This window comes from Puma concolor, chromosome C1 (genome assembly GCF_028749965.1).
Source record: "Puma concolor isolate L17-30 chromosome C1, mPumCon1.1.hap2, whole genome shotgun sequence".
Lineage (NCBI taxonomy): Eukaryota > Metazoa > Chordata > Mammalia > Carnivora > Felidae > Puma > Puma concolor.
The window spans coordinates 94,317,570-94,386,319 of NC_141674.1; the positions used below are offsets into that span (position 1 = coordinate 94,317,570).

Below are 68,750 nucleotides of genomic sequence, written 5' to 3' on the forward strand. Positions count from 1 at the left end.
ATGTTCGTGAAGGGCAGGGAAGGCGCCGGGACGGGTTTTGATGGGAAAGTCACTGCCCCACTAGATGGAAGGGGGAAGGAGAGAGAAATTAAGGATGTGTCTTAGGTTTTGGCTTGAGAAAAATGGGCGGTTGGTAATATCTATTCAGATGAGGAAAAGCAAGAGAAGAGCAGGTCTGGGTAAAGGGAGGGACAATTGGGAGTTCTGTTTGTAACATGTTAAGTTTGAAATGCCTATTAGCTATCCAAGTGAGATGTCAAAGCAGTCATTGGATGTGTGTGTGTGTGTGTGTGTGTGTGTGTGTGTGTGTGTGTGTTTTAATTTTCTTTAAGTTTATTTATCTATTTTGAGAGGGAGAGAGGGAAAGAGAATGAGCAACGAAGGGGCAGAAGGAGAGGGAAAGACAGAATCCCAAGTGGGCTCTGAACTGTCAGCCCTGATGTGGGACTTAATTGCACAAACTCAACCGTGAGATCATGACCTGAGCCGAAATCAAGAGTCGGACCCTTAACAGACTGAGCTACCCAGGCTCCCCTGGATGTATCTCTGTGTCCTCTTTTGACTAAGCCATACTGCATGTAAGAAGGCTAGGAAGTTATAAATTAATATGTCCCGGGACAGACAGCTGATTCCTTTGGGAGACAAGATTCGGGTTATTTGCCCTATTCACTAACTAACTAACTAACTAACACATTATCCATATTTTCTTCTTCTCATAGCCATTAATAGAGAAAACGCCATATGGCATTGCAACTAGATAGAGGTTAAGACCTGGCCCATAGATGCCCCACAAGTCATGACTTTAATATGCAGCATTTCATGGACTGGTAATAACCTGGCCAGGGCTAAGACAGAAATTGCCAGAAAGAGGCTCACTTTGCCTCCCAGCATGCAGTTAGGTATAGACGGAGGTGAAGCATCTTGCTCAGTAGATGACACCCTGGAGGCACACAGTATGTGTCAACTTCCTACTCCAGAGCCTAACTGGGACAACCACCGTCTTCTTGGTATAGCCCCTGCCATGCTGTAATGACTCAGATATGAAATTTAACTTCCTCGAACCATAACCACTTATGGTAGAGGAAGGGCCTTCTCACCTAGGCTTCACCTTTTGGCAATAATTCTTTTTTTTTTTTTTTTAATGTTTTTACTTATTTTTGAAGGAGAGAGAGAGCATGAGCCAGGGAGGAGCAGAGAGAGAGAGGAAGACATAGAATTTGAAGCAGGCTCCAGGCTCTGAGCTGCCAGCACAGAGCCCGACGCGGGGCTCGAACTCATGAACTGTGAGATCATGACCTGAGCCGAAGTCAGACGCTCAACTGACTGAGCCACCCAGGCGCCCCAATAATTCTTTTTTAAAAAATGCTTTATAGTGATCAAAATGATTTCACATAAATTAGCTCATTTGATCCATAGTCTCATAAAATAGGGGATTATCATCATTTTACAGATGAGGAGAGAAGGAACCATTTTCCTAAGGGTCTCTAAAAATTTTTAATTATTAAACACAAATATCAATGGCTTCTGTATATTCTGTTTTGTCAGTGCTCCATTATTTAGTTACCCATTTTCTTATTGGCTATTTCTCAAATTAGGTTGGCCCCAATTTTGCACAGCTGAAAATACCACTGGCTGGAACATCTCATCGTGCATATATCTTTGTCTAAATCTTTGTGTCCTTAGGACCTATTACTACAAGGGGAATAACTGAACTAAAACCTTAAACCTTCCCTGTCCTGGATGTAGCTGAAGCAATATAGGGTGTTTAAAGGCCAATTTTTCCCCCCAAGGAGATAGAGCTTGTGGTAGGCCAGTCTTAGACGTTGGCCCAACCAGTTACTAAAACTAGAAAGCAGTCATGTGTTGGGTTTTGTGGGATCTGCTGATTTTATCCAAGAACTGCATGGGTCCCTTTCCTGCAAATTCCTTCATTTTTCCTGTCACCTTGGCCCAGCCCAGCTTGGATGAAATGCTAATTTACCAAGTGTGTTACTGGATATGAAAAGAAACAGGGACAAAGGACAGGAAGATCAGCAGGAAGAAGTAGCAACAGAGTGGCTTTAGATTCATTCATTATTTTACAGCAAAGACTTCTAAAGCACCTACTAGTTGGGACCCTGGTGGAAATTTCGCCAAAGCTGCATCACAGGGACTTTCTGGGAATGGAGCTGGAGCAGCAAAGGTGGCACTCTGGAGAGAGAAAGACGGAGAAAATGCCTTTAAGGACTTTACCACACAGTAACAGGTAATTATGACACATCACCTCTAAGATGTTTAATGGGCATCTCAAATGTGACATGTCCAAAACTGAAATCTTGATCTTCCTCCTAAACCTGTTTTTCTTTCTCCCAGACTTCCCTATTTTAATAAGCAATACAACCACTCACCTAGTTTCTCAAACCAAAAATCTAGGACCCATCCTTTATTCCTCTGTATCCTGCTGATAGGATTCCAGCCTTTCACTAAATCCTGTCCAATCTACCCACACAATGTAGAAATATCATAACTACTCTGGTGCAAGCACCATCATTTTCATCTATATAATCTCCTACCCATTTTCATCTATATAATCTCCTAATCTGTTTACCCTCATCCACTCTCAACTCTCTAATCCCTTCTCCAAAAAAGCAGCCAGACTGGTCTTTTAAACATCAGACCATACACCTCCGTGGTTGACATCCTCTGATGTTTTCCTTTTCACTTAGAATAAAATTCAAAAAATTTTCACGCCCTTCATGGCTCTGCATGTATCTGGCCCTCATCTCCTCCTATCCTCACCCTAATCCCCTCACCTGCCACACTGACCTCAGGGGCTCTGTAGCTGGCCGGTCCCTCCACTTGAATTGTCTCCATGGCGCTTCTTCAGAACTCATTTAAAATCACACCCTCAGGCTTGTTTTCCCTGGGCATCCAACCTAATATAGCCATGCGTCCCATCATCACTGCCACTTCCTAATCAGTTACACTTCTTTTTGTTTCTTCTCAGCACTTACTTCTCTAATGTCGTATTGGTGTGCTCATTGTTTACCTCTCCCACTAGGTACTAAGTTACGTACCATTCGAGCAGGAACTTGATTTGTTCCCCATTCTATAGCACTGCCTGAAAGTGCAGGAAGCATTTAGTGTTTATTGAATGATGATGAATGTGTGTTGATCACAAATCTGTTTTATTGACTTATTCATTTGTTCCCCGTATTTCCCCCAAGTGAATGTAAACTCCGTGAAAACTGGGATCGTGTCCATTTTGTTCACTATTATATCTCCTAACGTTTGGAACAGAGCTATAGCAGTGACAAGTGCAAAGCTATGTTAAAGAAGGGCAGGGGCAACTAAACTGACCGAGGGAGCTACGGGAGTACTCACAGATAAAACTGCACCTAAACCGGGACTGAAAGAGGTGAGAACCAAAAAGACTGGAGAGAGAGAAGAGTCGCGGCAGAGGCAATCTCGCGAGATGTTGGGCAGCCAAGATGGCTTCCAGCACTTGCCGCCACACTTAATATGGCGATCGGGGAAGGTTCCTGGGGGAAATCACGCGAGAGTTGTAGCACGCCTACAGTCCGTGAATTGAGCCGGGGGTGTGGAGCAGCCAAGATGGAGCCGGCAGCCGGCGGCCCTGGCCCGCTGATCATGAACAACAAACAGCCCCAGCCGCCACCACCTCCGCCACCGGCAACCGCGCAGCCTCCACCCGGAGCCCCGCGGGCCGGCGGAGGCCTCCTGCCCGGGGGCAAAGCCCGGGAGTTCAACCGCAACCAGCGCAAAGACTCGGAGGTCAGGAGCTTCGGGGGGCGAGGACGGCACCGGGCGGGCGGTTGCGAGGGGCCCGGGGCTGCTTTCGGGTTCCAGCTGGGCTTCCCAGAGGGTTGGACATGGCCCGGCGGAGGAGTTGTCATTTTACAGAGAAAGGAGCAGGAAGCAAGGCTGGCACCCCCGGAGCCGGGGGCGTGAAGCCGGGGTCCCATCCCCGAGCTCCGCCGCTCGGGAGAACCTCCCGAAGCCGGCGAGTGCTCCTTTGTTCCTCTGGGGCGGGGGCTGAGGGTGCGGCCTCGGGGCCCCAGCCCCTGGGGAAGCCGCTCCCGGTCCCAGTTCCGAGATGAGGAGTCAGTGGTCTGCGTGCGCTCCAGGGGGCGGGCGGCTGCATCCCGACCCCTAATCATCTCTGTCCGCTGGACCTGTGGGCTTTGCAGCGCGCGGTGGGCGGCGTGTGTGGGCTGGGAAGGGAGCTCAAAACCGGACGGAGCCAATTATCACTAATGGTACTACGCGCCCGGCGTTTTCGAGTGTAGGAGGGGGTAACATTGCCTATTCACTCTGACCTTAGCTAGTACAGGTCCTGGCCCTAGTTTGACAGTGCCTGATGCGTCCGATGCTGAACTGTTAACAATCATAAATATACATTGTAAACATGCATTAGGGCTCAGCATTCCCTCTCTTGCTAGTGGGCTGTTCCTCTGGTTCCGGAGACGCCGTAGTCTGGAGCTGACTAGTCACCTCACCCGGAGTTAAAGAATTCCTCCCACTGCCTCCCATTGTAGATTTCATGAATGAAGACACACGCGTCACAGCACTTTAGGGCTTCTTAATCAGCACGTTCCCAGAGTTTTTACCGTGAGGTCTCCACCTGAGATAACTCAGGGGCTGGTCAGCAGTGAGGCGCTTATTAATGATGGGGAATTCCTCCTTGTCCAAGCGCAGTGTCCCAGGTCCTACCATAGGCGGAGGATACCATCTTTAGATAGGTGAAATCAGTTCCTCTCAAGCTTTTGTATTTTGTTGGTGAGTGCAAACCTCTGGTAAAACGTGTCAGAATTTGCCAAGTCCAAAATAGAGGTACTTTAAGTTTGAAGCGAATTATTTGAAAAAGCAATGAATCTGACTTTTTAGAAGCCTTTGCATTGTGGGGTGATAGAGGATTATGAAAGTGGTGGGGGTGAACCTGCCTTCATCAGAAGAGGAGTTTTAGTTTAATGTTTGTTTATTTTTGAGAGACACAGCACGAATGGGGAAGGATCAGAGAGAGAGGGAGACACAGAATCGGAAGCAGGCTCCAGGCTCTGAGCTGTCAGCACAGAGCCTGAAGCCGGGCTCGAACTCATGAACCGCGAGATCATGACCTGAGCCCAACTCGACGCTTAACCGACAGAGCCACCCAGGCGTCCCAAGAAGAGGAGTTTTAGTTTAAAACTAGCCGTGGAGGTGCCTGGGTGACTGTTGGTTGAGCAATGACTCTTGGTTTTGCCTCAGGTCATGATCCCAGGGTTGTGGGATTGAGCCCCATGTCCGGCTCCATGGTGAGTGTGGAGCTTGCTTAAGATTCTCTTTCTTTCTCTCTCTCTGCCCCTCTCCCTTGCTCGCTCTCAAAAATAAAAATAAGTAAATAAAACTAGTGATAAATTTTCCTAAGTAGCCACAAATGATCAGATAAATACCCTTCGATGCATTTAAATGTCTCTTTCTACCCTTTAATTTCCGTAGAGACTAAACACATGAAAGGCCAGTCAGTGAACACGTTCAGGCTGAGAGGCCTGTTTCAGTTCGTTTTCTTAGAGATCCTGGTGCTGTACTCAGCTCTTTGGGGCACAGCTGGAATCCGTGGGCTGGGAGCCTGAGCAATGCCTGGAGGACAGGGAGGTCGACATCTGATGAGCGCCCACTGTGTGCTACATAATTTTGATTCGGCCTTAAAAACTTTGAAGATTGGGGCGCCTGGGTGGCTCAGTCAGTTAAGCGTCCGACTTCGGCTCAGGTCATGATCTCGTGGTTCGTGGGTTCGAGCCCCGCGTCAGGCTCTGTGCTAACAGCTCAGAGCCTGGAGCCTGCTTTGGACTCTGTGTCTCCCTCTCTCTCTGCCCCTCCCTGACTCATGCTCTGTCTGTCTCCTTCAAAAATAAACATTAAAAAAAAAAAAACAGAAAACACCTTGAAGATAGATTTTTGTCATTCCCATTACATAAATGAAGAAACTGAAGCTCAGTAACTTGTGAAAGTGTACCTTCTGTTGCCTCTGATGGAGTAGAGTTCTTCATTTTTTTTTTTTTTCCAGTTTCTGTGGGTTTGTTATGTCACTTTGTGGGTGGTCTTTGTCTTCCCAAGTAGCTTGTAATTAAGCCTGAGGGCTCTACCTGTTCATCACCTCTTCTGTCTTTTGAGCACCAGGCTTCCCAGATGGTGTTTCTCCTCCTCGGTGATCACCTATCCCTGTCAGTGAAAAGATTGTCTTTGTCAGATTCTCTCCTGTGTGTGGGAGGGAGACCATTCTGTTAGGCTGCTACCTTCTCTGTCAGTTCTCACTGAAATTTGAGAGAAGGGCAGGAAAGCTGAGAGTGTCAATACGCATTTTGTCCTGAGCTGTTGATGGCCTACTAGCCAGAAAGAAGTGAGGCTTCCGGAATCTTAGCACCATGTGGAATGGTACATTCACTGCACAGAACACATAGAAGCTTTGTGTTCATTCATCTAATGAGAATTTATTTGACTATAAACTCGTCATTCATGCCCTCATTCAGGCCGGGTAGTGTGCTGGGCATTGTGGAGTCATTGGTGAGCAGACTGGTGGACAGAGTTCTCGCTCTCAGGGAACTTGCACTCTCGTGGAGGGGCAGACACAAAACAAATACACATGCTGGTATATAATGGTCAGTTGTAAGCACTCTAAGGAAAAGTGGAAGGTGCTGTGCAAGGTCTTAATCGGGAGGCCTGAGCTAGCCCAGGAGGCGAAATGTGATAAAACCTCAAAGGAGTGGAGGCGGTGGTGTCTTGTAACCCAGCAGTGTCTCTGGACGCATATGTGTTTCTTCCTTTGGAAAATACTCACAATGGTCTTTTGCGTTACTCTCTCTCCTTTTCTGAAAAGGGCTACTCCGAGTCTCCAGATCTCGAGTTTGAATATGCTGACACGGACAAGTGGGCTGCAGAGCTCTCAGGTAAAGCATAGACCTTCATGTTATTTGGGGGTGTTTTTTCCCATATTGGTCTTTAATACAATTAAGAGTGAATGTCATTTTGGAGTTCATTCTCCCCCCTGGCTAGCCTAGTAATGAGATAGATAGATAGATAGATAGATAGATAAAACATGCTAATTATGGGATTCAAGCCTTGTATAGCTCATAACTTTGGCTTTCCCCTTACTTTGGCAAAGCACCTCTGTGCGGTCAGGTCGGTTGACCGTGGCCCAATCACAGATGGTCATGCTCCTCGGCCATCCGCTGCCTGCCTGGCGGTGGTGTCTCCTAGGGCGGCAGGTCATGGGGCGTGCCGACAAGCGTGCCTGCATCTGTGCACATCTGTCGCTGCCGCTCATGTGTAACGTGAGCTAGCCTGAGCTGCTCCATAGTAGCCACTGGAGAGACACGTGTCCATGGTGGCAGTCAGCCTGTGGCGTGGCAGGATCGATGTGCACTGGACTGGAAATGCTTGGATTTGTCCGTAACTGGCACTCTGATTATCTGCTACAGGGGAAGTCAGCACTCTCTCTGTCGGGCCCGTCAGAGCACTAAGACCCCCTTAGTAACTGGACAGGCCCGGAGTCACTGTGACCGAGGGACAGAATGGGGCTTAGAAGCAAATGCCTTACGTTCTCTGCTACATATGAGGCCCCTACAGAACGTGGACATGGAGCTGATGGGGCTTTGTTCTTGACAGAGCTTTACAGCTACACAGAAGGGCCGGAATTCCTGATGAATCGAAAATGCTTTGAGGAAGACTTCCGGATCCATGGTGAGAGGATTCCCCTCACTTCTTGGTTCCTTTGACCCAGCACCATGAGGGCCGCAGGGTTTCTCTTAGTCATCTGAGTGACTGGAGTCACCCTGGACTGACCTAAGAAACCTGCTGAACCACAGTTGTTCAAAGCCCCATGTGACCTTCAGGGTGGGCCTGCTGGTGCTCTGGTGGTGGCTTTTCAGAGTGTGAGTATTAGGGGGAAATAACTTTTTGTGTGATTGAAATTGCACCAAAAACAGCAGTGTTTCAGTCTGAAAACTCAGATGCATAGAGCAGCAGTGTGTGTGGCCTTACGCTGCTGTAAGAGAGTAACTTATCTTTCTGAGTTTTCTGATCTTGTGGCAGGCCTGAATTCGGGAAGTTAACATTGTACCCATTCCATTGCGAGGATTTTTCTGGGCTCCCGTGTAAGTGGTCTCTTGCCCTGCAGTAACAGACAAGAAATGGACCGAGCTGGACACCGACCAGCACCGTACGCATGCCATGAGGCTCCTGGATGGCTTGGAAGTCACTGCCAGGGAGAAAAGACTCAAGGTGGCTCGAGCAATCCTCTACGTTGCCCAAGGTACCGAGTGGGCCCCCAGGCACCCCGGCACCGCCTTGTCAGATACAGGGAAGGAGTCATCTGTGCCCCGTGTTCGCAGGCACCTTTGGGGAGTGTAGCTCAGAGGCAGAGGTGCAGTCCTGGATGCGCTACAACATCTTTCTGCTCCTGGAGGTGGGCACGTTCAATGCTTTGGTGGAGCTTCTGAATATGGAGATAGAGTGAGTTCTTCTGGGGAGCTTGAGTAGGGAAGGGGAGGCAGGGGATGAGGGGACAGAGCTTGCAGAACCAACTGCTTTTGAGAAGGGCGAATGGGCCACATGGGGCTGGGCAGGGGGGGCGGTCCCAGCTCCGTTCTGGTCACGTTGAACTGTGGCCTCTTGGGCAGTCGTAACACACGATAAAATGTTTTGTTCCCCAGCACTTGTCAGGGGAACTTTTCATCTTCCTTCCTGGAGGAGGGCCTGACTCCCCAATCTCTCCTGCAGCAACAGTGCCGCCTGCAGCAGTGCGGTGAGGAAGCCGGCCATCTCCCTGGCTGACAGCACAGACCTGAGGTGAGCAGGCAGCGAGCCTGGGCTCCCCGAGGATGAGATCGGAGCAGGGGCAGGAGGGCATCCTCAGGTGTCCTCGCCACGTGTGCACTCCTTCTGCACATGCTGACTCAGTGTGGGCCGTGGCGGCCCTGCTGAGGGCCCTCCCTAGGGGGGGCTCGGAGGAGACTCCTAAAGGAAACGTCGGGTGAAGCTGCTTACTAGAGCCGTGGCGAGGGGCGGCCTCCCGCCCGCGCTGCTGCCGAGACCTTGGCGGTGTGGTATTTTGTGTTTGGTGAAACACATGACGTGGTTCCTTGGGCTCCGCCTTCCGTGGGTAGCTCGACCCCCACCTCCTTTGTGGCGTTTTGTGGCCGCACGGGAAGTAATAGTGGCTGCTAAACAGTAAGATCACCTTCCCATTTCCGTGAGGCTTAGAATCTGTCTCTGTTTGGGAGTTTTCAGACTGGCTGTTTGTGGTGTTCCCCACGGTGGTTGGGGCACTGCCCGCTCGCTCCCGATTCCCGCGCCAGTGTGGTAATCCTTGCTTCTTGTTGCCTTGACCCTGCGTTGCTTCTTCTGATCCGGCAGCTACTTCCACAGCTCGTGCCCAACTCTGTGTTTTTCCTGCTCCAGGAAGCTTAGGGCAGTAAATGCTTATGGCCGTTCTTGTTCATATTAATGCTTTCAGCAACCATTTATTTATTAAGCACCTGCTTTGAGTGAGCACTTAGCTCAGTGCCAGAATACAAAGCAGGGTAAGATCTGGTTGTAACCTTAGCACTTGGGTGAGAAGGGCACACCAAGAGGGGCCCTGTGAGACTCTCAGTTCTCCCCGTGTCATAGCCGTCCGCCACCAACTAGCCTTTGTGCACGAGCTTTCCTCATGTCAGCTGGAATGTGAGGAAGCCAGGACGCCCCTTGATTCCCCATTCTTCACCATTATGACTGGCTTTTGTTCCCAGGGTACTGCTCAACATCATGTACCTGATTGTGGAGACCGTTCACCAGGAGTGTGAGGGCGATAAGGCCGAGTGGAGGACCATGCGACAGACCTTCAGGGCTGAGCTGGGTAGGGCCCTGGAGATCCTGGCGTCTTGAGGCTCTGCCCGGGAGCTGAGGCTGCTGGCCTGTGGGCGGGTCCTGTTCCTGCTGGTGGCCCTGATCACTTTGTGTTGCCTCTAGGTTCCCCCCTGTACAACAACGAACCATTTGCCATCATGCTGTTTGGGATGGTGACCAAATTTTGCAGCGGTCATGCCCCTCACTTCCCCATGAAGAAAGTTCTCTTACTTCTTTGGAAGACAGTGTTGGTGAGTACCCCCTTGAAGGGGAACTCAGCTGCTAGGGCTTGGGGCGGGAGAGAGACTTCACTGTATATCCTTTTAAATGTTGAATTGTATGAAAATCTGTATATAAATTAACATGTAATTAACTGCTTTGGTTTAAAACAAAATAGCACGCTTGACTCACTGCAGGCAAAGAGGACTTGGCCCTTGAGTCAAAATAGATTGTTGGCTCCCTGACTCCTGGAGTCATAAAACACCTTCCCCCCGCCAGACATGCTGCTTCTGAACCTGGAGTCAGTAAAGTGATTGGAGGCAGAATTAGAGCTGGTGTAACTGGGTCCCCTCAGTCAGAAGTCACTTGAAGGAAGCAAGAACAAGCCCTGGGCTAGCGCCGTCTTCCTCGGGGTGTGGTGTGGAGCCTGTTTCTGGCTAGGGAAAGAATGGCCAGCACCCTCGGCTTGGGGCCATTGTCAGCAGCCGAGCTCGCCGCCTTTCCCACCTGGACGAGAGACCTCATCAGAGAGTGGAGCTGCCGTCAGGACTCCTCCTCCCCCTGGGGCTCACCTCCCTCTTTCCAGAGCAGGCCAACTCTGCAGAGCCAGGCTCGTGAGTTTAGGATCTCTTTAGAGTGGTGTGCACATTATATTTTGGTGAGACATCCTCTTGGTTCCTCACAAAGCCTCGCTGAAGCCAGAGACAAAAGCTGAATACCACTGGGGTTTTGGCTTCTAGGGGGATGTTGGAGTATCTAATGATGTATTCCCAATTTGAATTTGAAAGACTGGTAGGTACAGCTTTGGAAGCATGTGAGTCACAGGCTTTTCTAGAAACCTGAAAGGATAGGCTCCTGAGTTTGCTTTTTTGGCACGAAGAGCATATATCCTACGTGCAGAGCTAAACATGTGTGTGCCGGCTCAGTCAGCCCGCATATCTCCTTCCCTTGGTCTGTTTTCTCCACTCCCACGTTGGTGTCGCTGAATTCTCGTGTGAGTGGGTTTAGTCCCTGGTTCAGAGATTGATGCAGGTCATGGTGTCACGCATGCTTTCAAGCCTGACGCGGGGCTGAGGGACCCATTTGTAGATGTGTGACCCCGGCCCCGCCCCTTGTTCGCGATGCAGTGCACACTGGGCGGCTTCGAGGAGCTGCAGAGCATGAAGGCCGAGAAGCGCACCGTCCTGGGCCTTCCCCCGCTGCCTGAGGACAGCATCAAGGTGATCCGCAACATGAGGGCCGCCTCCCCGCCGGCGTCTGCCTCAGACCTGATTGAGCAGCAGCAGAAGCGGGGCCGTCGGGAGCACAAGGTGAGGGTGACCGGTGTCCCCGGTGACTCCTGAGGGTCTGAAGGGGCACATCGCGTGGCAGCCTGATCCCTGGGTGAGCGGGGTTGTTGGAAGTCCTCTCTGAGCAGCTAATCCAAATGAAGGCCTCCAGGCTGGGGGACGCTGTGTCTCTGAGTGGACACTCACCACATGGCACTCTTGAGGCACTGTGGCAAGAGAGGATTTGTCCTCTGGGCCCAACCTTGACTTCCTCTCTGGTTTTTCCACTGCCCTTGGCTCTGCCTTCCACCTTTGTGTGTTATGGCTTGTCTAGCCTCCTTGCCCTCTTATGGTTCCTTGCTTGGCACTTGTCCGATTCCCCTTCCCTCTGTTTTCAGGCACTGATAAAACAGGACAACTTGGATGCCTTCAACGAGCGGGATCCTTACAAGGCTGATGACTCTCGAGAAGAGGAAGAGGAGAATGACGATGACAACAGCCTGGAGGGGGAGACATTCCCCCTTGAGCGGGATGAAGTGATGCCTCCCCCACTGCAGCACCCTCAGACTGACAGGCTTACCTGCCCAAAGGGGCTTCCGTGGGCTCCCAAGGTCAGGTGAGCCTCAGACACCTGGAACACTCCTGGCTCTTGAAACCAGAGGCCTTCCACCCCTAAGCCTGCCCCAAGCCTGAGTCACCACACGAGGTCCTCTGCAGGGCCAGGCTGACCTTGGCTCTGGGATGAAGCTCTCTTAAAGTTAAAGTACCCTGTGTTGGCCTAGAGGCCTCAGGGTGCCGGCCTTGGACAGAGAGACCCGTGTATGGCTCTTGAATCAGTAATATGAATTAGCTCTTGGTTAGCCATACTAATGAAGGGGGAATAGGGAAAAATGAGAACAAGGACACTTAACTGAGCCCATCTCCACTCACCCTGGGGTTGTATGTGGTTTTTAACAGAGAAATTAAAGATTAAGAAAGAGCTTTAGAATCCTAGGTAAGGTATTTGAGATATGTATGCATAAATCAGGAGGGAAGGTACCTGGATATGAGTGGTTTCTGTTTAAAAAGTCACCAACTTAAGAAATAGGTGAGTATGTGAAAGGGCAGTGCAGAAGTCACTTTTTCTATCTGAAACCCCAGTTTTCAGTGATCTGTGGATGGGATTACACGCAAGTCTTCAGAAAACGTGACATGTGCTGCTTGTCTGAGGCAGGAGAACAGGACTCATATGAAAATATCAGAAGCGTATAGATCCAGTTGTAAAAACTTTACATATTTGAGAAATTCTTTTGACAAACTTGTTATTGGTATCTGAATGATATGTGCTTTAAGTTTGATGTGTCACCTTAATTTTACAGGTTAACTGGTTACATACACATAATACACTTTCAGGTTATTGACCCAACAATGTTATGAAGGACATTAAGACAGTGTAAAGATTTTCTTTTTTCTTTTTTTTACTAAAAAGAAAAACAGTGGGGGCGCCTGGGTGGCTCAGTCGGTTAAGTGTCTGACTTCGGCTCAAGTCATGATCTTTTGGTTCATGGGTTCAAGCCCCGCATTGGACTCTGTGCTGACAGCTCAGAGTCTGGAGCCTGCTTCGGATTCTGTGTCTCCCTCTCTCTCTCTCTCTCTCTCTCTGCCCTTCCCCTGCTCATGTTCTGTCTCTCTCTCTGAAAAATGAAAACTTTAAAAAAAAAAAAAAGGGGTGGGAGACCTTTTCTTCTGGCTTTGCAGTTTCTGAAGCTTCTATGTTTTATTAACCATGACACCTTGAAATAACTTTTAACAAAAACTTTGTTCTCTTTGGCAGAGAGAAAGACATTGAGATGTTCCTCGAGTCCAGCCGTAGCAAGTTTATTGGTTACACTCTAGGCAGGTGAGTGTGATCTGAGTTCCTTTTGAAGGAAGGTAGCGGGAGTGCACTCTCCTGGCCTCTGGTGTTTGTGGATCAAGGCGAGTTGATGTCCGGGCTCAACACAGGGCTTTCTTTATTCTGCAGTGACACGAACACAGTGGTGGGGCTGCCCAGGCCAATCCACGAAAGCATCAAGACTCTGAAACAGGTAGGTGGCCTTGGGTGAGCTTTTGGCCTCCTTTGGTCCCAAGTGAGTAAAGTGAGAGCAGCCTGTTGGGATAAACCTTTTGAGATGGTTGTCTGCCTGAAGGAGCCTGGGGCGGGGGAATGGGTGGACCACAGCCATACCTTTAACACAGCTCTTTGTAAGTTTTACTTATTTTAGCTGAGTTCTTGTTGGGGACTTAACTGGGCCGTTATTAAAGATATACTTGAGGGGCGCCTGGGTGGCTCAGTCGGTTAAGCGTCCAACTTCGACCCAGGTCATGATCTCGCAGTTTGTGAGTTCAACCCCGCATCAAGCTCTGTGCTGACAGCTCAGTCTGGAGCCTGCTTCGGATTCTGTGTCTCCGCCTCTCTCTGCCCCTCCCATGCTCATGCTCTGTCTCTCTCTGTCTCTCAATAATAAATAAACATTTAAAAAAAATTAAAAAAAAAAAAAAAAAGATATGTTTGATAGTTGGAGTTTTAAGGGGCCTGAGTTTTCCTAGCCTTAGTTCTAAAGCATTTGAGATCGAGAAGTGGGCAGATGGAGATCAAAACACCAGCTTTACTGCTGATAGAGCTACTGGAGAGTGAGCCATAAGAACATGGTAATGATATGCATCCCAATGCTTTACTTCCAGAATTAGGCAGCCAGGGCCAGGCAGGGCTGGAACTATGCTAAGCCTGGTTGAGGAGCAGAAGAGAGCCCAGGCTTTTTTTTTTTCTAAAGAGAAGAGAGAAGGAGGTTGGGCTCAGAAAGTCCTATTCCTCCTCCCATACCTGCCAGTCAGCAAAGTGAGGAAAGAGTGTGTGGGAAGAAGCAGGGAGGCCAGGAGTTTTTACACACACATGTCTCTCCACATGGGAGGAGGCATCAAGAGTGGGGAAGGGATGTCTTCCCTGACAACATGTCGGCGTGTGGATGTCGGTATGTTTTTGAAGTGTGTGTTTGAGATTTGTAGTACGAAGTGGGCCTTGTGCGGCTAGGCTTTTGAGTACTAGCTTCTGAGTACTTGAGTACTTGCTCCTGAGTACTCGATTCTCCCTTTAATAGTTTTTTCTTCTGTCTTTATAGCTATCTGAAAAAACCCCTTTCCCTTAGTTTGTGTCTAATGTGTGCTTTTAGACTGGTTTTAAGTATGTGCCCACTTAGAAAATATTTCAGGATTTGAGTTAGGGATCTTTGTGGTGACTTAGCCCTCTTTGAGAAGCTCGGGTTTGAGGAAAGTTGCCTGGGGTCTTTGCCAGGGTGCGGGGCTCTGGCCAGAGACTGAGAGGCGTTCCCTCTTTCTCTCCAGCACAAGTACACGTCGATTGCAGAGGTACAGGCGCAGATGGAGGAGGAGTACCTTCGCTCTCCTCTCTCGGGGGTGAGTCTGAGGCCTTCTTCAGCCACTGGACTGCCAGCAGCTCCCAGGCACTGCTGGGCCCAGACTACAGAGCTGCTCCAGGCCCCGTCTTCAAAAAACTCCCAGTCTCGCTCCCACACCAGGGCTGGCGTATGTCTAGGGTGGGGGTCAAGAGCACAGTCACCTGCCTCTGACTCCCGGCTCCACCACTCAGTAGGTGGCAACTTAGGCAAGTTACCAAATCTCTCTGTGCTTTAGTTTCCTTGCCTGTAGAATGGGAATGATGATAGTCCCTCCTCCATAGAGCTGCAGTAAAGTTGAAGTGAGTTATTACAAGTATGGTGCCTGGCACGTGTAGCACGTGTATTCTTCAAGGTTTGCCATTTGTTACCGACATCATCATTTACATCAATACTTAACAGATTCTCCTCCAGCCAGCTAGCAAGCTGGCTCAGGAGAGCAGAGTCGGGACTGGGGTTTTGTATTTGTACCTGTTGTGTTACAAGGGAGAAGAGGAAGTGGAGCAGGTACCCGCGGAAACCCTTTACCAAGGCTTGCTTCCCAGCCTGCCCCAGTACATGGTGAGTGCTCCTGCTCTTGAGGTGTTGCCTCCTCTTCGTGAGTGCTTTGGGTCTGGGACCCCTCCGGTGCCCATCAGTACCTGCCATGGGACTGCCCTCCCCGCTACACTGGCCTTGAGAGGATGCCCTGCTGGTGTCAGCCCCTCCTGCCGCCCGCCCGAACACCTCCCAAAGGACCACTTCTCAGGCCTTCGGTCTGCTGCTCCCCAGATCGCGCTGCTGAAGATCCTGCTGGCTGCCGCCCCCACCTCGAAAGCCAAAACAGACTCAATCAACATCTTAGCAGACGTCCTGCCTGAGGAGATGCCGTGAGTAGTATTCCTGTGAATGGAGCAGGTTAGGGGCCGCCAAGTAGAGGAGCCAGGGGAAGCGGTTTCCTCTCGGTCCCACTCTTGCTCGGTTGTTTTCTTTTTTTTGGCTCAACTTCTCTGTAGGTTAAGTTTAGGGTGTTCCTGACTTAGAAGAAAGAAAATGTATCTATTGGATTAAATATTTGGTTTTACTGGTTGGGGAAGTGGCTTAGTGTGGTTGGCCTGGATTCTAGTGTAGACTTTGCCGCTGAGTGAACTAGGGAAAAGTCGTTTTCTCCTCTACAAAATGAATCAGGCTGTGTTTGACATTTCCTGAAACCTTCCCTCGAAAGCTGTCTGAGCAACACACCCAGGACCTGTAGGTTTAGCTTCTGGACAGTTTACCAGCCAGCAGCTGAACCTGAGCTGGGTGTAGGATTCTTTCCTATTGGCTGGCGATTTGGCATGTGGAGTATTTGCGGATATCTCTGGCTGATAGTGAAATCCTTAGGGGTTCTTTTTCCCTGAGGCACTGACCTCATCGCTTTGATGTAAGAGTACAAAACAAGATCATTTTCTGCTTTGAGAAGGACCTGGGCTTTGATCTGACCTCCTTCCTGCGTGCCAGCTCTGAGTCCGGCTCCCTGGGGGCTTGGGGGCTGGGCCCCTTGAGTCTGGCAGTGATAGCTGCGTGAGGGAGGAGGCAGGGATTGGCTACTACCAAAGGGAGTGTCCCAGAACACTAGGCCATCATGATGGTCCTTGGAAGAAGGGTCCCAGAGTCAAATATTAAATCTCCTCTTAGATTTACAGTGAGAAGTCCTGAATTAAGAAACCGATTTAACTCAGCGCTTCTTCCATTTATCTGACTCCAAAGCCCTTTTTTCTCCATAGCCTGAAACATCTCAGTGTGCTAGCGTTCCCCAGAATACACTTTGAGGAACGCAAGTTCATCTCATGGCAAAAGTGTAGGAAGATCTTGAAAGGAGAAGTTCATTTTGGGAGGAAAAGCAGGGCAATAGGCTAAGAACGTGTTTGAGGCCCCCCAGGAAGCAAATTGTGCTGAGCTGGATTGCTTGTTGAGGTGGGTGGGAGGAGCCCTGGCCCTGATAGCCGAGATGTCCACAGGGTGGGTGGTGAGGTGGAAGCCTTTGCCTGGGGAAGGCTCAGGAATCCCATCTCTCCTGCGAGTGCCCAAAGGGTAGCGCTGCCCATGCTGGTGGCTCACCCGGAAATTGTGTTTCCAGCACCACCGTGTTGCAGAGCATGAAGCTGGGGGTGGATGTGAACCGCCACAAAGAGGTCATTGTTAAGGCCATTTCTGCTGTCCTGCTGTTGCTGCTCAAGCATTTTAAGTTGAACCACATCTACCAGGTACCTGCGGGGCCTTCCTTTCTGTTCACTGGGCCAGGGCCTCAGGCAGCGCTGCTCCTCCAGCGAAGAAGAACGGAGGCCTTGCCCTTCAAACCCCCTTGAGCTCTGCATGAATGTTTTAAGATCCAGTCCTCCAACTAAGGCCTTTTATCACTGGAGGGAGGAGGGTGAGGTCCTAAAGGGCATGCTTATTTTTTTCTGTTGGTTTCAGTTTGAATACATGGCCCAGCACCTGGTGTTTGCCAATTGCATCCCTTTGATCCTAAAGTTCTTCAATCAAAACATCATGTCCTACATCACCGCCAAGAACAGGTGATAAGGATGAGGGATCAGGAAGGGGTAGGGATGGCCAGAGGCCCGGCTGGCCTCTCCTGAGCTCATTCAGCACCTACAAGCCAGCACTCTGCCAGACGTCAGGACACAAAGATGGACGAGTCATGGTCTCTGCTGTGGAGAATGCCAGTGTGTCAGGTCTGAGTCCAGCTAGTCTAGTGACAGGTGACTCAGTCTGTGCCTGGGTGGGAGGGTTCTCATCCTGGGCCCTCACTGTTGTGTGCTTCTTCGAGGACACTGGCCGGGCCTCCTGTTCTCTACGGAGCTCTGCCATGTTCACCATAAGGACCCATCTGCTGACTCTACCCCTGTCCCCATCGCCTGGTACCAGCTGTATTTGACGGTACACCGCAGAGTGAGCTGTGGGCCAGACGCCGTCTCCTTTAGGGGCTTGGCATACATTAATTGCCTAGAGAAATCTTCTGCCCCAGCCCCAGACTCATTGCTGTTGGGAAAGCAGTCTCTCTGAACCTTACAAGATGACAGGCTGATCTCTGGTCATAGAGGGACCGTATAAGTTCTCTTGAAACGGGGATGTCATCATCCTCTAGCTGGGGAAATGAGGGGAGTGCAGGCTAGGCGGTCCTGCTTCCACTCCCAACAAGTAAGGAGGAAGGCCGGGAGCCAGCCACGTCTCAGCTGTCTCTCCAGCCCCTAGCTTTGCTCACGGTGGTCGCCCGGCTTCTCTTTCTCCCTGCAGCATCTCTGTCCTGGATTACCCTCACTGCGTGGTACATGAGCTGCCGGAACTGACTGCTGAGAGTCTGGTGAGTCACGCTGTTCCTTTGGCGTGAGGGGGGTGTTGGAGGGCCTGCCTCCCCCGATACAGAGATAGAGGGGCTCACAGATGAGGTCACCCGTTGGGTGCTGGCTTTTAAAGCACTGTAATTGCACAGAAGGGCCGGAGGAGGGACCTTGCAGAGTGGAAAGATTTGGATACAGGGAGTAGTTCATCAGGAGTGTGGTGTTCAGGGGCTGCCGGCCCAGAGCTCACCTGGTCGAGTGGTTTCCCTCTCCCACACTGGATGTCTGTGGGGCACAGCTCTGAGGGAGCCTGGGTGTGGGTGCCCCAGGTGTGGAGGCTGATGGCACAGCCCCCTCAAATCATGCTCCGTGTTTCCTGCAGAAAAATTCTAGGGGACTCCCTTATCCCTGCCAAGCTCTGGGATGGAAGTACCCTGGGCTGAGGAGAGGAGAGGGCTGCTGCTATAGACGAAGAGAGAGCTGGCAGCTCCAAGAGAGGTGTGAGGGCCTTGGAAACCACTGAGCACCCTGCAGCTGTGAGAGTTACAGGCATTCCTGGCTTTTCCCTGCAGGAAGCAGGTGACAATAACCAGTTTTGCTGGAGGAACCTCTTTTCTTGCATCAATCTGCTTCGGATCTTGAACAAGCTGACAAAATGGAAGCATTCGAGGACCATGGTGAGCTAGTACAGTCATCAGGCACGCAAATCGGAGCTCAAGGCAGAGGGCCACACTTCGTGCTGTCCCCTCCCAGGACGTCCGTGGAGCAGGCTTGCTGCTGCCCTATACCCTTCTCACTGGACTCTTCCTGTAGCCACATCCTTGCATGTTAATGGCTGATGCCTGGCCCCTTGCTGAGTTGAACTAGAAGCTAGAAGAGGCTCAGTCATGGCCTGAAACGAATCGACACTTAGAGAAGGGATTTTACTACATTCTCTTACTCTCCATCAGTAACACAACCAGGGTTCTAGGAGTTTCCCTTAACCTTGAGTCTGAGGACGCCTTTGGGGTAGGGAGGTCCATGAATCCTCGGAGATTTTACATACATGCACATAGGAACGTTCACAGTGAGAGACTTCACGGCTTTCCTCAGATTTCACAATGACCTGTGATTTGGGCAGTGGGGCGTCCATGCCCGGGAAGCCATCTCAGTCTGGGGAAAACTGGGATGGTTGGTTACCCTTAACCCTAGAAGGTGGTAGTGCAGGAGTTTTTCTCTGCCCTCAGCCTGGTCCTCGTGCCTCTTCCCAGATGCTAGTGGTGTTCAAGTCGGCACCCATCTTGAAGCGGGCCTTGAAGGTGAAACAGGCCATGATGCAGCTCTACGTGCTGAAGCTGCTCAAGGTGCAAACCAAGTATTTGGGACGGCAGTGGCGGAAGAGCAACATGAAGACCATGTCCGCCATCTACCAGAAGGTGCGGCATCGGCTGAATGACGACTGGGCGTACGGCAATGGTAAGACTCTGGCACAAGCTGGGCCGGGCCAGGGGGGTGGGGGGGGGGGGGGTTAGGGGTGACAGCTTTCCAGAACCCCGAAGAATCTAGTTCCTGCTTTTGTGGCCTCAGGATAGGAGCTCCAGGAAGGACTTTGAGAAGCTGCCTTGACTTGGTGCCTGTGATCATCCCCCAGTCCTCTCTTCCTCCCCCTGAACTAGTTCCTTTTCCAGAAACTCTCACAAGACGCTCTCCCATCTTTTCTCTCCTCACTACAACTGCCTTAGTTCTGGCCACTGAAATTCCCACAGAGCCTGATGGAAGGCTTCCTTGCCCCCAGTTTCTTCATCGGTGCCTCAAAGTGTGCCCCAGTGATCTTTTTAAAATTTTTTTTCTTTATTTTTGAGAGGCAGAGAGAGACAGAGCAAGAGTTGGGGAGGGGCAGAGAGAAACGGAGACACAGAATCCCAAGCAGGCTCCAGGCTCCGAGCTGTCAGCACAGAGCCCCATGCAGGGCCTGAACTCACAAACTGTGAGGTCATGCATGACCTGAGCTGAAGTCGGATGTTCAACTGACTGAGCCACCGAGGCGCCCCGCCCCAGTGATCTTTTTAAAAAGCATATCCTGTGGGGCTAACTCCCCGAGTGAAATCCTTTGTTAGCTTCTGATTTCCCTTAGAATTTGAGCCACACTCTTAAGGCATGTGAGGCTTGCCCAGCCTCCCTTCCCCTCCTTCATAATCTGATCCAGCTTCTCTCCAGCCCAGCCTCTGTCGCACACAGGGATCTTGGCACATTAACCACGTTGTCCCCCACTTTTCTTGCCCCTGGCAGGAAGCCTCCCTCATACGCCTCACTGTTCGGTATCTGTATGTGTCCCTCCCATCTGGGGGGCTCCCTCAGCCTCCAGGCAGAGTGGCTCCTCCCTGGCTTTCCTGAGTGTGCTGCCGCACCATACCATTCTAGCCCACAGCCCCATGTCCAGGTGACCACATCTGTACCCCGATGCCCTGAATTTGTGTAGACCCAGCGTGGCCCCCAGTCCCTGGTCAGGGAACTGAGGGAATGAGCAAATGAGGGAATCTGCAGTTTCCTGCCATTGATCTCAGAGAGCCAGGAGAGTATAACTTTCAGAGAAGTATGTCATTCCATGGCTCTCCCTGGCTGGGTCCCCCTAAACTGCAGTGTGGCCCCTTTCCCTGTAGATCTGGCTTTTCTCTTTTTACCTGAGTTTCCTTTGTGTCTAAGGAAAAAGCCCTGTCAGTCTTTCTGAGGATAGAGATTGGAGGTCTCTGGCTCCCAGTTGACAATCAACATTTCAGGCCAGGGCCAGCCTGGCCCCAAGCTCTAGTGAACCCAGGGGGAGCTGCCATGAGGGCTTGGCCCCTGAACGTGTCTTCCTGCTTTGTCTCAGATCTTGATGCACGGCCCTGGGACTTCCAGGCAGAGGAATGCGCCCTCCGTGCCAATATCGAACGCTTCAACGCCCGGCGGTATGACCGAGCCCATAGCAACCCGGACTTCCTACCTGTGGACAACTGCCTGCAGAGTGTCCTGGGCCAGCGGGTGGACCTCCCTGAGGACTTCCAGATGAACTACGACCTCTGGTTAGAAAGGGAGGTCTTCTCCAAGCCCATTTCCTGGGAGGAGCTGCTGCAGTGAGGCTCCTGGGCAGGGGACTGACTTCAAAGGAAAGAAGGGGTGATCTGGAGGGGCCCCAGGGGCTGTCCCAGTTCATTGCCGCAGTGCTCCCACCTCCCTCCAGGTGGCAGCACAGCCCCACTGTGCCCTCCCTAGGCCCCGCTGGGCTTGTGGGTGAGTCAGATTTGGCCCTTCATTCATTCCCAGCGTCCTGCTCAGAGCAGCGAGCTCTCTGCGTGGGATCCTATCTTCTTCACTCATCCCCACCCTCTTCTCTTGGACGTGGTCGGTTGCGGCTCATTTCTCAGTCAGCCCAAGGCTGGGAAAAGCCTAGATAGGCTGGGAAGCCATTGCATCTGAGTTGCAGGGGCCACACTGAGGCTCTTCCTGAGACACACACATCCTTGGAGTCTCAGCCGGCCGAGGAGGAGGGCTTAGCATTAGGCCAGGGTCAGAAAGTCGGAATTTTGGTTTTGCTTTGGGGGGTTTCTGATGTCACTCCAGCCTCCTGCTTTCGTCCCAAGGCAATTGCAGAGGCTCCTACAGCTGCCTCAGTACTTTGGTTTTGGACAGGGTTGGGGGGTAGGAACGGAAGCTGTCCTTAATCAGAGGTGCCGTTTTTCCTCTTGGCTTGCAGGGGTCTGTAAATACCTATATATAAATCTCTGTGTATTCTCTTGTGTCACGTTGGGGTTTTTAACGTGTTTGTGTATTCTGTTTACATTAAAAGGAAGCAAAAATGACCCCCATTGCCTTGTCTGCAGGAAATACGGTCCCTGAGTATCTATGAGTCTAGAAAATGGGTTTTCCTGCCAGCATTGATAGGTCACCCACTTGTTCCCTGCCAGGCTGCCTGCCTTTGCCACCTGAGGGGGAGGTACTGGGGGAGTTGGCATTTATCCAGAGTCAATCTAGGATTGTTCCAGCCCAGCTCAGGGCTCTGGGCTGCTGAGGTGATAAGTTGTCCTGTACCCCTGTGTTTGATAGAGTTGCAGTAGGAGCCCCAGGCATCTCCGGATCGCTCTCCTGAGGGGGCCTCAGCCAAACCAGTTTCAGTGCTAGGGAGGAGGAGGGGCTAGGTCGGCTGCTCTGGGCCCTCGCAAGGGTAGGTGGTTGGGACTGAGAGGAAACTTCTTTGCCCAGAGCCTAGGGAAGCAGACCATCTGGAGTCAGCCTCACAGTGGGAAGGAGTGTGTCCGAGGGTCCAGGAGCCCACCTCGCTGGGGGAAGAGGCAAGGACGATCTCCGGGAGGTGTCGGTTTGCAGACCCTGGAGCCTGCACCTGGCCTTGCGATCCTGGGCACGTCTGCTTCCACCTAGTTTGATCTTGAGGCTTTGTTTCTGATGCTTATGAAAGTACTGTTTCCTTTCCAGAGTGACTTAAAAGGTCCCTTGTCTTACCTTTAGGCCATGTGTACGGGATCTTAAGTCTCTTGACTTATGTAGGAAATGTACTCTGGGGAAAATCTCCCTCCCGTGGGTTCTTCTGTTCAGTGCCTGCTTGGCTTGGGTTTTGACTGAGCCTCAGTGCAGGCCCCAAGCTGGGCTTCCAAGAGAAGCCTGATGTGCCAGCGTGGTTAGGAGCAGCAGAGGGGAAGCGAGCACTGTATTTTTTCTGTAAGTCACACAGCCTCTGAGGTAGGAATTCCCTGTGACTGATCGACTTTTTGCCCCTAAGCAACTTGCACAGGACAAGGGAGTTTGACACAATTCGTGTGTGCATGATGCATTTTGTGCTGTTTCATGCCAGGACCAATAGGAAGTATGCATCGTGAGATTTTAGTTTGGGTAAGATAGATTTTCACATTCATACTCCACCAGGTAGCCTGGTTCACTGAGCCAGCTTGTCTGACAGCTTTGCTTCCTTCCCCTTTTTTGATTTCCCCATTCTCCTCTGAAGCTTCCCTTAACCAGAGTTGCCATTTTTTCCTCTTGCGTTGCAAAGGTCTATAAATGTCTATATAAAAATTTGTGCAAAAAGAACACGGGATATCAAAGCTGCAAGGTCCATAAAACCCAGGTGCGTGGGAGGATCCACACATCTGTAGGCCCAGGGCCTGGCCTAGGAGAGTAAGAGCCTTATCACAGCTGCAGAATGTGCTAGTGGTAGATTGGCCTTTCAAATCCAAGCTTTTGTACAGCAATGTCTTTGGGAGCAAGTGGCCACCCACAATCTCTGGCTTCGTTTCTCATATGGGTCCTGAGACGGGCAAGGTATGTGAAGACCCTTTGTAAATGGTTGAGTTATATAAAATGTTGATTATTGCCAACCAGGCTCAAGGTCCAGTGCTCCTTCAATCCACTGAGGGATGAGTTACCCCGTGGCTTTATCACCTGAGGGAACTGTCCCCTGTTAATCAAGAGTTACCACTTACTGAGGGCCAGTTAGGTACCAGGCCCAATATTGATGCTTCTTGAAAGTTCATTTTCCACACAGGAGCTAGCAAATGTTTAGTGCTTACTATGTGCCGGTCACTACTCTGAGCACTTTATATGTAATAGCTTCTTGCTTATAATAACCCTGAAAAGTAGTACCATTATAGTGCTTATTTTGCACATGAGAAACTGGCACAGAAAGGATAAAGAACTTGCCCAAGGTCACAAAATAACGAGAGCCAGAGCCTGGATGCCAACCCAGGGCTCTGTTTGCAAAGCGTGTATGCCCCGTTCCCCACCCCTTCCACCGTGCCCTTTCTCTAATGAATCATTTTTATTCCCAAGCACCTACCACCAGTGCATTCATTTGCTCTTTTAGTCACTTTAGTCGGTACTTAGTATTTGCTCAAATACAGTCCTTGGCAAGAAGATTCTGGGCAAACATCAGCAAGGCCTTGGCCCGGCCTCTGGTATGTCCCACATGTGCCCCCGTCAAGGTAATTTGGGGGCTGTCACTGCTACTTTCCTTTTCAGCCTGAACTTAAATGTCTTTCTCTCCTGGGCCCCAGAGGACTCGTGTGGCTGCCCCACCAGACCCGCTAGGCTTCTCTCCCAGGAGGCCGGCTTCCCGTCTGTCCCCTACTGAACTGCCTGCTCGGGGATGCAGTAGCTGTGCCATTCATTTGGCACTTGGCACTGCCAGCGTCAGGCTGCAGGCTCTCCCATTTACACACTAAAGGGCCTTGAGCTCCTCCAGCTCCAAGCCTCAGTTGGCTTATCTATAAAAATCAGTGTAAAAATAGCACGGTGGTCACGAATAAGACGACGGTAACAGAGACCTACATACCTGGCTGATGAGGAAGAGCACTGCTAACTAACGGCAGCTATTAGTCCTGCTAATGGCCCTTCCCCCTCCAGCCGATGAGAATTTGCATCCATTTCCCGAGGCCCCTGGAAAGGAGACCCCCCTTCGAGGACCAGAACCATGTCTTAGGCCTCCTTATATCCCTCATCCTGAGCTCACTGCTCTAGATAGAGGCGGCTTTCAAAATCAGCCACTCACCTAGCAATTCTGCCGTCATCCTTTGAAGGCCTCTTCTGGACCAGGCCCCGTTCCCGGTGCCCTGGGCATTCAGCTAAACAGAGTCCCACACTCTCACTTTCCTTGACAAGCTCTCAGTCGATGGACAGATGGCTACAACAGCAAGTGAGAGCAGTAATGTGGTCGGCACCGAGGAGAACGTCTGCAGGGCCACATGGGTCCCCCTGGTCCCAGCCGGTGCCCTCCTGGAGAAGAGCCTGGGTGGGATGCCTGCCATTGTCGATGGGGAAGGGAGGGGGCTCGGGCATCTGGGCTCTGAGAGCAGGTACTTTATGCTCATTGCCCCTGCTGAAATGGCTGGGATGAGCCTGGGGCGGGAGGGAGGTATGTGCTCCCTCTGCCTGAGACAGGAAATGCCCAGTTCTGGCAATGCTGGGCTCTGTTCCTGTCTGGGGCTGCAGAAGGTCTGCACTTCAGGGTTGTAATTCAGGTTGATGTGTAAATGCTTGGGGGGAGGTGGGGAAGGAAGATTGAATGCCTCTAATGAGAAGCATTTCCCCATGCCGCCCTGAGACCAGAAACCTGGACTGAAGGGCCTGCTAGCAGCTAGGGCTCTCCACTCTGGGCCTGGGGTCTGTGCCCTGGCCGGGATGAAGATTTAGGGCTTCTCTGGGTGGGCCTCACTGGGGCAGAGGAGCCCTAGCAAAGGGACACTGAGCCTAGCATCTCTTAAATTTGGGATTGCAGGTGGGGCCACTAACCATTTCCTTTTCCAGAAGGGGTGAGCATCCCCCCAACCTGGCTTTGGGGAAACCTGGGACCTAGGCTGAGGGCTGAGGTCACCTTTGGAGTGAGGCTGGGGGCAGGGGCGCCTGAAGACCTGGGCACTGTGTCTTAGGGGTGAGACGCCTAGGGTGTGGAGGAGGAGGGGAGGATGGGAGGACGGGAGGACGGCTAATGGGAAGCAGGTGGAAGGGCTGCCTGTGTCCCAGCCAGGGGACAGGCCGGCTGGGATGGCCCAGTCAGTGGGAGAAACCATCAGCTCACAGATAATCCCAGGGAACAGGCTCCGGGATGCCCATTCATATTCATTATGTGTGAAGTGGGCGGTTGTAAAGTTCGCTTTCTCTTCATTTAGCTGTCACTGGACAGAAAAATATGAGCTGTGGGCAGATGCCCCTGGATGAGAGCCAGTAGCTGGTCTCTGGCCTCCCTGTGCCCTCCCCCACCAGGGCCTCCCTCCCTCACGGTTCGCTTCCAGCCTCTGCCTGCCTCTCCCACTCTTGCTGCATGGATCTCTGGCTTGGCTTTACTGTCTTCTCTAGTCTGTCTCTTTCCCACTTCTGCTTCCTTTGCTTTCATAGATCCTTTCCTCTCTCCCCCACCCCCCACCGCCCCCAAGCTGTGTGAGAGAGGGAATTGTGTTTTTCTTGACCGTCATTCTGTCCTTGACACCCAGCACGATGCCTGGCACAGAGTGGGCCTTCAATAAATATCTGTAGCACAAACTAGTCTTTCTGCATCTCTGACTTTTTGACAACAGAACTCGAAATCTTGCTGGTCGCTCCTTGGGTGAAGAAACTTCTAGTGCAGGGCTCTTAGCCCTGAGTTAGAAATTTGGATTTGAGCCCCAGTTCACTATTGGCCAGCAGTACGAAGGGGGTTGTGTTCATCCGAGGTGCCGGGGCTGCCTCTCCCTACTGCTCGGGCTCTCAGGGCTCACACCTGGACCTCAGAGCCAGTGTCAGTACAGAGAGAAATCACCAGAAGCCAGGCCCTCAAGGGAGGGGAAGGAAGACTGGTTTCTTCTGGGCGATGCTTGAGCCTAGTCACAATGACAGTCTTGGCAGGAAAATCTGACCTGCTGGGGGACGTGCTCCCTCTTTGGGAATAAGCACAGCCCTGGTGTCTTTGTGTGCTTGGGCTTCTCTGTGCCTGGAAGAGGAGGCACGGGGCGGGGTGGCTGGGCTGCTGGCTGAGGCTGAGCTCCTCTGAGCAATGTGGTTGTGTTTACTGGGAGGGTGGGAGGCCAGGCCTGCTTTTTTCCTGCTTTCCCGGCTGTGGAGATAAGGCAGAAAGTGGGGGTGAAGGATAGAATGGCTAATACTCTGAAACCACAAGAAAGAGTCCTGGCTTTCGTCTCTGCCCCACAGCTCAGACTCGCTCCTGGGGCATCTGGGAGCAAGAGGCTGCCCCACCCCCATTGCTCTGGGGTTCTGGCCCAGGGGAGCTCAGAGCTCTCAGTGGGCCCCCATCTTTCATTCCACCTCCCTTCCGCTGCCAGTTCAGCCACAAGCTTATCTCCACTTTCCCACTGGCCTTCCGACCCTCAGGCCCCGATTGCCCCCTTTCCCTTTTGACTCTAGAGTGGGGCTCTTCCTACCACCCGCACGCACTAGCTGAAGCCACAGAGGTCCTGGGTAGGTGACGGGGCCAGGCATGGCATTATCAGCCTTGGGGGCTGTGCTGCAGCCTACCTTCCCCTAGCCCCCAGGATCCCTGCTGGCCCCTCAGGAGGGCCTGGCTGAGCCTGAACCCTGGGCACCGACCAGCTCTAGTGTGACCGAGTGCCAAACCCTGAGGATGCACAATCGCCTGGTCTAGGAAACACTTGCCATCTTTATTATCATGTTGGGCAGCACGCCTTTTTTTTTTTTTTTTTTTTAACCAAAGTCTGGGTTGAGATCTCAAGGGCTTCAAATCTGTGGAAATCTGTTTTATTCTTACCAACATCCAATGCGTAAACCAAGGAAGCCTGCTCTGGCCTGATTCCATAGAAGAGAATCCAAATTTCCATCCCCTTGGAGGGGAAGAGGACTCCATGGCATGTTGGGGGAGGGGCACAGGGCCAGAGCAAGGGATGAGGGATGGCTAGAGCAGAGGCTGCGGGCACCGTTTACACCGACTGGACTGCTGGCTTCTAGGCCCTCGTGAGCTCCAGACGCTGAGCGCTCGCCCCCTGGTGGCGGGAGGGGGAATTAAGGCTGGCCCTAGATGGTCATGCAAGACTGGTTTCCCCTAAGTCACAAAGAGCTTCTTCTGGTTCAACCAGCATCCTCCTCCTTTTATTTTACGGTGTTCCCTGAATGAGGAGCCAATTCAGCCATTTCAGCTGGAGGGATGACAGTTAAATTTGGACAACATCTGAAGGAAGCAGGGCAGTGTCTTCCTCCAGCCCAGAGTTGGATGAAGGGACCTAATGTGTAATAGGAAGAATCCTACCTGCTTTGAACCCCACTTTCTCCTGGGCAGCTCCACCTTATTCTAAGAAAAAAAAAAAAAACAAAAAAACTCTAGCTTATTCCCTGCGGGAGGCTGAGGATCCCAGCTGCTCTGCCTGGGCCTCCGAGAACCATCTGGGGTTTGGAGGCAGAGGTGTGTCCTCTCTGACATCCAGGCTGGGGTGGGGTGGGAGCAGCTGGGAACAGAAAAGGGGATGGGCAGCTTAGTCTGTATGTCCATGCAACCAATCACGTGGTCCAGTTCAGTAGGCTGGGTGGCTCCTTGGATTTCACCCTGAGCGAGATGAGGCTTGGAGACTTATAGTCGCCATCTGGGGAAGACTCAAAGCTGTGGGCCCCCAGGGCAGGGGAAAAGCCGTGGATGGAGTAGATGCCAGGATGGGCTCCGGGGGAGGCCGGCACCCCCATGAAGCCGGCCACATTCCCATGAGTGTGGGAGTATGGAGACATGCACGGGGAGGGCATGCCCTCCGGAGACACGAGGCAGGGTCCCGCGGGGCTCCCAGACCCTGGACTGGGCCACAGGGAGTTCTGCAGCTGAAAAGAGAAGGAGGCCCATGAGTTAGTAACCCAGGGGCTGCCACCCTCACCTAAGGGTTCTGTCTTTGCTCCTGGGGCTCCAGAAACCTACCAGGAAACCTCCACTTGGCCCAGGTCTAGAATCTGCTCCCTCCTACCCCCAACACTCGAAATGGCATACTCAGGAGACCCCTGGCGCGGCTCCTCCAGATGAGGTTTTCTCCAGTGCTTCCTTCGTGCCAGCTGCTCTGCATGCCCCACTCACGAGACAGAAGAGCCCCATTTTGCAGAGCAGAAGTGCTTTACCCACGGTCACACAAAACCCTAATGCTGCTTCAGGTCTCCCTGGGGCCGGAGCTACCCCCATGGGACTTGGCCAGGCCCTGCCTCAGGGGAAGAGGGGTCTCACCGGGGGGTGGCTGTCTGCTCGGGGCAACACAGAGATGTCATAGGGAGACGGGAAGGGGTTCCGCCCCTCCTGGATCTTCCCGTATCGCTCTCGCTTCCGCCACTTCGCTCTGCGGTTCTGGAACCAGACCTGGGGGACAGAGGGGCGAGGCGGAGAGAGTGACAAAGCAGTCCCGAGGAACAGAGCCTGCTGGGGAGAGAGCTGAGGGTGTGTGTCCTCCTGCAGGGTGGGGCGCTGGCTCCTGCCTGGGGGATCTTGAGCTGCGGGAACTTCTAAATCCATGTTGTTCTCAGGGCCAGGAGAACCTGGAATGGAGCCTAGAACAGGCCCAAGTTCAGAGGGGGCTTACTGGTCCCTTGGGCCACCCCCCACCCCCACTCACCAGGCTGAGTCACTCTCTTGGTTCTCCAGCCGGGTTGTGTCACTCAGGGTGTTGTGGGATCTGTGTGGCCTCAGAGGCCCGGGCACTTCCGAGGTGTACCGGTGCCCAGGCTCTAGCCCCACCCTGCCTCTTCTCCTTTCTGTCTGCCCACCTCTCATCCTCAGCCCAGAGCCCGGCCCCTCTCCACAGCCACATCTCTGGCTGGGCAGTAACACTTGGTTCTTCCTAGTTGCCTCCCACCCCAGCTTGCCTTTGAGACAGTCTGCTACCTTGCTACTCCCCGTCTTCACTCGGGCTTCCCCTGCCGGGGCTGCCCATCCCCTCCCCCCGCCACTCTTCTGCCACAAACACACGCGTACATCTCCCCTGGACCTGCGTGGTGTGGTGCTCTGGCATCTCCCTCGTACTTACCACACCCTATTGCCATTATCCATTTTGTAATCTGCGTCTCCTGCTTATTTGCGAGCTCTTGGCGGGTCAGGGGAGCCTGTGTGCTGTGCACATCTGTGTACATATCTGTGACGAAGCTGCCGTTGGGCATACGCCGTATGACCGTTACGTTTACGTGTACCAGTGCGTACATTTTGTATTTCTATCACTAAACATTTGTGTGTCAGGCCCCGAGCTAGATGTCAGCAATATCAAAATGAAACCAAGCCATCCTCTTGCTTTTCAGGGATCTAGCTGGGAACCACAACAAGAGAAGCTGTGTGTGTGTGTGTGTGTGTGTGTGTGTGTGTGTGTGTGTGTGTGTGTACGTGTGAATGCAACCCCACCCCAGCCCCTCACACTCCCCCCATGATCCCTTCACACTCCTATTCGTGCAGGCGGGCGAAGCCACGACAGTTCAAAAGCTCGGCATACCCCCAGCCCCCTAACCCCCAGATACAGAGATCCCAGAGGAGACCTGAGGCAAGGTCAGGGACACACCATCCCAGCCACCCAGCTGCCCGGCCTCTCTTTCTCTACTCTCCCTCCCCTGCAGGCAGCTGAAGGAGTCGAGCTGGTGAGCTGATTGCTTTACTGGGAACTCTTCCCCATCATGCCGTTATCTCTAGAGTCCCCACCGTAGACGTCCACTTGCACTCTGGCCGTGCCCTCTGCATTGTCCTGGGTGGTCGTTTGCTGCTGTCCATGGGGCAGGGCCTACGGGTAGATGCCACGTTCCCGTCAGAGAAAAGAGCCCTACTCTAGGGCCTCAGCCCTCGGGACTCTTTGGGACTAGGTCTGGGAGCCTGCGGCCACCCATGCGACCCCTTCAGGGTTGAAGAGTCCTGGAAGAGGAGCAGGAGGGTGCGCTCCACTTCTCCACAGCAGTTCCACAGCAACAGCTATGCAGACCCTACCCTAGAGGCTCGCTGAGGCACCCGAGACTCAATGGCCTGGACGTCCCCGGCTCATGGAATCTCATGGGCTCTTGTGAATGTTTGGTCTCTCGTCTTGACGGCCTCAGGGCCTGGGGAACCCTGGGAGGACCGTCCTAAAAGTCTGTTTCGGGAGGAAAGCAGAAGCAGGAGGACCCAGCAGAGAAGGGGAAACAGCCCAAGCCCCTCTGGTCCTACACGGAATCCAGCTGTAGGGCCTTCTCAGCCAGGTGGCAGCTGGCCTCTCTGTGGACTGGCCTGCGGGCCCCCACATTCTTCCAGAGCAGGCCCCTGCCCGGGTACCTTCAGACAGAGTGTCCTGAGAGGCTCCATACAGGGTGTGCTAGGCGTGAGCTTTGTCCCTATTGAGTCTCCCCTGTGGTGGGAGAGAGAATGTTCTCCGCCTAGAGGTGACCTCCTCACCTCTCCCGAGAAGCCCGAGTCCCACTCCTCTCCCAGTGCCTCCTGCTTGGTTTCGGGGAGCCTGTCATGCATCATGCCAGTTCAAAACAAGGCAACAACCACCATCTTCCTCTTGGGCCAGGCTTCGACTGAAGCCTCCTTTCCCACTCCCACCCCCTGCTGTCCGCCTTCATGTTCTTTCCCACTTCTGACATGTCTTGGACATGGGCTTCCCTTCTCCCTTTCCCCTGTTCCCTTCCCAGCATCCCTCCATCTCCTCACCCCGCCCCCCCCCCACTTGAAGCTGGCCACAGCCCCATCCAGGAAGCCATGGGGCCTGATCTCTGCTGGGGAGTCTGTGGGGTGGGGAAGAGTCCCTGGCCAGGCTGTCCCAGCCAGGGTCTGGGAGCTGGCAGGACTGACGGTCGCCGGCTCAAGATGGCTTTGAGCATCATGGAGCCTGAGACGCCCCCCGCCCAGTGGGGACCCTCCGACTCTGAGCAGCTACCTCAGGAGCAGCCCTGATATGTGTTCAGCATTTCGTGGCTTCCAAAATGCTGTCACATCTGTGGTCCTCAAAGACTCCTTAAGTAGGGAAAGTGAGGCTGAGCGATCCAATGGCATGCCCCCAGTCACCTGGTCAGCTAGAAAATGGCAGAGCTAGGACTCCCAGACAGGTCTTTGGGCTCCAAGAGGCTACCACTCCCATGAGGCCTAGGCCTCAACTTGGACTGCAAGCCTGTGGCTGCAGCAGAGCTGGGCATGGAGGGGGACCCCAGGGCGGGCAGGCAGGCTGGGGGCAGGCACCTGGGAAAGGCAGCTCTGTGTGGCACTAGTGCCCACCTCTCCCGTGGCCGGGCCCGTGGTCGGGGTGGTAGAGGCGGCCAGAGAGGCCCATGTCCGGAGCGCCCTCACCTGTACCCGGGCCTCGGTTAGGTCCGTGCGCAGAGCCAGCTGCTCCCGGGCATACACATCAGGGTAGTGGGTTTTCTGGAAGACTTTCTCCAGCTCCTCCAGCTGGAATGTGCTGAAGGTCGTGCGGTTACGGCGTTTCTTGCTCTTGTTCTTGGCCAACTCCATGGAGTCAGGGAGTCCCGGGGACAGAGGGACACGCAAGCTGGCCAGACAAGGGCCTGGGGAGCCTTGCAAGTTAGAGGGCCCGTCCCTGGGGCCCCCTCGGCAGTCCAAGGGCAGCTGGGGGAAGCTGGCAGCTTTGGAGGCCTTCTCCTCAGCTGCAATGGAAAACACAAAAAGGAGGATGGAAACCGAACCAGGAGGTTTTGTGGGTGGACTGGGGGAGGGGGAAGAACGTTGACGCTTCAGTCCCCGCCTCCCCCTTCCTTTCTCTTCCCTTGTCCCAGCAGCCACCCTCCATGGGAGCCTGGCATTCGGAGGCCTGCTTGCTGAGCCTCCAGCTGGGGAGGGGGCCCTAGGGAACCATGTGCTCTGTGGTCTGGGCGGATCTGCTGGGGCCGGAGGAGGGTTCATTTCAGGGAAGTGCTTTGTGGTGGTGCATCCCACAGGGTGTGGAGGTGCCAGGATTGGCGCCGTGGCAGGGCCCAGCACAGAGGCGCAGGGGCGGGAGGAGGGGGCGAGGATGGGGTGTTCGACATCTCCCGCCCCTGCCAGGAAGTGCCTCCTTGTCCCTGACTGTGGGCCTTGGTTCCCAGGTCCTCACGCCCATGCATCGGGTCCCAGGTCCAGGCAGGCAATGGACAGGGGCACTCAGATCACTGTTGGCTGGTCTGGCTGTGCCTCATTCTCTGGACCCCGAGTCTCAGGACAATCCCGGCCCTGGGGTATGAAGGGCAAGATGGGATAAAGATGCTTCCAAAAAGATTGTCTCATGCCTCTGAAAACTGTGATGTTTGGGCAAGGACTCGAGCTGCAGCGTTAGAGAGGCAGGAGACAGGCTATGCTCAGAGAAGGAGAGACAGCGGACCAGCGTCAAAACAGCATCCAGCCCCCAACCCCATCATTCTGGTTATTGTCTGCCCCCTCCCTTCTCAGCACAGTTTCTGATGGCTCCCCCATTGCCCTTGATTAGCGAGCAGCGGGGTGGGGGGTCTTGGCTGCAGCTGGGCCCAGCTGCCAGCAGCCCCACTCTGACATGCTAGCCCTCAGGAAGCTTGGAGCTCTGTCACAACCCCAGGGCATGATGAAAAATAGGTCACTGCTGATGCTCCGCCCTCTCCTCTGGAGAGGCCCCCCAGCAGCGCCGCCATGAAATCTCTCCTCGACAGTCCTCCCAGGAGCTCCCGCCACAAAGACGCCCCACTGACTCACGCAGCCCTGCCCTGGCCCTGGCCCATCCCCGGCAGGGGCCTGGGCCCCAGCAGGCCCAGCAAGCTGGCACCAAGAGGCAGTTTCTTCCTTGGGACTTGGTGTCGGGATCACAGCTGTCATCAGGGAAGGAGGGGACCAGAGAGATGGGATTTTCAGGTTCTGGCTCCCTGGCTGCATTACGGAGGACAAGTTGGGCAAGGTCCCCCTCAGCTGGAAGGTGGTGGGTGACCTGCCTGGACCAGCCAGGCTGGGCAGTAAGCTCCATGTTGTGAGAGCCTGCCCCCCGGGGGCTGTGCACGGCAAAAGCCTAGGCGCCGGGTCACAACTCAAGTGGAACATAGGGAAGAAAGGGCACCAGCCACTGACTTCCATTCTTAGCCAACATGTTTTGGTTCTAGAGGGAGGTGCACTGGTAGCAGCTGAGGAATAAGGACTCATGGGAACTGAACCAAATAACTGAATGGTCAGGGAGACTGGGAGACTAAAATTTTCGAGGGCACCCCACGTACAACATCTTTGAGAAGTAGAGTCTTGGGAGTCCTGGGTTCTGAGGGAGGCACTGCTGGACTCCAGGCAAAAAAAGGCTGAGAGTGGCTCAGGGAAGGGGGTCAGGGGAGCACCGATGTCACTGTAGAGGGCTCCCCAAAGCTCTGAGGCCTGCTGATCCGGCTCTTGAGCCTTCGGTGGCTGTCCTAACAGGATCTGCCCAGAGGAAGGGACTAGCTCTGGGCTCTGAGCTGCCACAGCAAGAGAGACAACGGGCAGCAGGACTTTTCAGAATAGCCACCGGAAGAGGGGGCCAAGCCTGCTGGCCTCTGCTGGCCTCCCATGCCTGCCCGTTCTACAGCCCTTCCAAGGGATGGGAGCACTTCTCCCGTCCCTGTTGCCATTGCCCTGAAACCTCCATCTGCCTGGAGGGCTCCAGGGAAAAGCAGGCATTCCTCCCTCTTTGGGGGAACAGGGGCACACCTCACAGAAGAGCAAAGCCCAGTGCTCTGGTGCAGGTGGGATCAATGAAGGGCAGCGGTGGAGGAAAGGAAGGAAAGGCAGAGTAGTTAGGCAAGCCAGCAGTTTGCATCTGAGCTTGTAAAGAGAAGGGTGCATGCACCCCACAGCGCCCAGCACTTTCAAGGTGTGTGCAGGCCGTGTATAGGATTCACTTGCACCTGGTGGGGACACCGTGTGGTTGAGGGGGAGTGCTCATGGTGGAGACTGGTATCCGTCCTGGGGCTCAGCACCAGGGTGTCCACAGCCTGCAAGACCACAACACCACAGCAGAAGTCTGTCGGGCCTGAAAGACGGGAGCCCGTACGGAAACCTCTGAGGCAGCGACGGTGCTGCGTCCCTGACTCTGCTCTCACGCCCGCTGCTCTCCTCCACCCCCGGGGCCGCCAGAGCCCCTGCTAGCGGCTGTCTCAAAGCCAGGGCAGCATCTCGGGAGCAGTACCGCTTGGGACGCCAACCGGGAGCCCCACTGCCCCCTCAGAGAGCGTCCCCTGAGGCCGCACGGCCAACCATCCGGCTTTCAGCTTCCGTGGGAGCCTTCCTCCGAGCCGGCGCCCGCGCCGTTTCCCACGCGATCCGCAGAGCTCGCCAAGGCCTGGGCTCTCGAAGCTCCGGCTGATAACCCGAAACCGTTATGGACAAGAACGCCGTGCGCCGGACTCTAGCGGGGCCTTGGAGCTCTCCCTAGAATTTCCAGCTTTGGCGTAGGGGCCTCAGCCGAGGGCCAGTGATTGGGAATCCTCGAGGTCTGCAGTCGGGCCGATGAGCGCGGCCCTCCAGTTACCCGGCTCGGGGCCTCCGAGTCGGTGGTTCCCAGGTCAGAGAGCCGAGCCAGGGGCGGCCCGGGCGGCCCCGGCGGAGCAGGAAGGAACGGCCGGGCACTGCTCCGGCCCTGTGAGCAGCCGCGCGCACCGGACTCCAAGGGTGGCTGGCACCGCCAGTACGCGGCCAGGGTCTAGGGCAGGGCTGGGCGCTCTCCGCCAAGGGTGCCGCAAAGAGCGGGAGAGAAGCGCCAGACTCTGGAGCGCGCGACTGCCCGGCCTCGGCAAAGATCGCGCCGCAGATGGGGCGCAGCTGCGCGCTCACTGGACTGAGCTGGAAACGCTCGCAGCCCGTCAAGTTAGAGGCCGGGAAATAAGGTGTGTTCCCCCATTGCCACCACTTCCTACCTCGTAGACCGTGCGGCCCTAGTCCCCCGCGGCTGTCCCTCCCCAGCAGCCCCGCTCCCCCGCAGGGACGCGAGCCGCCCGCGCCCACCGAGTTTCGGCCCTGGGCACCCGGGAGGCGAGCGGCGGCCGAGGTCCCAGGCTCGGCTCGCACCCGCTGCGCCTGTTTTTCGTTTGGCCTGTCGTCCGCTCAACTCGAATCGTCAATTTTCTTCTCCCACTTGATCTCATTTTGCTGTTTGCTGCTCTTTTAGGATGTCCTTTATTTTCCTTTCATTTTTTTCCTGCTTCTACTCTTTTTTGTCTTTTCCCTCCTCCAGGTACCCGCTTCGTTCGATCGTTGGATCCTCCGCTTGCTTTTTCTTCTTTTTCTGTTCGCTCTCCGTGTATTTCCTAATGTTCTGTCTTGCTTGCCGACATTCGTTGACCTCTCCTTCTCGCCTCTCTCCTCCGTTGTTTTGTTCAGTGTTCCCTCTTTTTGGTTGTTGTTAACACTCTTCGGGTTTACTTCCACGCATTTCGTTGTTGACACCCTCGCCGTCGCTGGGCCGGTCCCTCCACGCCCCGTCGCTCATTCAGCTTCAGCGCTCTCCGCACTTTGCCCATCCTGGCTTCCCCGCGGTGCGTGAGGGACCCGGTGCGCCCAGCAGGGACGCGGGCCCGAGGGGTGGGTCTCAGCCGACGCGCGCGCGCCCAGCTAGGCCGGGTACCTGTCCCCGGCGGTGCTCCTGAAGCTGCGCGGCCGCCGCCGTCTGGCTGGGATCAGAGGAGCCAGGCCAACTGCTTCTCATTAAGTCCCAACTGTGGTTTTTATCAGGAGAGCCTCTTTCAAAGGGCACAGACACGGAGCTCCGCGGACTCGCTCATTTCCTCCGCTGACCCCCACACACCTCCCCGCCCTCCCCTACACATTCCCATTGCCCCGGCTGAGCGAAGGCCTGAGCTGCCTGACCACTCTGTGGAGGCCCGCGAGGCGCCAGCGGGGTGGAGGCGGATTGGGGCCGACTTCAGAGGATTCAACTCTGGGCCTAAGGTGCGGGATGCGGCAGCGCAGATGGGCGGGCGCCCAGACTCCTACAGGTAGGTCGGTGCAGCGGGTGTCGGCGGGGCTGCGGGCCCGCGTTGCAGGCCCCGGTGGTCAGGCGCGTTCTGCGTCCATCTGGCCTCAGCGCATGGGGCACCGGCCCGGGGCCCGAGGAGCCCAGGGGACAGGCCCGCCAGGCTACTCTCGACGGCCCCAGAGGTGGCGATCCAGTGCGAGGAAGCCCAAGACTGCGAGAAGGGCGGCCCTCCCCGTGCATAACGACGGGGAGGCCAGGTTGGTCTGAGAAATAAGAACACAGTTATTCGGTATCGAGAATGGCCCCGGCACTCCGGGAACAGCCGCGGCCGCGCCGCCCAAAGCCTAACGCGCTGGCAGCGCCTTCCCTTCGGAGGCCGGGCCTGGGAGGAGAAGCCAGTGGAGGCCAGGCCGCAGCCCCCTGGTGTCCTGCTTGGCCCCTCCAGGTCGGGGCCCAAGCTCAGGACCCTGAACGGACGCCAGACACAAAAACCGAACTTCTCTCCCCGCATCGGGACCACGGGCTCAGTGCGGGGCCCAGGCCCTGGGCCCGGTCCCGGCTTCTGGGTCAGTGGCAGTTCCAGTCCAACTCCGGCCAAGCAGGATTTCTCTTTCCCGCCTCCGGTCGCCTTCGGGCCCGACTGGGCCGGGGGCCGTCGCAGCTCCACCCTCGAGCGACCTCCCCCTCCCCTTTCCCGCCACCGGAGGCTTGAGCGGCTCTGCCTCCCGCACCGCGCTGGCTTTGCCCGGCCGGGACCAGCGCCGGTGGGCCTTGTGAGGGACCCGTGGCGACGACGGGCTAGAGGGTCAAAACAGTGGAGAGCTGGGAGAGCGGGCGAGGGAAGCAGGGAGGCCCGGGCGGGCCGGGGAAGGGTGGGTGAGCGGGTCGGGGCTGAGCGCTACGCCCGCGCCGCGCGTTACCTTCCGCGGGGCCCTCGTAGAAGTGGCTGCCGTTGAGCGCCGGGCCGGGCCCGAGGTCCTGCAGGTACTTGGCGGGCGGCTTGGCCGGCTCTGGGAGGTAGGGCTCCAGGGGTCCGCAGGCCGGAAAACGGGTCAGGCGCGGGCCGCGGAGCGGCGCGGGGTGCAGGTGAGGCGCGCCGGCGGGGGTCCCGTGGGGGCCCGGTGGCTCGTCCCCCGAGGCCGCGTAAGGGCCGGGCCCGGGCCCCACGCCGAAAGGCGCGCAGCGCTCGGGGTCCATGCCGGCTCCCGGCGCACAGGCCGCCGGGGCTCCGGGCCTCGCGCTGCCCGTGCGGCCTGTGAGCGGCCGCCAAGGGGGAGGGACCTGGGCTCGGGGGCGCGGAGCCCCCGGGAGCGGCGCGCGCCGCGGGGGGGCGGGGGACAGGGGAGGGGGCCGCGCCTCTGACTTAATGCTGGAACCATCCACGTCACGTGCAGCCCCGCGCGGGTTAACCCCTCGGAGCCCGGGAGCCCCCTGCTTCACCCCAGCCCCCGTATTCGGAGGCAGTTCGAGCACAGGGAGGAAGCCACCTTCTCTCGACGGCAGGGTCCGCTTTGTCTGCACACCTTGGTGAGTCCCTCGCTCAGAGCAGCAACCTCGGTCCTGATACCCTGCCTGGAGGCTCTTGCCCCTAGGGGCTTGAGGCACCTGGGGGGAGAGCCTCCGCTCCCAGCGAACACTTTTAGGCCTGGGCTCCTGACAGAAACCTGGGATCAGGGCGGGGTGGGGGAGGGGCTGGGCTGGGACTTTAACCCAAGCCTTTGCTAGGAGCTGGAAAAACGTTGCCTCCAGCAAAAACACCTCTCTTGGGGATTCCTTGTTCCTCACGGGGACGGGAGCCCTTGAGAGAGATGTGTGGAAACAGCACTACTCCGGGAAAGGGGGCTGGGAAGCTTGGGCCTGGGCACTATCATTAATTAGCTCTGGGACCTTGAACTGTCACTAGTGTCCTCATCTGACTCTGGAGGCTGGATTGAGTCAATCCTTAGAGCTTTTCTGTGTATTCCTGGTGGGTCTGAGAAGCGGAGACAGGGCCAGAAGGGACAGGGTTCAGCAGAGGTTGACTTTGGAGCAGGTGGAGGAGTACCTAGAGGGTTTGGGGTTTGAACAGGAGGCATGGAGTGGATACCTCTCAAATGATCTGGAAGTGCCTGGGGATCCACTGGGGAAAGGCTGGTGGTAGGTAGCCCAGACCTCAGGGCCCTGCTGCCCCAGGCCTGCCATTTTGCAGGGAGGTGAGGGTAGGGTGGCATGTCCTAGAAGTTGAGCCTCCCAGCCAAAAGGAAGCATAGGACTAGCGAAGTAGCTTGGAATTTCTGAGAAGAGAAACAACCCCCACCCTAAGACCTGGGAAGAAAGTCCTGAGGACCCTGGAACCCTGCTCACTTGTGTGGATTGAGGGGTTCCTAAGTCTGGGTTACACTGCTTTTTATTTTCATACTTCCAGGGACTAGTGAGAGGGGTGGGGAGTCAAATATCATTTGTATTTCATTTGAATTCTCAATTTTTAAAGGAATCCAAGAGGTCTGGTGTGAACACCTCCCTCTTCCGCTGGGGGCTTAAAGGGGGTTTCTTGGCTGTCCTCAGCCAGAGTTGGGCTGTAAATCAAGGCCAAACAGGAACCAGAAGCCTTGCATCTCACAAGTAGTCATTAAGCCATTATTAAACATACCGTAACTTCTCTGAAGCCTTATTGGTTTAAACACCACATTGGAGGCATTATGGCCATTAGGGCCCCTAATCACAGACTGCAGGCTGGGGCGGTGGGATGGGAGCACCTGGGGCTGGAATTTCCAGCCAAGAGGGAGGCTCAGCTCAGAATTAAGCTTCCTCTCTGACCTCACCAGGAAGATCCATTCTCTAGGATCCAGTGGATCGCAGCTCTGGGCAATCCATTTGCATTGACCACTTTTGCTCGTTAATAAGGTTTTCAATAGTTATGGGGCTAGGGCTGTGGATACTGTCGACTTTTTAGGAGGATGTCAGCGTCAACTCAGGACACTGCTTCTGTTCAACAAATCATCAAGCAGCTTATTGTGAGCGATGTGAGTAGGACGCAAGAAAAATATCACCAGCAATTTAAACAAGGCAGCTTGGCTTAAATGCCAAGTGTTTTGCCTCAGGTGGTAACCTTTCTCAGCCTCAGGTGTCTTGTCATAAAAATGGGCCATGCTTGGCGGGATGGACGAAGGATTTTTGAGAAGCACTTCTGTTTTGATGGACGTGATGAACTGTGTTAATTAACGAGATCATTATTACCATTACAATACCCAGAAACAGCAGCCCAGGGTTCTGAGTTCCATCACTGAATTGGCGGAAGACTCCTGGCCCCAGGCTGCATGGGCTACAGGCTGGGGCCGATCAGAGAGACCTAGGGACTCACACCCCAGCCCAAGCGCAGAAGCCCCTCCTGCCATTCCCCACTCTCTGAACAGAACCAATTTCCATGCTGCCAGTTGAACTGAGGCAGCAGAAAGCCCCAGCGGACATTCAGATTGGATGCGTAGATAGAGTTGCCCTACTGAGAGGCTTTTTTCCTAGGGTCATGCAAGACAGGGTACAGCTTTCCTGTTCCGCTTTTAAACCACTAGTGCAAACGCCTATCTGTATGAGGTCTGGAAAGAGTTTGATGGGGCAGAGGTGCATAGAAAACACAAAAAATGGCACTCTTAGAGATACTTAGTTTTTCTGTTAGGAGGGCTGAGAGATCCTGGAGTACACAGGGGCCCTCATTTTACAGATAAAAACAACAGCTGACTTATCTTGCAGCATGCCAGGCACTGTCTGACGTATCCTGTAGACACCGGTTTGTTTAATTCTCACAACAACTCCATGAAGTAGGCACAACTATTATCCCCATTTTACAGAGAAGAGCCTGAGGCCACAGAAGGAGCCATTTGCCCAGAGTGGACACAGCCACTTAGTGGCAGAACCAGAACTTATGCCCAGATCCACGGTCTCCCACCTGACTCTGACCATCAGTCCTTCTTCAGCCAACATGACAAATCTGAAATGATTCAGTGCACACCCTCCTTTTCCCGGAGGAAGGTTGGGACTTTTTCCTGAAAAGGAAGTTGAGGCCAGAGTGGATCAGGGACAGAGTTGGCCCAAGGTGGAGCCACACTACTGCCTTCCTGATCACCTAGTGGCAGTTTATTGAGACATGCCTCACCCAGCTGTGGTGGCTGGGATAGTAGGTGGAGGGTGTTTTCTGCTAAGCTGATACCAAATGAAACACAGCGGCTAACACCTGAGAGGTTTTTACGACCCACTGACACAGCCAGATGTGGGGCAGAGGTTTAAGAGAATTTGCGAGTTTCCCCTTTGTGCTGCTTAATAATAACCAGTTCCGTTACAATAGTGTATATCCACGGACTAAGTGAGATGAGCTGATGGGATGATCCAGATCATTCTAGGTCCCATCATGAAAAAACTCAAAACAACAAAAACCACCACCCCAAAACTAAAACTTTCCACCCGCTGAGAAAAACTGCTTTTGAAATCAAAATGAGTCATTTGGGGCGCCTGGGTGGCTAGTCGGTTAAGCACCCGGCTCTTGATTTTGACTCAGATCATGATCTCACGGTTCGTGAGTTTGAACCCCGCATTGGGCTCTGCGCTGACAGCGAGGGGCCTGCCTGGGATTCTCTCTCTCTCTCTCTCTCTCTCTCTCTGTCCCCCACCCTCCAAATAAATAAATAAACATTAAAAAAGTAAAATAAAAACGATGCTTACTGGCTATGTCTATGCAGCTGTTTTACATTAGCTAATTGTTTCATTCATTCATTCATTCATTCATTCATTCATTCATTCATTCAATAGGAGGACTCACTATGTGACGAGCATTTGTTGGCCCTGCCATACAGACGTGACTCCCGCCTTCATGAGGCACACACTTTGCTGGAATGGAAGTGTCTCCCCCACAGCTGACACAAGCATCATTTGGACGTGAATTAGAACGGGATCTGGTCTCGAGAGCAGAGTTCCTAGCTTCCAGCCTCACCTGTAAGGTCAGTTCTTGAATTAGGGAGCCGGTCCCAACTACTGCTTTCTTTGGTTTTGGACCACCCTCAGCCTGCACCACATGAAGGCGAACGTTCTTCCCTTTGTCCCCAGTGGCTATCCAAAAGGGGCCGGAACAGCGGGAAAGATGTAAACCCAGATCTGCCACATACGAAACTTCCTTCCAGACAGGAAAAACTCCGTTGCTTTGTATTTTTTTCTTCCAATGGAAGATAGTTGGTATTACCCTTGTCTTGTTTAGACTCTGAAATCCTAAATTGATCCCTATGAAAATTCTGGGTTTGGGAGCCTAAGTAGATTGTTTCTCATTAGTGACATTCTTCCTGGAAGGTCAGGCTAAGGAATGGTAAATAAACCCTCAGATCCGGTGCTTCCTCCTTACCCATGATTTTTAAAAGAAAGAAGGAAGGGGGTGGGAAGCTTTGGGCTGTGGATATACCCAGAATCCTGGGCTGTGATTCTGACAATCCAGGCTGTAGTCTGTGCTGTGGGGTGAAGTTTCTGGGGAGTTACGGAACTATTTTTTCTCTTCCGTTCATTTGATCTGTTTTGCTGGGAGAGTCACTTAACCTGCCGGTACCTCCGTTGCTCTCCTGGAAGAGGACAGGGATAGGATTTTGTAGGCCAACTTCACCGGAATGAACAAAACAGTGTTTATACAGATGTTTCTTGAGCCCGACTCCACCCTGAACCTATATTTCCCTGCTTTTGCTCTCTGCCCGCCTCCCTGGGGTCAGGTCGGGATGGGGGCAGTGAACAGAGAGGCGGAGCTAGGTCTGGGATGTGTCCTGAGTGCCTGGTGTGGCCCGATGTCTGCCTAACTGCCTTTGTGTGAAGGTAAATGAGTTCTGTGGCAAGGGCCAGCTCAGACCAGGAGAAGTGATTTTGTGGGAGAGTTTTCTATGAACTCATTCTTGGTGTAAAACAGAAGGAGGCAGGTTTGGACTTCTTGGCAGTTCGAATACTTTGATCAATTAGTATCGTGCATTCATGTATTCATCCAGCATTTAAAAAAATTTTTAATGTTTATTTATTTTTGAGAAGAGGGGCAGGGGCAGAGAGAGGGAGGGAGACACAGAATCCGAAGCAGGGTCCAGGCCCTGAGCTGTAAGCACAGAGCCCGACATGGGGCTCGAACTCATGAACCACGAGATCATGACCTGAGCTGAAGTCGGACGCTTAACCCACTGAGCCACCCGGGCACCCCTCATCCAGCATTTATTGAATGCCTGCCGTGTGCCAGACATTGGGGCTGCACAGTGAGGAATGAGTCAGGGAACAGAACACTTACTCCCACGGCTTTTCCGGGCTGGCAGGAGAGACACGGAGCAATGGGCACGTAGATCACAGGGGCCATGGTGGCCGTGAGACAGGCACCTGTCCTGGCCTTGGGCTGGGGGCAGCTGGTCAGGGAGCACTTCCAGGTAGAAAACTGAGTGGGGCTTAGGAGGGGAAGAGGTATGGAGGGGGCAGGGAGAGAAGGCATCCAGAGAAAACGGCTCAGAGGAGGGGAAAGAGGAAGCCAAGTTTGGGGAACTTGGATTTGTTGAATTGCTGGGGCCAGGGCTGGAAGAGTCCCTGCTGAAGTGGGAGGAAGAGAGACAAAGGCAGAGGCGTCCACCTGAATCGAGAGACTCCAGGGGGAGGGCAGGACGGTTCCACGGGCATCCATTCATGCCAAGCCCAGCTTCAAGCACCGGATTTGCAAGTGGGAGATGAGGAGGAGCAAGCCCCGTGGCCCAGCGGCCCCCTGACTTTCAGGGGGCATAAGGACCCACACCTAGCAGGCAGGTAGTAAATAACAGGAAGAGAAAAAGTGGAGAAGAAGAAGAACCAAGTGCATCTGTTTGCTGGGCGCCCTGAGGTGGAGGGTTGGAGGAGGGGCAGCTGGGCTGCGTGATGCAGGCCAAGTGTGGCAATCTGGGAGGCCTTTTGTAGAAGAGTTTTTGGCTCTTACCGGGAATGCTGGCTGGGGCACCTCTTGAACTCATTCCAGCAGGAAATCCATTGGTTCCAGAGTGTAGATTCCAGATTTGTTGTTTTATAGGGCTAACAAGTATGTAATTATCACATTTGGGGCCCTTCAAAGGAAATGCAAACACACACCACAGAACACCCTCAGCCCTGTGAGCGGGGTGCACCCCAGAGTTCCAGAAGGCGCTCACCACCTTGCCACAGATATACATCCACCCCAGTCCGCTGCCTGCTCCTGCACTGGAGGAAGGCAGAGAGTGAAGTTTATGAGAGACTGGGAGAAAAGTAAGTGGACAAGGGTAAAAGGGCCTCTGCCTGGCCTCCTCTGGGGTCACCAGGGCAGGAGAGGTAGTGGGCCAGGTAATAGTAATAATAATAATAATAATAATAATAATAATATCCCCCAGTTACAGAACACCTACAATGTGCCAAGCAAACAACATCTCATTTTGTCTTTACCTTGTTACAAAGTTGGCGTTAATATCCCCATAGTCAGTCATCCAGTACTGAGTAACCCATCACCCCAACGCTTGGTAGGCTTAAAGCAACAATGGTCAGTGACTGTGGGCCAGGGATTCAGGAGCAGCTTGGCTGAGTGGTGTGCCTTGGGGGGCTGCAGTTCTCTGAAGGCTTGATGCAGGCTGGAGCATTGATTTCCAAGGCGGTTCGCTCACATAGTTGATGTCGGCTGTTGATGGGAGGCCTCAGTTCCTCCCCGTGTGGACCTTTCCATCTGGCTGCTTGGGTGTCCTCACGGCGGGGCGGCTGGCGTCCCCCGCAGCGAATGATCCAAGAGACCACGGTGGAAGGTGCAGTGCCGTTTATGGCCTGGCCTCTGAAGTTACACACCATTACTGTGGCCATATTGTGCCGGCCACACAGTTCTTCTCGGTTCCGATTTAGTGTGGGAGGGGATCTCACAAGCATGGGGCCGTTGTGGAGACTGGCTACCCAGACTGGGCTCAGAAAGCTGCCTGTATCCCACTGCTGCAAAGTACTGCAGCTATTCACACTCAAGGTGCCTGACTCCAAAGGCTCTAATGCCAAATGTTGGCTCAGAAAGACTGGCTGTACTGATGAGTTCAGAAGAGTCCCTGAAGGGGCAGGATGAGGAGGCTGGCGGGTGAGCGGCAAAGCCCGGTGGCCGGTGAGAGCCACGCTCACTGCCTGTCTTGAGGAAGACCGGGGAGGTACGGAAATGGGGACAGGTGTGCCCTGTTTTTTTCCGTACCCTGAGTGTTCAGCGGTCACAGCACACGAACTCCTAGGGGCTCCCTTAGTACAGCGAGCTGATCTCGGGGCTCCACGGGGGCTCCTCACCCATGTGGGTGGAGGAAGGAAGCCGACTCACCTTTTCCCTGAGCAGGATACTACAGTCCGCTATATGCATTGCTGTCAGCTTAGCAAAGGGAACCCTGGCCTTAGGCCTTGAACTGAGTGACGGGGGATCGGGAGGGGGGCTGTGTTGAGAGCCCACTCTGAGTTCAGCCTGAACTAGGCATGCCACTTTTTAAAACGGCATACAACCCACCCAGGAGGTAGATGTTATTATTTCTGCTTCACAGATGATAACACAGAACTCTGAGAAGTAAGTCATCCAGGGTGTCATATACTTCCTAAACGTGGAACCAGGATGGACCTCCAGGCGGGCAGCCTGATCAGCTTGCACCGTGCCGCCTTGAGTCTTTTCAGACAGACCTGGGGGATGTGAGCTGTGCTTTCGCCCCAGCCATTCAGTGAATCTGAGCCTTGGGTGGGGCAGAGATGGTGCTGGGCAGAAATTGGGGTGGGGGTGCATTTTTAGCACCCCCATTCCAAATTCTGGGTGGATCCTTCTTACTAGACTTTGTTTCCTCCTGGGGAGACAAGATGTGGACACGTGAACAATTGCCCAGTGAAATGAGAATGTTTGCTAAGTGTGAGACAGGCCGCCGTTGCTGAGGAACAAACACAGGCAGGAAGGCATGGTGTATGCTAAGTCCCCTCCAGGTGGAGAAGACAACTGCCGGGTGGTCATGAGCATATCAGCACCCATCGCTGGACTCCCAGATGCACAGCCCTGGGGACCAAAGCAGAGGGCCGTTGCCCCTTGCAGAGAGTCCTTGGAGATGTCTGAGCTGTGGTCTGAGAAGATGTGAAGGGTCAGCAAAATATGGACAGATGGAGAGGAGGGTAGTTGCTGAGCCTACCTAGGTCAAGTGGTCAAGTGACCAAGGCTGAGCCTAGACACAGACACACACACACACACACACACACACATATATATATATGGTTTTTTAATGTTTATTTATTTTTGGGAGAGAGAGAGAGCGTGCAAGTGAGGGAGGGGCAGAGAGAGAGAGAGGGACAGAGGATATGAAGCGGGCTCCATGCTGACAGCAGCAAGCCTGATGTGGGGCTTGAACTCTCGAAGATCGAAATCGCAAACTGTAGCAGACTGAGTCGAAGTAGGATGCTTAACCGATGAGCTACGCAGGTGCCCCCCCCCCCCCCCCCGCTGCCATTATCTGCATTTTAAAGATGAGGAAACTAGAGCACAGAGAGAGTCACTTGCCCCAGGTAGCCAGGGGATATGGAAGAAGGGGACACAGTCAGTGTGTAAGAGAGTGGTCCTGGATGACGTGGCTAAAGCCTGAACCTAGGGTGTGGCTGAGAGAATGATGAGGGATGGTTGGAAGGAAGAGATATTTAGTCGGAAGAAGTGACAGACTGATTGCCATGGTTGGGGGGGGGGGGTTGTGGTGTATGGATGACCAGCAGCCCAGAGAATGGGCGCTGCAGAGACAGGGCACAGGGATATGCCTTCAGGGGACATTTTGAACCTCTGAGGCAGATGTCCATCCAGAAAGGGGTCCTTCACTCAGTATGCATTGCCAGCTGCGAAGTCAGGGCTACTCTCTGGACTTTGGGGCAGAGGGAGGAAGGCTCCAAGTGGACTTGCCAGGCTCTGGAATCCTATGATCACTGCCATTCTGGTGCCAGCACTGGGCATACCAGGTTCTGAGTGAGAGCAGGGCTGAGAGCTGGCTCTCTTGCCCCTCAGGGAGTATGGGGCCTGGCTGGGAAGCCTCCGGAGGGAGTGGAGGCGGAGAGGTAGAGAGCCCAGCCCTGGGGTTGGCATGATTCCTGGGAAACAAGCAGGATGCTTTGGGTGCTGGATGAGGAACGCTGGAGAAGACCAGGCCTGCAGCTGTTCTGAACTGACCTGTGTAGACTGTCCAACACTTGGTCCCTTTAAATGGGTGGGCAGAGCCTGAGCCCTGAGCTGCAGGGAAGATGGCTCTCTCCACAGAGGTCCCAAACCTTGGAATTGAGAGGACAGTGATGGTCGCAGAAGCAGCTCTTGCCTTTGGGGGTGGGGGTGCTGCGCCAGGCCAGGGCTCTGCGGTGGGGGTACCAGGGGTTGCCGGTCTGCTGTGGGAGTCTTGGGCTCTGTCAGCGGGGTGTGAACATGGCGTGTGCATGTGTGGAGTATGTGTAGCTGGGTCTCCCAATTTGGGAGAAGCCTCAAAGCCTGCATCTGCTTTGCAGGGGGGCGGGGTGGGGGGGCTTGCAGCCGAAGCAGGCAAGCCCTGGATTTGGTGGGGTGCATACAGGGGAGGGTATCCGTAACCACACACAGACCCCGGGACGTCTGGGGAAAAGCAGCTCTGTAGGCACATTCACACCAGATCCATTGGACAAAGAGACCGGATATTTTGCTGTTTGATAAACTTCATAAAACAGTGGAGCTGAGTGATTTTGCTGCTGCCTGAATGGAAGTATTCTAAGAACCCATGCCAAGAAGATAAATAAGGCTGTGGCTCCAGGAGAGGAGCTGAAACAAATGTGCAGCGAGAGGTACATCAAAGTAAAACTAGTTCTCCTGACGACCGGGGGTTCTGCGTGTGGCCAAGTGTGTGCGTGTGCGTGTGTGTGTGTTGGGGCAAATGTTTGGCAGACACTAGGCTACATCGAGGGGCCTGGAGATGTACCCTGGGCTCCTGCCAATCCCTCTGAAGGCAGCCCTCTACACAGCAGGCCTGCTTGGGATTTAGTTAGGATTAGGCCCAGCCTTGCTTGGTACAAAGGGAAACCAGCGTTAGCCACTGTTGGAGATTCAGGCCCCCGCAGTCAGCCAGCTGGGGTTAATTCAGACTGGAATACGTGCACTGAGGGGTCAGGAATCCCTCGGGGGGCAGGATGGTCGGCCCATGTTGGCCAGTTGAAAGATTTATTCTGTACTGATGACAGGGGCTACAAGCTTGAGTATAGAAACATCAAGCCTCTCATATTTGGTTCCAAACACTTCAGGGGGTGAGGGGGAAATACAGGGGCATAGAATGCTAGACCTGGAAGGGCATCACCTAAACATCATCTAGTCCAAAGGTTCTCAAAGGATGGGCCTCAGGCCAGCAACAGCGGCAGCATCAAGGAACTTGTTAGAAAGGCAGATCACTGGTCCTACCCCAGACCTACCAAGCTAGAAAGTCTTGGGGATGGGGCCCAGAAAACTAATACTTTTTTCTGGGTGATACCGATATCATTGGGTGATACTCAGTCTAAAGATTGAGCACCGCTGATCTAGGCTGTCATCTTCATTTTAAAATAAGGGAAGGGAGGCCTAGAGAGGAAACTTTTGCCAAGAGCATATAGCTAATTAGGACACAGCCACTTCCCTCCTCACCCATATGTTCTCAGGTATTTATTTTGCAAATAACCTGGGGGGGGGCGGTTAATACATTTTTTCTTAGAGGCAGTTGTTATGTGTTTATATATTTTCCATTTGTTAATAAGCTACTTAGGTCAGCAGTGTTGCTGTTCCAACCATGGAGTTATTTGCCATAAAGTTCAGGCTCTGGGAAGTAGACTCTCCCGTTGGGCCCCAAGCCCAGGAAGCCGGGCTGGGTTCCCTCAGCTGCCCCCCAAGTCACCAGCACCTTCTTTCCCTGTCTGTCCCCTGATGTGCTCTCTGTAGCTGCACCACCAGCCCCATCAGGCTCGCCCCGTGCAGATGTTTTGGTCAATAATCCCTCCCTCAATCTGCCTGGCCTAGTGAGGGTGGACGTAGTGGGATTAGTTTCGCCTACTGGCCTTCACTGCCTTCCATAGAAGACCTGCCTCTCCTTCCGGCTCTCGCAGTGGGCCCAGCATGTTTCCAATATTGCCTCAGTGTTTTCCCCAACGGAGTAACGCTTTAATGGGGCAGATTTGTTCTCTGTACGGGAAACATGTGGGCTCCTGTCAGACGCCGCGAGAGTGAGCTGCCCTCCGCCACAGCCATCTGGTCACCTCTTGGGGCTCTCATCCCTGAGCTCAGGAGAAGGGCAGTTTTCTGGATCTGGAGGTGTGAGGAGGAGTGAGGGGCTCTCCAAGACTTCTGGGTGAGTTACTCTTGTACAAGAGCAGAACCGTGACAGATAGTATGTTTACATTCAGCCCAAATTCCCGGGGAGTTCATGCAAAAAATTCTGTTGTGGTCTGAATTCAAACAGTGAAGGAACTGCTGTGTTCAGTGTAAATTGCATTTTAGTGAAGAATTTTAGATGGAAGTAGAATGGGGCAGTGGGGGAGAAACCCGCTCCCTTCCTCCTTCAAACGCCTAGCTGGAGATGGTTGGCAAGAGAGTGGGGAGCCTTCCATGGCCCCAAACCTTACTAAACTAAGGCCCTGACCTCCCGGGGACTTGATTTTCTTTGCCCGAGTCCGGGATTCTTTCCCGAGCCCTGAAATTTCTGAAGCTGGCATTACTCACCTTCAGAGAGCTGTGACACCCTGGGATGGTTTGCCTGAATTCACCAACATTGTCCTCTGCTTTCTCCTGCCCAACGAGAGGTCCATAACCTGCAGTTAAATAATTAAAGTTAATTGAAGCTTATTTTGTCTTGAGCATTTCACAAAGCCCCAGAGATAATTGGAGTTTCCCTGGAGTGTTGCAAAACTGGATTTGGAAATCTCAGATCAAGAGAACGTTGGGCAATGGATGATGGAGACAAAGGAGAAAAAGAGAGAGAAGAAGTGAGGGAGAGGAGGGAAACACAGCTTTCTGTTTCCACTGGGTCTCCGGACTGGGCTGGAGGGCTCTGGTGGGTTTCCTAGTGATCTGGTCCCCAAAGCGGTTGATTCCATTCTGAACTACGGAGAACAGAGCCAGAGCCCAAGGAGAGACCAAAAAAGACAAAGAGAGAGGCTCTGGGCTCCCCCGCCAGGACAGTCTCATCCCGGGGAAGAGACACCCTGTTGCTCCTGAACCCCCTTTCCCCCTGTTCCACAAAACCCCTAAGGGATTTTAGGGAAACCCCTCTTTCTAAATGTGAAGTCTGCTGATTTGAGTTGGGCCCGGGAAACTTGCCTCCTGCCCCAGAAGATTTATTTTATTAAGTGGCCCACACCTGAAAGTAATTCAGCCTCTCGGCATGGGTATGGGGGCTGCGGAGGGAGGACCGAGGCGCGGCGGTGGCGGCGCCCAGTTCCCGTGCAGCTCCGCGCCTTGCGCCTGCCTCCCGGAGCCCTGGTCAGTCCGCCACTCCTGCACCACGCACCCGCCTCCCGCGCCGGCCTTGCGGAGAGCGGCCTGGCGCGCGAGGGGGGAAAGGGGGTAGCCAGGCGAGCGGGTGGGGAAGGGGGATACGCCAGGCGAGTTGCGTGTGCATGTGGGTGGGTGCTGCGACCAGCGTCGCCCCCGCACCCTCGAGCTTCCAGATCTGCCGATCCCGGTGCCCGCGAGTCCTGCTCGCTCGAGGGAGGAGATTGTTTGCCGCTCGGGCCCAGGAGTCCCCTCCCAAAAAGGGAATAAGAGATTGAAATAGATAAAAGCACTCGAAGTTTAATGTCAACATCGAATCTCTATAAAACCAGATCAAAGGGAACAGGCGCTTGGTTTCTTCCCGGATGGATGGCCGGGGGCCTTGGGGCTCGGAGAGTCCCGAAGGTGGAGCCCGAGGCCGCCCGGCGCGGTCTTCTCTCCAGCCGGGGCCTCGGACTCCAGCACCGGGGCCCGCGCGGGGCCGGGGCGCGCACGCGGGCGAACGGACGCGGTGCCCGTGAACTTGAGGCCTGGTGCTTTGACAGCAGCCCACAGTTTGTCCGCGGTGCGGCCAGGCTAGCCCGGAGCCGAACGGGAGGCGACGGGCCCAGGAAACGCGCTAGCCGAGAGCGTGGCTCCTGGGGTCTGCGACTGACAGATGGCCCGACGGGCTGCCGGACAGGCGGCCAGGTGTCGCCTGCTCCGACCCCGCTGCTGCAGCTCCCGGGCCGCCCGCGGTGAGCGGCCGGGGAGAGAATCGTCGTGTTCTGTCGGTTGTCCGCGCCCTGCCGTGCGGGCTCCCGCGCCTTCCCGGGGCTCCCGCGCCTTCCCGGGGCTCCCGCGGCGGCGTCAGGCCCGGCTTCTGCTTTCGTTTTCTCCTGCCCTTTCTCAGTTCCATCTTTCGATAAACATACGTGTGCGTTTCCCTTTCCGTTCCCGAAGTGATTCTTCTAAGGTGGCTCAAAATGGAGCTTTCTTCTCGTGGTCACTGGGAAATTTTGCAGGAGTGAAACTCCCGAGCGTTTCCAGTGAGACGCGCGCGACTTGGGCTCGTGTCTAATCGCAAACCTTCAATCCAACAGAGCCTTTAAGGTCACGGCCACGAGAAATGTGAATGAAGAGTAACTGTCACATCCTGATGATAAATATAGAGAACTTTATTAGTAGCAAAATTACAGTCTCTTTCTTTCACCCCACATAAAAAAAATTGTAAATTAAGAAAGTTCTCAGCGTGTATCAGTTTTATGTGCTGTAGCATTCCACCCCTCCAGACATAAATTTCCATGTCTGCAGAGCCAGCTCGTAGGTAAAACCACATGTCTATTTGGTGTGCCTGTGTGTGCTGGCACAGTTATATTGCAGGGATGGACAGTTCATGGTGATGGACTTTGGGAGAAGGGTCCCGGGATGGGCATGCATGGAGGGCCATTTGTGTTTGCAGAGCTGGGGGGAGATACCCAGGACTCACATTGTTAAACAAACTAGTTAAAGAGGATTTAATCTTATATATAGTCTGAAATTGCAGGAAATTCATAAGCAGAAAAAAGGGGCAGAAAAAGTAAAAAGAAGCCAAGGAAGCAAGGTTGTGGCCGTGGAAGGAAGGAAGGAAGGAAGGAAGGAAGGGGAGAGAGGGAGAGAGAGAGACAGAAAGAAAAAAAAGAAAGAGAAAGAAAGAGAGAAGAAAGAAAGGAAAGAAAGAGAAAGAAAAGAAAGAAAAAGAAAAAGAGAAAAAGAAAAAAGGAAAGAAAGAGAAGAGACAGATCTGGTGCTGAAAGACATGAAAGGGATGGAAATTCACAAAAAACAAGTGGAAGTGTCACAAAAAGATGGATGGTGAGAGGAAAATGTTCAGAGAAGAGAGAACACTATCAGAAAAAGAAATGTGGAAAGAGATATAGAGAAGAGAGACAGATGGAAGGAGAAAGACGCACAAAAAGACGTGAAGAAGAAAGATATCAAGAGGGATGGAGACAAAGAGCCAGAGCCCAGACTGGGGGTGGGGTGGGTGGGGAGGAGAAGATAGAAACCCTGCAAGCTGGGAGCCTCCCCAGGGCCTCGCTTCTCAGATTTCCCCAACGCAAGGGAAATCCAGGGAAGCCTTTGTGGGCGCCGTTTGTTTGCTCCAGATCCGGATCTGATGATGCTGTTGATTTGGTTTTTAAACAGTGGGTTTGCAGCCTTCTGGGCTGGGGCAGGGGTCTGCTAGCCATCCTCAACCCTGCAGATTGGATTGAATTTCGGCCACTTTGATGGTCCTGTGATTGTCTCCCAGTTTTCCAATTTCCAGTCCCCTCCACCGGCTGGGGGTTGAAGAGGGACTTTAAAGACGCCTTTGATAACGTCTCACGGTTACATATTTCCATAACAATTTTCTTTACCAGACGGTTATGTCTGATGCAGCCCCAGATGTTCTGCGGGAGAAAAAGGGAACCAGTCCCCTGTGTCCCAGCCTACGAGGCCCCAGAGACAGGCGTGGGGAGGCAAACTCTGGTGTGGGAGCCAGGGACCTTCTCTCCTCTTCTCTACCCCCAGCTCTTCCTTGGCCACACTCTCTGAATCCTTCTCGGGGCCAAGGACGCATCCGCTGTGTGCGTCTCTGGCACTAGTGAGGCCCTAAATGCCTCTTTTCCACCCAAACTTCCCTATACTAGATCCCCTTCTACTCGCACTGCTTGGTGACAGTTTGTGGAATGGATAAAGCACTCCATGCTAATATCTTAGTAGGTCAAATTGATTCCAGGTGCCCCTCCTGGAGAATTTTAACAGGGCTTTCTGGAGACCTGGTACCCTTAGGAGCATGAGGAGACGTTCCTTCTTCCGCAGATTTATTAAATATTACTGTGTGAAGGCGCTGAGATGGGTGCGGAAGGCAATCAAACGTGTCTGGACCTTAAGAGGTGCAGCATCTGCAGGGCGCCTGGGTGGCTCTGTCGGTTGGGTGTCCGATTTCGGCTTGGGTCATGATCTCGCAGTTCGTGGTTTAGAGCCCCGCATCGGGCTCTGTGCTGACAGCTCGGAGCCTGGAGCCTGCTTCACATTCTGTGTCTCCTTCTCTCTCTGCCCCTCCCCACCCCCACTAGCACTCTGAGGTGCCGCAAAAGAGGTGCCGCATCTGCATTGCTGGGGAAATGAGACTGGCGTGCACATAACTCGAGCTGAAGGCTGAGTGCATGTAAAGAATGCAGGAGAGAGGTGTAACGAAGTGGTTTCAGCATTCAGCATTCTGGGAAGGCTTCATGGAGGAGGTAGCATCTGTTCTACGTTCTGGAGGACATGCAGGGCTAGACTGTGTGGTAATGGGGAACAGTAGGCACTGTGATAGGTGAATGGGGGAGACTTTGGGGTACAGAGGCATTTTTTGGTGCTGCCTCCCCAGACCAGACTTGGATAGTCTTTGGAACAAATGTATCTCATTCAATTCATTTCACCCACTTGGTGTGGAAACAGGGCACCAAACTGGACACCTGCCGTACAGTGGGGCACAGTGATGGAGGAGACAGGTTCCTGCCCTCGTGGACGTTGTTGGTATAGATCACGTTCTACAGAATTCCAAGGGGCTACTTGGGGCTGCTGGGCAGAGAAAGGGGGAAGCCAAGGTGTTAGTGGCCAGCCCTCACCCCCGCTGCAACCAGAGCAGTTCTACTTTTTACGTACTGGGGTTCTATGTGAAATTTCCTTTGGGGTAAAAGGTGGGGGAGCTCTGCTGCTTTAAAAGAAAGAAAACGCCTGGTTCATAGGTTCTTGGGCGTTATGAAAAAATAGCTAATTGAATAATGAAAGCATAAGAGTGCGTCAGGAACCAAAGACGGTGATTAAGCCATAATCCAATCCTGGACACCTGAGTTTCAGTGACAATAATTGCAAAGTCCCTTCTGTACAGTCCCTGTCTGTGGCCTGTGGATAGAGCACACATCAGGTCCCAGGCTGCTGTTTTCTCCAGCCTTGTCTTCCCACATCCTGTTCTTTTCTCCCACTCCCCAGCTGGTTGGTAGTGACTGAGTTCCAGCTGTTCCCAGAACACCCAGGGACCCTATCCTAATGATACTCCAAGACCATCTCAGGGGGCTGAGCTCAGCGGCAGTCAGAACTCCCACTTCTGGGAGCTTGTTGGATCCTGTGAGTTGCAATACAACAAACTGCCACCAGGGGGCAGAACAGAAACGTGGGGTCCTGTTCTCCCGGGCCAGGCTTGTTTTTGGCACAGTGCGGAGAAAGTGTGGAGAGCCTGCTCTAAACACTGCCCTGTCGGGAAGACTAAGATGAATGCATACAGCCCCTGCCCCTGCCTGCAAGAGGCTTACAGTCCCATGGTGACTTCAGTGATTCAATTCCCTACTCCTTAGGTGGGCAGCTGAGTCTGTTGGAGTTGTAGCTGGAACTCCTAATCTCTTCCAGCACCACCACCCACGCCCCCGCCCCCAGCAGTCCTGGATGTGCCCCAGCTGCCTAGCCTCCCCTCCGGGTTCCTGCTGGCTTCTCCAGCTGCAAGGCCCAAGGCCCAAAAAGGGTAGGTTCTTGGGCTCTGCCTCCCCATGATGCCCCTGGACACACACGGGGCATGTTGACTCTTGTGGGCTCCCTGTAGGTGGGACCCCTAAGGGAACAGGATGGCAGAGCCCAAGAGGAACACCTCTCAGCTAAGGGGCAAAGCCAGCTTTGGTCCTCCCGCCTTTCATCTCGGGGCCCACCCTCCCCCAACCTGGGCTGGGTCTGCCCTCAGGCTCGCTGTGTTTCCCCCTCTCACTCCCCAGCTGAGAAGCGTGGGTGCCCCACTGTGCTGGGTTGGGGAGAATGTCCTCATAGACTAAGTGCGCCCCGTGTGCACATATGTGTGTGCTTGCGGGGTGGGCTGGTGGTGGGCTGTGGGCATTCACAGGTCGCTGAGGTGTTCCCACTTCCAGTCGTCCTCAGTACTTTAGCCGCTCCATCCAAAGACATGTATTAAGCACCTGTCCCACACAGGGGTCTGTGTCGGGCACAGTGGGAGGTAGAGCCATGAACTAGATGTAGTCCCCACCCTGGGGGTTGGGTAGATAGAAAAGAGCTTCCCAGAAGCATGCCCTGGAGCCATGATGCGGTGGGCCGACTGGGCAGTGGTGACGGTGGGTGTGAGCCATCCGCCTGGGCTTTGAGAGAGGCATAAGGGACAAGTTCTGGACAGCAGGGGGCAAGTCTGTCCTTTCACTGATGGCCCCCCAGTGCTTGGCAGCAGGCCTGGCATAGAGGAGGCATCCCTTAGTATTGGATGAGTAAAGGTGGTTGGGACGGGGGGGGGGGGGGGGGGGAGGTGAGCCTGAGACAGTGTGGGGGATTCTGACAGTCTCCCAGCCAGGGCCGCTCCTGGGGTGACCATCCATCTGGTCTTAAACCTGGAAGCCCTGTTTTACAGGAAGCCCTTCAGCCCCAGGCAAAACGGGATGCTCCTAGCTGCTCCTCCCCTTGGCAAAGGGTTTGCAGTCAGTCCTTCCCCGGTCCTGCCTTTCTCTTTCTCCCCCACCCATCGGGTCTCTCTCAGGTCTCCTGGGCCCGGCCCTGCCCCCGCCATGGCCCCCAGCCTGACCTCCAGGGCCGCCCACTTCCCTTCACTCGGCTGTTCCTGATAAGGAGACTGGAAACAGGTTTGCCCTTTCACCTCTGCATAGCTTTCCCTGAGTCTTTGGGTCCCCACATCCTGGGTCACACCCGAGGGTCCCTGTGCCACCCCCAGGCTGTAGGCCACCAGCCCGAGGCTCCACGTGGGAGCAGACTGTTGGGACGAGGGTGCTGCTCAGGCCACGGTCCTCAGGAGGTGGGCCTCTCCCTGGCCGAGGACCGTCCAGGCGCCTGCTCTCTGAATGCAAGTGCTGTTGGACAGGATGGCTGAACTGACCCATTACTCCCCTGCATTTTGACTGACATTCTTGATGGAATTGGCCGGATGTTTCTCCTTCACAAGAGACACAGCCTCAGGCCAGACAGCTGTGCCTCCCTCAGCCCAGCCGCAGCTGGAGGTACTGAGAACCCAGGACCCACGCTTCCTACTTACGGGATAATATCACTGGACCAAAAAGGCTCCAGGAAAGGGGCGTGGCGGCTTCTGCAGGGTCCCAAGAGGTCAGCAGGACTGGCTTCTGAGCATCTTCTATCCACGTTCTGAGCTTGTTCTCTGCCTGGGTCTGTGGAACCCACACGTTTGCTATCATCTGACACGGCACAGAGAGCCCTTAGGCCTGCTCGGGGCCAGGCTCTGGAAGGCCCTGAATCGTGCCCAGACCCACTTCTTAATTTCAAGAGTGCACTGTTTACAGAAGTGATTGTCCAGAACTTCTGTCTCCATGGGTTAGAAGTATGACCAGATTGGGGCGCCTGGGTGGCGCAGTCGGTTAAGCGTCCGACTTCAGCCAGGTCACGATCTCGCCGTCCGTGAGTTCGAGCCCCGCGTCAGGCTCTGGGCTGATGGCTCAGAGTCTGGAGCCTGTTTCCGATTCTGTGTCTCCCTCTCTCTCTGCCCCTCCCCCGTTCATGCTCTGTCTCTCTCTGTCCCAAAAATAAATAAACGTTGAAAAAAAAAATTAAAAAAAAAAAAAGAAGTATGACCAGATGCAGCCATTACTTAAAGGGCATGTCGGGGCGCCTGGGTGGCGCAGTCGGTTAAGCGTCCGACTTCAGCCAGGTCACGATCTCGCAGTCCGTGAGTTCGAGCCCCGCGTCAGGCTCTGGGCTGATGGCTCAGAGCCTGGAGCCTGTTTCCGATTCTGTGTCTCCCTCTCTCTCTGCCCCTCCCCCGTTCATGCTCTGTCTCTCTCTGTCCCAAAAATAAATAAATGTTGAAAAAAAAAAAAAATTTAAAGGGCATGTCATAATCTTTGCTGATTCAAAGGCCATTTCATGAATTTGCAGCACTTGGGGGGGGGGGGCTCTCATTGATAACAACATCATTTTATGGCCTTGGGATGGTGAAAAATTGTATGTTTAGAGAATTTTCCCCTTTGGTGAAATCCATTCGTGGCAGAATACCAAAAGCCACACGGAAGAGGGACTCTTACCCACTTCTGGCCTGCAGGGACTATGGAGGGAAAGGAAAATGTTACCACCCTTGATCTTGGGGTGACTTGGGTGATTATAACCTTGTATATGAATATGAGGCTCAGGGCTGCTGTTTTCATTTCTGCATCTTACATAGCCATGTTTTCTTCAGACTTTAGTTACGTAAGTAGCACCTTTGTGATTTTGGCCACATTTGCAACATTTATTTATTTTTGGGACAGAGAGAGACAGAGGATGAACGGGGGAGGGGCAGAGAGAGAGGGAGACACAGAATCGGAAACAGGCTCCAGGCTCTGAGCCATCAGCCCAGAGCCCGACGCGGGGCTCGAACTCACGGACCGCGAGATCGTGACCTGGCTGAAGTCGGGCGCTTAACCGACTGCGCCACCCAGGCGCCCCATGATTTTGGCCACATTTGGATGCCACTTGGGCCATTAGCATTTTTCTTTAAATTAACTCACTACACACATATGTGTACGTAAGGCACACACGAGAGTATCTTTTTTTTTTTTTTAATTTTTTTTTTCAACGTTTATTTTTATTTATTTATTTGGGACAGAGAGAGACAGAGCATGAGCGGGGGAGGGGCAGAGAGAGAGGGAGACACAGAATCGGAAACAGGCTCCAGGCTCTGAGCCATCAGCCCAGAGCCTGACGCGGGGCTCGAACTCACGGACCACGAGATCGTGACCTGGCTGAAGTCGGACGCTTAACCGACTGCGCCACCCAGGCGCCCCACGAGAGTATCTTTTAAAAGGAAATTTTACGTCCGTATCATAAATGGAACACTGGTAGCACTTGTTATAAACAGGGAGTAGCCATAAAAACAAATAAAACAGAAGCATAGCGGTGTGATTCCATTGTGGCTAGATTCCATTGTTGCCTATAGAAGGCGTTGAATCCAAGGTTTGCTTTCTTTCCTATAGCAGGAATGTTAGCAAGTGTTAGAGGGCATCAGAGCTCCGTTGGCCACATTGTTGGTGACCAGATACCCCTGCTACTTAGAGGGCACATTGTAAGCCGATATGAAAGGGAATTGGAGAGGGATGATGGTCTCACTCTTTCTTCCAAGCACCATCTAGGATTATTGCAGGTTCCACCCGGGGCACTGAGTGGGCCTGAACTGGAGAAATTGTCCCCTGGCCATTGGCCTAAAGCCTCCCTCTCAGCTAGTTTCGGACCACACCTTCGAGAGAGCTCCACCACAGACATCTTTTCCACTGAGCCATGTTCTTCAGGCCTCAGCGAGAGGACCCACAGAGTTGCTGGAGACAAGGGGTGCTGGTCTCGCCACCTCTGATGTTGCCCAGAATATCCCCACTTTAATGAGACGACCCTAGAAAGACTGTTTGCACTTTCCTTAGCAGAGCTACAGGGAATTTTTGTAATGCTTATGAGAAAACCCCAAGCATGAGAACCAGCAGGGCATTTGAGCTACACTCCCGGCTGCTGACAATTCCCAAATGATATTTTCAGCTCTGCCTGCTCCCTTGAGGTCTAGACTTGTGCATCTAGCTGTCCAGTTGTTCTGCCCAGTTGCGGGCCTCAGAGACATCTTAAACTTAACATGGCCGAACAGGGCAGGACTCTTGATTGCCACCCCCACCCCCCCACCCCCAGACCTGCTTCTGTTCCAAGTCCCCCATGTCTGCCACAGGCAGTGCTAAAGCCAAAATATCCACTTGGCCCCTTTATCCAGTCCATTCATTGTTTGATTGGCTCCACCTTCCAAAAATATCCAGAATCCAGTCACACCCCACCCCTCCCGCCTTCTGACACTGTCCTGGTCCGTGCCCCGCCATCTCTGGCCTGGACAATGCTTTACAGCTCCTCTCTGTTCTCTACACGCCAAAGCCAAGAGTGAGCTTTTGAAGCTATAAATCAGGTTGTGTCACCTCTCAGTTCAAATTGCTTCAATGGCTTCTCATGGCACGCAGAACAAACTCCAGACTCCTTCCATGACATGGGCCCTGTGCCTTTCCTTCTTCACACCCTCTGCCCTGGGCTGGCCATGCTCCCGCCGTGATGGCTTCCTCGTGTTGCACCAACACTCCCTCCCACCTCAGGGCCTTTGCCCCTACAGTGCCCTGTGCCAGGGGCTCTCTCTCCCTGATCCTCACATGGCTCCTGCTTCAAACCTTCACTTCATTCAGGTCTCCACAGAAAGGGCACCCCCTTGGAGAGGTCTCCTGGCCCCCCCAAGAGAGCATCTCCCCCCACCATTCTCTAACCCTTCACCCTGCTTTATTTATTTATTTATTTATTTTTTCATTAAGTAATCTCTACATCCAACATGGGCCTCAAACTCATGACCCCAAGATCAAGAGTCGGATGCTCTACCCACTGGGCCAGCCAGGCGCCCCTACCCTGCTTTATTTTTCCTCACAGCACTTACCACTGTTGACATGGCTTGTCTGAGAAAGTCTTTATTTCTCTTTCACTTCGGAAGGATAACTTCACTTGCTCTGGAATTCTAGGTGGGGTTTTTTTTTTTTTAATTTCAACATTTTAAATATTGCATTCTGCTTTGATCTTGCTTGCATGACGTCTGAAGACAAGTCCAATGTACTCTTACTGTCGTTCTTTTTTTTTTTTTTTTTTTAATTTTGTTTTTTCAACGTTTATTTATTTTTGGGACAGAGAGAGACAGAGCATGAACAGGGGAGGGGCAGAGAGAGAGGGAGACACAGAATCGGAAACAGGCTCCAGGCTCTGAGCCATCAGCCCAGAGCCCGACGCGGGGCTCGAACTCACGGACTGCGAGATCGTGACCTGGCTGAAGTCGGACGCTCAACCGACTGCGCCACCCAGGCGCCCCTTACTGTCGTTCTTTATAGGCAAAACACATTTTTCCTTCTGGCTTCTTTCAAGATTTTCTCTTTGTACTGATTTTCTGCAGTTTGAATGTGGTACATGTACATGTAGATTTTGGGGGGATTTATCCTGACTGGTATTCTCTGTTAACATTATACATTTATTTGCTTATTTGTTTACTGACTATCTCCCACGGGAGAATGTAAAGTCATGAGGGCAGAGACTTTGTCTGATTCACTGCTTTATTCCCACTCTCTGGAACAGTCTCAGAAGCTAGTGACATTCAGTAAATATTTGTTGAATAATGAATGAGTAATCATATAGAGAGCCTCTAATAAGTTTGTGTAAGAGAGCAATATCATATAATGTGATTCACCCTATAAAATGTCACCATGTTTTCTTTCCTTGATGCAAAGTTGTCCAATCTATTTTTATATTTCAGCATAAAGTTGGCAGCTGCACTTTCCTGGAATAATAACAAATACCACTGAGTAATTACTACAGGGCAAATACCATTTGATGGGTTTCACATGCATTAACTCATTAAATCTTCACAGGAACTCTTTGAGGTCAGTGTAATTATGATTCCCGTTTCAGAGATGAGGAAACCGAGGTACGGAGAGGCTAGTTTGTTCAAAGTCGCAAAGATACCAAGGGTTAGAGCTGGAATTTGAATTTGTGAAGTGTGGCCCCCAAGTGCACAAGCTTCCTTGGGCTCAATGTCTGACTTGTGCCTTATTTACTTTCTTCATTTAGGGGTGACTTACATGGTCACGTGCACTACTCCCAGATGGACAGCTCGGTGAACGTCTCTGTGTACCATAGCTCTGTGATGGCTGCCCGGATCTGGGACTTGCACTTGACCCATGCCTCCCATGCCACCTGGTGTCCCTTTCAGTCGTTTCCCCCCAAAGCTACCCCTGGCTGAATCTTTATCTCTAGTTGATGTTGAAAAGGACTGTTTCTCATTCTATCCTCTTTACTTCTTTCAAAACAAATGTTAAAATCCTTTTCTTTTGTGATTGAATGAAAAGTAAGAACATTAATTATAATTTGATAGTCTATTCATACCAAATTTGGGAACCAACAAGTTAGTGGTCTCTCCCTACCCCAACAACCCCACCCCGTTCTGAAGTGCCTTCCTGAGTCTCCCAGACCGAGGAAGAAGTAGGCCTTTGGGGCCTTCTGCACGTCTGTCACGGTGTCGGGTCTGTGGTGGGTATGCATGAACCTACACCTGTTGGTGGGTACGTGGATGGATTGATCATCTCTGTGAATGGTCCATCCCTGCCCTTGTGAAGTTCCTGGGGAGAGGCCTGCCCAGTCGGGGGTCATGAGATCAAGTGCCTCAGGCTGCCGGACTGGTACCATCAACTGTCCGTTGCCTCCTGGGGGTCCCTGTATTCACAGTGGATGCTCACCACCCTCCCCCCAGCCCCATCTCCGTCCCCACACTTACCCTGGCATCCTGATGGCTTTCTCCCGACAGACTTGCCCCTTCCTGAACTTCCACCGGGCCTACTTCTACTCTGCACCCTCTGCTTCCTCCCTCCTGGGGCTGCGGCTAGGCCGGGGCAGTCCAAGACCAAAGCTACGGGGGGTGTCACGGTCCAGGACGGAGCGCTTTCATCTCCGGTGGGGTGGGGGACGGTGCAGTTCAAAGGGGAGAGATGTCCACGGATGTTTCTTTGCAGGTGGGGATTGGGCCCGGCCTCCTGTAAGTATTGCCCCTGAGAACCCAGAGTGCTGTGTGTCCCTGGTCATTCCATCCCCAACAACCACACACTTTGTGGTGGAGAACCCAGAGGGGCAGTAACAGTTGGGGGACCTCAACTCCCAGTCTGAGGCTCCCTCCTGCCGCTTACCCCCAGCCCTCCTCAGTTTCTGCCCAGGTCTTTGAAATACTTAGGAGTACCTGGGAGCTAATGCATGTTTTTATTTTAATAAACAGCAGAGAAGAGAGAGGTAGCAGGGGAGGGAGAGAGAGAGGGATGGCACGGGGGGGAGGGTGCAGAGCAGGCTGTCTAGGACCCAGTGGGACAGCAGCACAGGGGACAACCCACGAGGAGGGGGACATGATCCCCATCCAGATTAAAGCTGGTAGGGGGACACCTTGAGGCAGCAGGCATGGGTCCGGTGAGGGTGGGACAGCTGTGGCTTTCTTCCTGGAGGGATGCTGAGGCGCCAGTTTGTACAACCTTGGGGGCGGGGAAGTGGAGGGGGTCCTGTGACCCTCTTGTCCTTGCCTCTTCCTCTCCCTTTCTCACCCCGTGCAGCCAGGTTGGCCACGAGCTCCAAAGCTCCCCAGCCTCCCTGGGGACAGCTTAAGAGAAGCAGAACCAGGATGGAGACGCAGGGCCCAGCTCCGTGCTGCTAGAACCCCCTCAGCCCACAGCTGTCCCCCTGCTCCAGCCCATCTCGTGCCTGCTCAGAGCTCGCTGACTGTGCAGACCAGGTCCCCCACTCCCCAGGCCCTTTCCCAGTGTCAGCAGCAATTTCCCAGCAGGCCTGGTGACAGTAGCCTGAGCCAGCCCAGGGGAAACCCAATGCCATGGCGTCAGCAGCGGGTGCCCCCTGGTGTCTGGGGAATGGGGCTGAGACTGTGCAGAGCTGAGCTGCCCGAGGGGCAGAACTGCCCCCCCCCCACCCCCCCACAGCTCCCTGTCCTTTCCACACTTTGTGGAGGCAGTCATGCCCTCTCCCTGCACCCAGGGACCCTGGCCAAGACGCTTCTGTTTCCAGACCCAAGCTGGAAAATGTCACCCACACCCTGGAGACAGTGCCTGTCCCAGACAGGCCAGGCCCTTCCTCCCCCGGTTGGTGTGAGGGCCCTGCTTCAGGGAGGAGCAGAGCGGCCTCATCCCTTCCCCTCCCGATTCTAACCTAGCTCCAGCACTCAGAGAGACATCTTCGTCCGGCCCCTTCGATGGCCAACAGCCCATGCCTTCTGCCTCTGGTTTTACCTTGTTACTGGGTCTGTGCAGAACACTCACCTTCTCCATTAGCCAGAATGCTCCCTGGGGGTGGAATGGGTTTCCTCTCTCCTGTGTATTCCTTTCAGGTCAGTAGGGGTGTTTTTCAAAAGCTGGTCCTCAAGGGCAGAGACTGGTCATATTTTATTCAGTCCAATTGCCTCTTAGCAGACTTGACTACTAGTCGATCCGCATGGACACTTACATCCTAAATCAAAATGAAGGAACACTACTGTGTGCGTCGTTTTCCCGGATAATGCGTGTGCCCCCCGCACTTGGCATCGGAGCAGGGGCTAAGCTGAGGTTTGCTGCACCGGATCAGATGGACTTGACCTATAGAAGGTGGCATGACTCATGGTGGAGGGGAAGCTCTGAGACCGGTCCCAGCCTGGAGGGGCGGGGAGATGCAGCCAGAGGCTCGGGACAGTGGGCAAGGGGCCGTTCATTTGGTTTGGGCCTGAGCCCTGGCTAATGTCCAGTTATACTCTTTTCTTGGGGCTAGCAGCCCCTCTGTTGCTGATCCTGGAGATTCTCTCACACGGGCCAGCTGAACAGGTACATCCCCTTGTCGTCCCCCCACCAGTCTTCTGCCTGGGCCACAGCTGCACGCACCGTGCTTGAGACCGGCCCTGTCTGTTTTCCAGGAGTTCAGACTTGCCCCTCCTTGGCTTGTGGAATGTTGCCACCGAAATTCATCTCAGGGTCGCCAGATGGTCCTGTCTCCTCCTCTTTGCAGAAGAGGAAACTGAGGCTGAAATGCAGTAATTTGCCCAGGCCTGCACAGCCATCTGAGGTTCTAGACCCCAAACCTCCCCACCCATGTCCCTGTTGACCTAGACTGTGAGAATTCCTGTGAGCCGCATTTATTAAGCACTTGTGGCATGCAGAGCTTTGGACTGTGTCTCGGGCTAGGTAAGAACGTCTCCAAATAAATAATACAGCTGTTCCCAAACTTGGGGATTATACGGACCAGCTGGTTAAAAATTGCTCTTAACTGAAAAGAGGAAAAGGTTTGACAATTTTTATTTCGCTGAGAATAGACTTTCTAGAAGTCCTACTTTCATTATGTTTTGTGACAAGAAAGGAAGAGCATTTCAAATCAGAAAAAAGGATGATATCATTTCTAACTTAGAAGCTAACTGAATGTAACCGCATAAAGAATTCACTACTGGTTTTTCTCCTTTACCTCCAACTGGTAATAGCCTCATCATGGACCAGATCCCTTCTGTGAACCCAGATTAGAAGACCCAGATCTGTCCCCAGGAGCCCATGCTCTGGTCTAAAGGCTGGCCCAGACTCCAGCCATCACCTCACAGTTGCTTCCAGGCAAGGGTGGCCCAAAGCGCTGGAGTGTGGGCAGGGCCCATCCAGACCCTTCTCCTGGTGGCTGGGGGGCAGGAGGGTTCTGGGGAGGGCCTCTGAGAGTTCTGTCCTCAATGTCTGACATCAGACAGCATTATTTCCATCTGGATGCTTCGACTTCAGAACAAGTCGAGACTGTTCAACCCACAGGGGTCAGAGTGCCAGCCGGTTATCCTAACGTTAGGTAACTATACCAGCTTTTACTCTCATTGGCTGCGTGATCTTGGACCAGTCCCTGAACCTCTCTGGGCCCCTTTCCTTGGCTCACAGAGCTAATGTGAGTATAGCCATTCATATAGCAAGCGTTTGATTGTATGGCCACAGGGGCTTCTTCTTAAGAAGAGGTCTGGGGCGCCTGGGTGGCGCAGTCGGTTAAGCGTCCGACTTCAGCCAGGTCACGATCTCGCGCTCCGTGAGTTCGAGCCCCGCGTCGGGCTCTGGGCTGATGGCTCAGAGCCTGGAGCCTGTTTCCGATTCTGTGTCTCCCTCTCTCTCTGCCCCTCCCCCGTTCATGCTCTGTCTCTCTCTGTCCCCAAAATAAATAAACGTTGAAAAAAAAAAATTAAAAAAAAAAAAAAAAAAAGAAGAGGCTACATATCCCAGGATCCCTGGGCACCCAGGCTCCTGGTCCCACCTCAGAGCCCTTCCTCCACACCTCACAGCCTCCAGGTCTTCATCAAATCTGCCATCTGCCCAGAGACCAGGCCTTTGTTCCCTCAGTCTGGCCCTGACACCTCCCGTTTTCCACTGGGTTCCACATGTTTGACTTAAGGTTAGCACCTGTGTCCCCTAGTGCTGGCACATCAGGGCATGAAGTTCAAGTCCAGGCACCATTCCTCAGGCTCAGTGGCAGACTGTGGTGGGGGTTCTTCCTGCAATGGGTGATGGAGATCATCACTGACCCTCCCTCACCTCCTTCCCGTCATCTCTCATTCCAGAGACCCCGAGGAAGCCCCTCCTCTGGAAAAAATTACTCCCTGCTGCTCTTCTCCACAGGGGCCTCCTCCTTCCCTCCTCTCCCACCTCACTCCAGCACTCTCAGGGCGGGGGGAACCTATGTTTCCCCTCCCTCCTGCCATCTTTTTCTTCCTCCCTCAGCCCCAGCCCTCGGCCCTCGGCCCCCAGGTCTCCTCCTCTCAGCCCTTATCTGCCCCAGGATCTGACCTGCGGATGCACTCCTGCTTGGCGCGCTCCTGACCCTGGGATGGCATCACCGCCCGGCCTGCCTGCCCCGAGGCCAGCTCCGGCCTGCTCTCCTTCCCTTTAAAAGCCCCCATGTCTTGAAGCTGATTAAAACAAACACAGCTCATATTTTTGTTCTTAATCCAATTCTGCACTGGGCTAGGGTCGGGGAGGGAGGATAGGATGACAGAAGCACATTCTTCCCTGTGCCAGCGGGGAGAGCCAGACCAGGTACCCGCCGAGAAGTCCCCAGGGGCTGGGAGGCCATGGGCCCAAGCAGGGTGCGGCTGGACAATCGTGGGGCAAGATTTAGCTGTGGTTCCCAGGGCAGGGTCAGGAGGAAGGGCAAGTTCTTCAGGGCCTTCCCGGAGTGGGGAGGAGGCAAGAGGCCCTTCTGGGAGCAGCCAGCCGGGGAGGGGGAGGTCAGGGGCTCCGAATAGAGGCCTTTATTCTCTCTAGTCTGGAAACAAGACAGGATCTGCTTGTCTCAGCTGACCCCTTCCTCTGACATCCCTTCTCAACACTTGGCCTTGGAGTTCCTCAGGACACACAGACCCAGACCCACGCTCTGAACACTTTCCTCTCTCGTGGGCAAGACCCATAGGCCTCTGTCTGAACCACAGGCCGTGCCTCCACTTCCCTGAATTTCCCGATGATGGGACCACCTGCCATAGAGCATGGGGGAGAGGGAGAACCCAGTGCCGGTGCAGGCAGAGGCTGGAGGCAAGTGCCTGGGGTTGGATCTTGCTCTGCCACTTATTGGTTGTGTGACTGTGGGTAGGTCAGTCTCATCATCTGTAAAATGGGGGTAGCATATACCTACCCCATAGGATTGTTGTGAAGCTGTGTGTGCTTAGAATAACAAACACTAAGAACAGCATCTGGCACTGTCCTGCACACTACTTCTGGAATGCATTGTTATAGATTAAAAAATATTAAAAAAAATTTTTTTTTAACGTTTATTTATTTTTGAGACAGAGAGAGACAGAGCATGAACAGGGGAGGGGCAGAGAGAGAGGGAGACACAGAATCGGAAGCAGCCTCCAGGCTCTGAGCCATCAGCCCAGAGCCCGACGCGGGGCTCAAACTCACGGACCGCGAGATCGTGACCTGAGCCGAAGTCGGACGCTTAACCGACTGAGTCCCCCGGGCGCCCCTAAAAAAATCTTTTTTAACGTTTATTTATTTTTGAGACAATGAGAGAGACGGAGCATGAGCGGAGGAAGGGAGAGAGAGAGAGAGGGAGACACAGAATCTGAAGCAGCCTCCAGGCTCTGAGCTGTTAGCACAGAGCCCGACGCGGGGCTCAAACTCATGAGCTGTGAGATCATGACCTGAACTGAAGTCGGACACCCAACCGACTAAGCCACCCAGGCACCCCTGTGCTGGGTTATGTGTTATACTACACTATGCACTGCCACTCTAGGAAGTCTTGGTTGTCATTGCTGTTGTTGAAGGCAGCTGGAGGTCGTCGTAAGTCTGTCATCTAATAGGTCTGTGGTTCTAAGTCACGCCTGTCTGCTAGCCTCAGCTTTGCCCCTGTAAAATGGGAAGAAGCCTAACCTCAGAGAATGGTTGTCAGTTTCCAATGTAGTAATAGACAGGAGAGAACCTAACATTTACATGTGTGTGATGTATATTTATTGGGTCTTAGAATTATGTGATTTCATTGTTAAATGAGACCTTAAGAGACCATCTTGTCTAGGAGAGGAGGGAAGAAGATGGTTAGATCATACAAAAAGAGAGAAAAGGCAAAGGGGAAGGGAAAAAAAAGGCACATACCAAATGGAATGGTTCAGAGAGTGAGAACAGGGGAGAGTCTGAGGAATATGAAAAGGGAAGAATGAGGAGGGAGAGCAAAAATAGTTCCCCCAAATGGAGCAAGGACATAGAAGAGGGTCGGGAAGGGTGGGAAGGGGCCAGGGAGAGGGGACAGCTGGCAGACCCCAATGCGGGGCTTGGGTATCTGCCTTGGGAGCCTGTAGGGCTAGAAAGACTTCCTGGCTGAGGTCTCTGGGGTGGGGGTGGGGTGGGAGAAGGTAGGAAAAGGCAGAGATCCTTCCCGCCACTGCTTCCCCACCACCAGGCTCTGTCAGCTCCCAAGCTGGGAGCTTCCCTCCCCACGTGCCCCACCCTCGCCTCCTGGCTAACAGGCACTTAGAGCCAGAAGATCTCTGGACCTGCCAGGATCAGAGGCACAGCTGGGGAAAACCTCTCCTGGGCTCTTCCTGACGCTGTTGGCCTGGGGAAGTCCTAGCTCTGCATTGGAGAGATGCTTAATAATGCTTCCCCCCAAATCCTCAGAAGTCTCTAGCTTCACAGTCTTTTGGGGCTAAACAAGATCTTAAAGGTCCATCGTTTGAATCCTAGCCTAAGACAGTTCATCTGCCTGGCCACCTCCAGAATGGGCCACCTCCAGAATACCTATTGAGACAGGGCCCTCATTACCCTTCAAGGGCAATGAAGGGTAATGGGCCCCTTCCCATTTGCTGGGTCCCTTCCAAGACTGACTTACAGTTACTGTAGCTGCAAACCAGTCAGTGGGTAAATAACAACTTTGTGAGTCCTCATTTTGTGCCCTATCTGAAGGACAAACGGGTGAATCCCAGGGAGGTCCTACCAGCTGCCTAACCCATAGAGGGTGTGTGGGTGGCCAACCTGGCATCCTCGCCTTCCAGGTTCAGGGGTCTCCCATCCTCCTTCCCGGCCCCATAGTCACTTACCTGGACTGGGACAGTTCCCCACACCACAGCTAGAAACCAAGATGCATCAGTAGGTCAGGGGGAAGGAGACTGGAAATGGCCCATAAAAGTCTCGGGCTCCCCGTAAACACCAGAGCGGGGCTTTGAAAGCCCAAAGCACTTTTATGTGCTAGTTAAAGGGCCTTCCTGTCGTGTTGCCAGGATTTACAGGGAGGTGGGTGGGGGAACGGGGTGAGGTAAGGCCAAATGCAGCCTCCGCCCTCTGACACTCCCCAGGCTTTGGGCTTTTCAGAGGTCTAATTCTTTGGGTCCCAGAGGAGAATGGAGGAAGAGTACGGTTTAGCAACTTCTTGGCTGTCACACTCCATTTGCCAAGCATGGACCGTGAGGCTCCTCCTTGGTCCTTTGCAATCCCAACCCAGCCCCCCGGGGCAGTGGTTGACCAAGGCAGTGACCTATTCCAGACCAGCAGAGTCCATTCCCCCTGGAGACAGAGGCAGAACTCTCAAGAGGTAGAGGCCAGCTACCTATGCAGTTTTTAAGAACTAGAATGATCCAAATGGCTTTATTTAGGAGAGCTTGTTTCACGGCCAGTCTTGCCTATGCGCTACGTCCGATGCCAGCACCAAGGGATCATAGGGAGAGAGCAGGACATCTGTACCTGTCTCAACTCCATGAGTTAGGGTGCCCATCCATCAACCTGCCTCTGTGGGACAATAACCGTGGGCATGTAACCATGGGCAATAACCATGAATTTAAACTTAAAAAAAAAAAAACCTACAAAACCCTGAGAAGCTCCACGAAATCAGTGTGTTATTCC

The 68,750-nt window shown here is 53.7% G+C and overlaps 2 protein-coding genes and 2 long non-coding RNA genes across 4 annotated transcripts; 1 reads left to right on the forward strand and 3 right to left on the reverse strand.

Annotated features, from left to right (window-relative positions):
* Positions 1-2,055: 2,055 nt before the first annotated feature.
* LOC147578232 (uncharacterized) lies at positions 2,056-3,527 on the reverse strand. Its single transcript, XR_015254972.1, has 2 exons — positions 3,364-3,527; positions 2,056-2,190 (listed from the first exon to the last, which is right to left on the reverse strand). It is a non-coding gene; the product is annotated as an uncharacterized LOC147578232 (long non-coding RNA).
* A 32-nt stretch (positions 3,528-3,559) lies between these two features.
* Positions 3,560-21,902, forward strand: STRIP1 (striatin interacting protein 1). The gene is made up of 21 exons (XM_025934308.2): positions 3,560-3,774; positions 6,857-6,926; positions 7,645-7,719; positions 8,156-8,290; positions 8,370-8,490; positions 8,758-8,826; positions 9,768-9,874; positions 9,988-10,115; positions 11,211-11,393; positions 11,750-11,967; positions 13,165-13,230; positions 13,354-13,417; positions 14,712-14,783; positions 15,269-15,343; positions 15,554-15,651; positions 16,881-17,007; positions 17,219-17,319; positions 18,041-18,107; positions 18,657-18,761; positions 19,335-19,539; positions 20,933-21,902. The coding sequence occupies exons 1-21, from the start codon at positions 3,595-3,597 to the stop codon at positions 21,178-21,180; spliced, it is 2,514 nt and encodes an 837-aa protein (XP_025790093.1). The 5' UTR covers positions 3,560-3,594; the 3' UTR covers positions 21,181-21,902.
* A 5,376-nt stretch (positions 21,903-27,278) lies between these two features.
* On the reverse strand, positions 27,279-37,638 carry ALX3 (ALX homeobox 3). Its single transcript, XM_025912161.2, has 4 exons — positions 37,334-37,638; positions 31,811-32,127; positions 28,748-28,876; positions 27,279-28,356 (listed from the first exon to the last, which is right to left on the reverse strand). Exons 1-4 carry the CDS (start codon positions 37,608-37,610, stop codon positions 28,048-28,050), a joined length of 1,032 nt encoding a protein of 343 aa, XP_025767946.1. The 5' UTR covers positions 37,611-37,638; the 3' UTR covers positions 27,279-28,047.
* Positions 37,639-61,631: 23,993 nt separating this feature from the next.
* Positions 61,632-63,466, reverse strand: LOC147578233 (uncharacterized). Its single transcript, XR_015254232.1, has 2 exons — positions 62,706-63,466; positions 61,632-61,910 (listed from the first exon to the last, which is right to left on the reverse strand). It is a non-coding gene; the product is annotated as an uncharacterized LOC147578233 (long non-coding RNA).
* Positions 63,467-68,750: the final 5,284 nt, after the last annotated feature.

Excerpts from the sequence above, each read along its gene's own strand:
- ALX3 (XM_025912161.2), bottom strand. The coding sequence starts at position 37,610 with ATGGACCCCGAGCGCTGCGCGCCTTTCGGCGTGGGGCCCGGGCCCGGC. Across the intron at positions 32,128-37,333 it reads CTACGAGGGCCCCGCGGAAG|CTGAGGAGAAGGCCTCCAAA; the intron begins GTAACGCGCGGC and ends TTTCCATTGCAG. Across the intron at positions 28,877-31,810 it reads TAACCGAGGCCCGGGTACAG|GTCTGGTTCCAGAACCGCAG; the intron begins GTGAGGGCGCTC and ends TCTGTCCCCCAG.
- STRIP1 (XM_025934308.2), top strand. The coding sequence starts at position 3,595 with ATGGAGCCGGCAGCCGGCGGCCCTGGCCCGCTGATCATGAACAACAAA. Across the intron at positions 8,291-8,369 it reads AATCCTCTACGTTGCCCAAG|GCACCTTTGGGGAGTGTAGC; the intron begins GTACCGAGTGGG and ends CCGTGTTCGCAG. Across the intron at positions 15,652-16,880 it reads GTCCTGCCTGAGGAGATGCC|CACCACCGTGTTGCAGAGCA; the intron begins GTGAGTAGTATT and ends TTGTGTTTCCAG.